General features: G+C 37.3%; 1 long non-coding RNA gene across 1 annotated transcript; it reads right to left on the bottom strand.

The window, feature by feature from the left end:
* Positions 1–18034: 18034 nt before the first annotated feature.
* On the bottom strand, positions 18035–56515 carry LOC123460280. The gene is made up of 4 exons (XR_006636865.1): positions 56409–56515; positions 48411–48618; positions 43560–43668; positions 18035–18090 (listed from the first exon to the last, which is right to left on the bottom strand). It is a non-coding gene; the product is annotated as an uncharacterized LOC123460280 (long non-coding RNA).
* Between the last annotated feature and the right edge of the window lie 15574 nt (positions 56516–72089).

The raw sequence follows: 72089 nt of genomic DNA, 5'->3' as shown, positions 1-72089 counted from the left end.
TGAGAATCCTGAGTAAATATGTTTAATACATATTTTCAAAGACATTGTATCTTGACAGAAATTTTTAGTTACTAATTACCTATATATTTCTTTGCTTTGGTGTGATTTTGCATACATGTTTATGTGGAGGTAACTACATTGACATTTTTTTCTTTCCAGATTCTTCCTAAATGACACAAGTGGTCTAGAAATAAACATATTTTGACAACAGTTGTTTCTATAGCAACATTAATTTGTCAATATTTGTGGTGATAGAGAATATAAAAGTTGAAAACTGTCAAGTTAATATTACTATCATTGTTTTAGAATACTCTCATTCTATTTGTAAAAAGATTGCTATAAAACAGTATGCCATTTTCCACTGAAGCAACGTCACCATCTAATGTTTACTGCATCTCTGGATTGTATCTTTTGTTTCTCTGTTTGATTCAGCCTTGTTATACTGTTCATCATATCAAACTGCAAGAGCATCTGCATAGCAAATAAAAGAATCCATAAAATGAAATGGGGGAAATAAAAGTAATTATAAGACATGTATCAAGTGAGAGGTTAATATCTAAGGTTTATTTTCAAATACACCAAAATAAATAGTAGAAAAGTGACTCAATATGAAGAGAAATTTCTTGTAGGAAAGCATTGAAGTGGTATCAGGCATATGCAAAGGTGGTTAATATCATTAATGCACACAGAAATGCAAATCAGAAGGCCATCACATACCACTTTATACTTCTTAGTATGGCTAGTAAAGGGGGAAAAAATGAAAGGAAACAAATCAAAAGGTATACTGTTAATCTGAAAGTAGATTGGGTACAGCCATGATTGAAAGCAGTAAAAAAGTTAAAAATTCAGCTGTGACATGACCTAGCAAGGACTCTTCTGCATAATGAGGGCCATGGAATCTTCACCTTTTAAGATGTACCTGCACTCCTGTGTTCATCACAGAACTGACTTTGTATGCTTATATGTGTATATTAATATTAAGCATTTGGAATATTATTGAAAGAATCATTATTAAGAGTGCTAGTTTGTAAATGCACTCTGCCATTTGCCACAGCATGTGTTACTCTGGAGGGCACGATGCTAAGGGAAAGAAGCAAGACAGAAAGATGACTATTGTGTGACTCCACACTTACATGTGGAATCCTAAAGTAAAGAAAAGTAGAGTAAAGCAGAGGTTATTGGGGACTAGGGAGATAAGGATTAGAGGCTACAAAGTTGTATATATATATAGTAGTCATGAGTTTAGATACCTCATGTGCAGCAACTTTGCTATGGGGGACTAGTATTTCACAAATACTAATGAGTTGCCCTTACCACAAAAGAATATAGGTAAATTGGTAAATAATAGTTAAGTTGCTTTGCTTCAGTCTAGTCTTCATTTTGCTATTTTTCCTATTATATCACATAGTTTATGTTAAATATACAAAATAAAACTTATTTATTTTAATTATCATGATGCAAAAAGTAAGATATGAGTCTCCTTTAAAACTAGATGAATTAGAGTAATCGTGATGACTTATCTTTGACAATTTACTCTTCTCACTTGGCTCTTTTTTTCCTCATTGTCCATCCTACTAACAAAACCAACTTCCTCATTAAGCTAAAAAGTACTCTATATATGTGCACATTACTATTAAAATAAGTACTTTCACCAGGCATGGTGGCACATTCCCTTAATACCAGCACTCAGGAGCCAGAGGTGGTATGATCACCATGAGCGCGAGGCCATCCTGACAATCCATAGTGAATTCAAGGTCAGACTGGGTTTGAGTGAGACCCTACCTTGTAAAAACAAGAGAGAGATGGAGACAGAGAGAGAGAGAGAAATAGGTACTTTCCTAGAGATATTTTAAATAATTCAATGACTGTAAAAAGAAAAGAAGCCTTAGCCAGACTTAGTGGCCCACACCTTTAATCCCAGCACTCCAGAGGCAGAGGTAGGAGGATTGGCATAAATTTGAGGCCACTCTGAGACTATATAGTGAAATCCAGGTGAGCCTGGGCTAGAATGAGACTCTACCTTGGGGGGAAAAAAAAAAAAAAAGGAACCCTTATACATGACTAAGCCAAAGTTTTTTTTTTTCTAATTTGATTTTGCAATTGAAATGTCTGGTGAGCTACTAAGTATATAGATTCAAGGATATGTGAAGAAATATTCAAATTCTCCAGTGTTCCATGTATCCTAAATTAAAACAAACAAATAAAAACAAACAAACAAATAAACAATGTGTGGTATGATTTCCCATGGCTGAACAGTAAGCCCAAGCCCATGCAATTAATGATTCTACAATGTGGTCCTGAGATTAAAGAACCAAGTTCTAGATCAGTCAGTCTTATTGCATGAACAAAATCACTGCATTCCTTAGAGCCTCTGATTATCCAGTCAGGTGGGGACCCGTAGGTCAGAGTTGACCATAGGGAACAGCTCCTGGAAGTTTGAATTACTGAATGAAAGTTATAGATAATGCCATCAATAGGCTTTGCAGAAGAACAAGAAAATATGATAATATAATATGTAGATTAACTAAAGCGTTAATAAAGCAATGATTAGTACATGTTGTTTGAATGACAAGAGAATTCAGACACTCCTGGGCCAGAATCTGAATTACCTTTCTAAATATAGTGGATTTGTAATGAAAACAAATAATATATATCTAACTTAATAACTGTTAAACACTGAAGCTTCATTTTTTGAGACACTTTTTAAAAATTAATTAGTTTTGTACTCAGAAAATACAGTCAATTTGGTACCATTATTAGGCTCATCCATTACCTACCCCCTTCCATTGGCTCCTCCTTCTTGAGGTATATAGGTCATACATTCTGGAGTTAGCCCACAGTTATGGGTAGGATAAATTCTGCATGTCATGACCCAACATGTGACTCTGACACTCTTTCTGCCCCCTCTTCAGCAAAATTTCCTTGAGCCATGTTGGGTTCATTTTTGGTCTGCTTCAGTGATGAGGTATTGGTGGCCTCTTGGTCTCTGGATCTCTGATTTAGTAGGAGTTGATTTTTCTCTGTGTTCCTTTCCTTCACCCTTGTGCTGGTACCTAGTTCACCAAGAAAACAGCACCCTTGCTTGTTTTCCCAATTATTCTTAGGGCCCTTTTGAGGTATGATGGGGTGGCTCTCTCCTTAGGATCTACATCTATCTGAAAAAGAGAAGCAGATTCTCCAACAGAGAGTATGTTAGCACCAGACAAATGAGATAACCCTTACTTTTTTATAGAGAATTTACTAGGTGTAGGCCCTCTTGTAGCCCACTATTGGTGATAGCTTGATAATGGGCTTATGTTTGGATATGGTTCTGACTTGTTTCCCAGCTCCAGCTATGGGTCCCGTACCACTGAGGGGATCAGTTAGCCGAATCAAGAGCAGTTGGTTTCACACCATGGCTGTTTACCATTATTGCACTTGTGTGAGCATCACAACAGGTTATTTGCTGCTAAGTAGGTTAGACCATGAGTTGCTTGGACAAATGTTGGTCATTTTCCCTTAGTCACCCATGTAGCACCTTCTGGCTCTAGATGTGCTGACTGTCTGGGGACTGATTCTCTTCCAGCTTCCAGCCATGCCATTTCATTTTATGTGTCATCCACATAAGGTGTCATTTTTAGCCAATAGTTTCTCCTACTCTCTTATAAATGACCTGGGTTTGGGGTCATCTAAACAGCATAAATGTTCCAATAAGAACCACTGCCTTAGTACTTGGGAGCAGGGTCGATATGTGCTCCACAGAAGTGATTTTCACTAGCCCAAGTCTCTGAGTAGCACATTTGAGTCACATTAGCTGAAATCTGTAGTTCTGTTATGGTGAAGGAAAGCTGAACCGTCAACCAACTTCCCTATCATCATTAAGCTTTCGGGAAAAATCATGATTTAGTCTATAAATTTACTTAAGGAGCTGAAAAAAAAAATCATACAAAAGACATGTATCCCTTTAAAAGTTAGCAACCTAATTTAGCAATAACTCATTATACATTTTAACTAATCATAAAATAAACATGAAGGAAAGCAATTCTTTTATACTTCGGACTTGTTAGAATGTCATTCTGTTTTCTACTCTCTCTCAAACTTGCTGTGTTCAATTGATTTATAGAACTTAATCTTAGGGTGAAACAAAACAAAACTCCAGAGAAGGGTATGTGAGTTGGATTATAGAACTTCCTTTTCCTCCAAAAAAAGAATGCTTGCTGAAGTCTAGGCTAATGTGATGATTAATTTTGGAATTGTTCTTGACCCATGTCACTATAGCAATGAAAGTAAACTATGAGACTAGGGTACCGCCAGAGGGGGAAAGTTCATTAAGAAATAAAAGTAAGGACAAAATTTCTCATTAAAGTGACTAACCAGGGTTGTTTTATGAGAAGATGGGTGAGAAGAAATAATGCAGGTTTGCCATGCATTTTAAAGAGATGAATTCAAATATGAGTCATAGATTCCGGTTTCAATAAAATTTTGTGTGGAATATAAAAGTTTGGTTCCATGGCAAAAAGGAGAGTTGGTGGACCCTACTATAATATTTGTAGTATTCTAACATGAAACTGGACTTGCCCACAAGTGGCAAGATGTGTACCATTAACTTTAGAATTTGAAGAAAAGAGCTAGTTATTTTCTTTGCCTCAAGCATGATCCAAATCAAAGAAAATCCTGCTCAAGATTTTTCTATATAAATCTGAATGCAAGTTTTTAAAGAAAACTAGATTCCTGCATAGTGCCAAGTACGGAAAGGGATTGTGCTAAGAATGATGTGTTCTCTTAGAAACTAGCTGACACATGTGGGTGCTGGGAACTTCCTCAACTATGAGAAGAAAGTCACTCCAGCTTATTTACAATAGTCCCATGTCTTCCTACAGCTATCCTTTCAGAAGTATTATGTAGGCAGAAGAAAGAGAGGATCCTTGATTCTTTTGAGACTTAAATAGGTACGTAAAGCATGCATGAAGTGTTATACTCCATTTTCTAAAGGAAAATCCTGCCCATTATTATTTTTTTTTATAGAATGTGTTTAGTCCATTTCAAAATGTGAGTCAAAGCAATGCCTCTCATTATAAAGGTCTTTAAAGATTATAGTACATGGGAGAACAGCTGCTTTTCCCCAAAATGCCATTTGATATTTATAAGTTTTGGGTTGAAAAGTCAAGAATCTAGAGAATCTGGTTTTGAAATCTTGTGCAAATAGGCTAATGTAGTTGGCTTGTAAATAAATTGACAATTCACTCAAATCTTAATTTTTGCCCTGCATTGTGTTAGGTTATAGGAAAGTTGCTGGTCTAGAGATCCAGAATATAGCAAAAAGTGAGGCCTGAGGAGGAGGGTCACTTTTATTTGTGATTCATAAAATAGTCTAGAAAGGAATTTGGTGTTCTTTGGGACATTTGGTAAGACAATATTAGACAAATGGTTCTTTTTTCATGTTTGCTGAGCTATAAGAAGCTAAGGAAATATGGAAGGCTTGTGGCCTGGAGCTAGTCTTGGTCCATAGCAAAACTGTATTTGCTGAATAGATGTCTTTAATGAGCAAATGGGACAAAGATAAAAGGAGACTGGAAAGAACCATCTAGATAACTCAGAGCATCGTACATATAAAATAAAAGTTCAGACAACTAATGATAAACTCACAGTACTTGTATAATACAGGTCACTAGCATTGCATCATCTCTTATGGAAACCCCTTTTGAGTACAATGGTACAGATATATAAGCCTTAAGAACTGAGCCACTTACACAAGAAAAATGCAAAGGGACCAAGCCCCAGAAAAAAAGCAAGACGGTATAGTCCCTGCTAAGGAGATATCAGGTAAATGGGAGATAGCCAGAAGAAAAGCTAAAAATACCTTTAGGTCAAAATAAAGGAGATTCAAAATAATAGGCTACGTTGGAGAATTTTTAAAGTAGGCAGTAAGTACCAGATCCCATTTCATTAGTAATAAGGTTAATCCTAGAAAAGAATTTGGTCAATCAGCCCATTCCATCTCACTGACTTCTTTTTTGAGTGATTTTCCTTGTTATTGTTATTTATTGTTTGCTTTGAGTTAGTTGTCTTACAAATTAATTATATTTTTTTTTCTCTCAGTTGAGCAGTGTGGTAGAAGTTCAGCTGGATCCAAATCCAAAACGGGTTGATTGTAAGCTTTGCTGGTTACTGGTGGCTTGTCTGGGTTTATCTTGGGCATAACTCATTTTTGAAGGTCCCTTTCAGCTCTCTACATTATTATTATATACTGTGCCAAACATGGTGGCCTAATATTAACAGTGTGCCACTTCTGGATTACTGTTGCAGAAATAGGACCTACTGATTTTATTTCTTTTATTGCCCATGACCCCACAGAACAGCAGATTGGCTAAGAAAAGTAAATAAATAATGTGGCTAGCAAATGCCTCTGGTGCTTATTTCCCCACCCTTTCACTCACTTCCCTTTACCCTTACAGTCTCAATCCCAATTCCCATCTATTTTGGTTTCAACTGATTATATTGTTCTTTTATTTAATTTTTCCCTTGCATTTTCCATTCACTTAGAACAGAATCCCACATTAAGTGAGGCTCCAGGCTCACTTAAGGATGCATTTTGCAAACCAAATAAAGTAAAATCATGAGTAAATTCCAAATGTTTTATTATGTTCCTTTACACGTGTACAAATTCCAGTAAGGCTCTGCTTATAAAAACAGTTCCAAGACAAGGATTCCAGATGCAATTAATAGTTTTTAACCATGTCATTTAAGTTTATAAGAAAGATCTAATATATTCAACTTTGAGGGGAAAAAAATGTTCAGAGACAATTTGGATATACAGAAGCCAAACCAGAACTTGTCACAAATTGCTTAGCATATAAGAAAATTATTAACTTAAGGACAAATTGGTAGCTATTCAAGAAAATATAGGGAAGGGCAAAAGAAATGGTTTCAAAATTACCAAAGTCTTCTAATCTATTTTATTTTCATAAACTGTACCTTAGAAAATAGATTTTATCAGGAACACTACCAAATATCTTGATCTTGGAAATGGGAAAACAGCCAGAAGAATATTAACTAGCTGGTTGACAGAGAGGAGGGGCTATAACTCTGGCCTTGATACTTGTTGAAGCCATAGCTACCATTTCACCCAAAACTCACATTTCTATTCAAGCTCTAGCTGAGATTGAGATTATTGGCTTCTTGTTTATGATTGTTTTACATCTTGGAACTCTGTATCTTTGATCCATGTTGCCTTCCAGGTTATCTGAACTAATGTTGTTCTTTATTTAAAGAGTCAAACTCATTTTGACATACTCTAAGAGAGATGCGTAAGGCAGGATGCTACAAATTAAGGAAGTCTATATACATATTATGTATATACATAAAAGCTGTGCTCACTGTCTTCTATTAGTTTTCAAATTTATATCCATTTTTATAAAGTCTCAAATTCTTTCTCTCTCTCTCTCTCTCTCTCTCTCTCTCTCTCTTTCTCTGACACACATACACACAGCTTTCTAGTTTCATTTCCACTGTTCCTCAGCTTACTGCCATACGTGTCAGCCTATAGTGGACAAAGTATTCATGGAGATTCATACTCAGCTTTTGAACTTTGGTACCTCAAATTCCCACCATGACTACTTTGAATGACTATTAGGAATAGAAGGAGTTATAAAAAGTTGATGGTTTCATCACTTATTCATGCAAAATAGTGAATGACATGAATGAATGTGATACAAAACAGGACAAATTAGGTACCTTTTGGAGCCAGAGAACTATTAGAAAGGGCATTGGCTGGAGAGATGGCTTAGCGGTTAAGCGCTTGCCTGTGAAGCCTAAGGACCCCGGTTCGAGGCTTGGTTCCCTAGGTCCCAGGTTAGCCAGATGCACAAGGGGGCGCATGCATCTGGAGTTCGTTTGCAGAGGCTGGAAGCCCTGGTGCACCCATTCTCTCTCTCTCCCTCTATCTGTCTTTCTCTCTGTGTCTGTCGCTATCAAATAAATAAATTAAAAAAAATAAAAAAAAAGAATAGGTTCTGCGTATGACCGAAACCCATTAATAAAAAAAAAAGAAAGAAAGAAAGAAAGAAAGAAAGAAAGAAAGGGCAGAGCCTACTAAAACACTGGCAGGTTGTGAATTTAAGCTGCAGCTACTAGGATAGTCATAGGAAGACATGGGGAAAAAGAGTTTTCAAACTGAGAAAAAGGCAGAAATAGGCTACATGAAAAATTATTCACTGCATGACTTTAGTCTTGAGGAGATGATAAAAGTATACCAAACAAAAATGTTACCTATTTGCTAGAACAGGGCCTAAATAGAAACAATGAAAGATGAATCTCTGATTAATACCCTTGAGGGACAGGTTAAGTGAGTCATTGTACAAAATGTGCAAAACATATAATAACATTCATAAACATGAGCCAGTTAAGTTATACAGCCCTATCCTACTCAAGTAAAACAATGTGTGAATAAATCCAAGCCTCTTTGATGCAGAACATGAAGATTTTTCTAAATTAATTGTGGCTATTACTAGGTATATTTTTCACTACAGTGGTAATATTCTTTTCAAGCTCATGATCATGATCTTAACCTCAGTAGAATTTCTGAGGAAGGCAACATAGCCTCAAGGTGTTTAAAAATACTCATGTGCTATGTGAAATTTCTATTTCATGAAGCTTGTAGTTATATTTTCCAATATATATCATGTTTTGCATTTCTAGAAACTTGGAATATTCTCTTGAGTACCGACCACATGCCACAAACTCAATAAGTGTCAAAGCATTGTTTGTTTAAATTGGTAAAATTGTTCATATTAATTTCTTCTAGATTTAAAAGTATTTTGATTTGAGAAATTTAGTAATCTCTGTTGCCTAATGTGTGTCAGGAAATCCTGTATGCTTGTATTCATTTAAGTATCACAGAAAATATAAGCATTTATAAACTTTGATATAATTATTATACTCTAACTCAGCTTCATCTGGATCTATCAAACAATCTGACAATTGAGAAAGATAGTTTGTATGCACAGCTGATATTTCATATAACAGAAGATAATATTGAACTTCACCATCAACTTTATTTTGATATCAATTGTATATTTTAAAACATTCAAATGTAAAAACTATAAAACTTAGTGTCAATAAAATATAGTATGGATAATCAACTCTCATCCACTTTTACATAGTGAAAATACTCACCAAGTTTATGCCCCTTTGTCATTATTGACTTTTGAGGGTAACTCACCTCAGCTTCTCGTACTTGCTCCTACCCTCTGTGTATCCAACGTGAAGGTCTAGGTTTGCTTACTTGCCTTTCAGTAGCCCTCCATGTTCAATGATTCTCATTTTATTGCTTTTTCCCTTCAAAAGTCTGGATGTTTCGCATCACTCCTTAACAGTATTCATCCACTATGTTGTATCTTTTCACTATAACTTTTTCAAAAGTGTAGCTCCTTGTCTCTACTTAATTGCTGTCCACGAGGTATTCAAATTCTGCACCCTGGATAAAGCTGGATAAAGCCACTCCTTATAAGGGCTAATAAAATTCTAATTGGCAAATCTACCATTAATTTATTTGTCACTTTTTGAAGTAGGGACCCATTCTAGCCCAACCTGACCTGGAACTCGCTCTATTAGCTTAGGTTGGCTTTGAACTCATAGAGATCATTCCACTTCATTCTCCAAAGTGCTCAGATTATAGGTGTTTGCTACCACACCTGGATCAACCACTAGTTTCTTTGTCTGTATACTATTGGATCTTGTGCATTTGGTGTCTGGTTTTGTTGGTTTGTTCTTCAGAACTGGGCACTGAAGTCAGGGCATTGCACATGCTAGAGATGCTTGACCTCTAAGCTACATCCCCTTTGTTTTATTTATTCATTATGTATTACATGTTCATTCATTCATTTGGAGTTTTTAGCAAGGATGTTACTCTATAGTTTAGGCTGGCCTGAAATCCATTATGTACCCTAGGCTGCCTTCAGTCTTGTAGCAATCCTCTTGCCTCATCCTCCCAAATGCTGTGATTATAAATATAAGCCACCATGCTAACCTCCCTAGTTAATCAGATGACATCCTTTCCTTTTATGTATTCTTATTTCCCTCCTCTCATCTAACATATACATTTCTTACTTTTTTTAATTTATTCTGCTTTTGCCTGTTCTCTCCATAAAAGTAGCCATTTCTATGTATCCCTTATCAAAATTGCAAATGTCAACCCATAGCATCACCCGTCACATAAGATTAATATTTCTGAAACTAGGATGAATATGTGACATCTCTTCCAGGTTTTCTCTCTTCTTGTATTTATTTGTCTTTGTATATCATGAATGCTTGATAACCAAGTGGAAATGGGCAACAATCACTGCCAACATTACTGCCTCATGTTTGCTATACCCATAGCATTTGAATACCAGTGCAGTGCCACACTTCCAAGCATTGAAACACAAAACCTTAGATTCTTTCAACTTATTTTCTCTCACCTGCATTAATTCAGCATTGGAAAATATCTTGTTTCTGTCCCTTTGTTCTTTGCATTCTCATAGCCCTCACACTAGTAAATTCTCTTCTTGATTATATAAATGATCTTTCCAAGTTGGTCCCTGCACCTCTAGTTCTAATGCATCCCTCCTCCAATATGGCCTCCTAAAAGTACCACAACTCTGATTATATCATGCTTTAGTCAAATTTATCAACAAACATTCAATAATAACTCCCTAGTAATTTACCTTAGTATTCATAATCCATCGTGAACCTGTCCCACTTGCCCACTTGGCAAGGCTACTACACTTTACTGTCACTTAACTTGCAACCATGGATGTCTGACACACAAGCTGGACTTTCAGAAATTCCTCATATCCCCTGTCTATATGAGCCATTTTTTTTCTCTATAGCTATTACCTCAATTCATTCTCCATTCTTCCTACTCATTCCTCATAATCCCTGCCTCATTTAAATCGGCACACCCCGTTTACTGTTTCATAAGTAAAACAGGCTTTGGATAGGGACTCTCAGATACTCCCATTCTTATATATCATGCACTCTTTGATATAGTTTCAAGAAAAAGAATCATTCCTTCCTGGTCAGCATCCCTTCCTCCATCTTAATCTGCATCCTGCAGCCTATATCTTCAAAGTTCCCAACCATATTTTTATGCATTCTTTATTCACCAATTACTGTCCATTTCTTACCTGTCTTCTCCCTTCAGTCCAGTGTAATCCAGTGAATACATCAAATTTAAAAAATGAACCCTTTCTTGATCTCAATTTCCTCTGGGTATCATTTGACTTTCCTTTCTTTTTCTTTTTTTTTTTTTTAAATAAGAGTTGGATTTTATTCAAAGCTTCAGAGATTGGGTTTAGTGTGACTGACTGGTAGTACAGCCCTGGTTACTTGTAGCATTCTGTTATTGTTTGTTTCCTTTCTTTATAGAACCAATATTCTGAAAAATGAGTAGTATTCATTGTTTCTGGTTCCCTGATGTATATTCACTATTCTAAGTGGTTTTTATTTCCATCACTATACTAAAGCTACTCTTGCTATGGTTTCTAATAGTTTCCTAATTGCTAAGTCCAATAGATACTTTGGTTCGTTTTGCCACAGTAAAAGCTGTTCACTAGAAATATCATACTTTTGATTTGACACTATTCTTTAGAGCCATGCTCATAAACTAGCATGGCATCAGCACAAAACAAGGAACTTAATTAGAGATCCCAGACATATACTCATGCAGTTAAAGCCACTTGATTCTTGATAAAGGATCCAAAACTTACAGGGGGGGAAAGTTAGCACTTGTAAAAGCAGTGCAAAGAAAACCAAGTATCCACTAGATCCCTTTTTCTTACCACTAAACTAGATCTCTTATTCTTTTTATTTTTATTTTATTTTTTGTATTTTAGAGGTAGAGTCTCAGTTTAGCTCAGGCTGACCTGGAATTCTCTATGTAGTCTCAGGGTGGCCTTGAACTCACAGTGATCCTCCCACCGAATGCCAGGATTAAAGGTGTGCACCATCACTCCCAGCAGATCCCTTATTCTTACCCAGTGAAAAACAAATCAAAATGGATCCAAGACCTTAATCAAAGGCTTGAAATGTTGAAACTACTGGAAGAAAACAGGAAAGGCACTTAAAGATTATTTGTGTTAGCCAAAATGCTTCAGGGATTCTGATCACTGATACAATAAAAGTAAGAACTGGCACATGAGATTGCACCAAATTAAAAAAAAAAAAATCCTCATAGCCAAACAAAAAATGTTAACAGGATGAAGAAACAATTTACAGAATGGGAGAAATCCTTTCCAAATACTCTTCTGACAGAATATTAATATCCAAAACATGCGAAGAACTCAAAAAATAACAATCCAATCAATAAATAAGAAAATGAACTGAATTTTCAAAAGAAGTAGTCAAGTGGAGAAGAAATACATTGATACTTTAGCCATCAAGGAAATGCAAATCAAAAGTACATTGAGACTCCATTTTCTTCCAGTCAGAATTCCTGTCATCAAGAAAACACATAGCTGGGCTGGAGAGATGGCTTAGTGGTTGAACACCTGCCTGGGAAGCCTAAGGACCCTGGTTTGAGGCTCAATTCCCCAGGACCCAGGCAAACCAGTTGCACAATTGGGCGCACATGTCTGGAGTTTGTTTGCAGTGGCTGGAAGCCCTGGCGAGCCTATTCTCTCTCGCTCTCTGCCTCTTTCTCTCTCTCTCTCTCGCTCTCAAACAAATAAGTAATAATAAACAAAATTTTTTAAAAAAGAAAACACATAGCAATACATGCTGTAGAGGGTGCAAAGTAAAAGTAGCCCTTATTCATCATTGATTGGAACGTGAAGTAGTCCAGTCTCTGTGGACTCTACAGCACCCCTGACCCCTCACATATGCACACTGAAGCATTGTTGGCAGCTAAGAATTAAATTACGTATTTTGTCTACCTAAATACTTCAGGGCTGATTACCAGTGCCCTCCAAAAATCTTTCAAGAATAATGATGCCTGAGCTCCAGCAGTAGGAATTCACAGTCAACTGGTCAGAGAGAGAATCTGCTTTCTTGGTCTTAGAATTTCACGGCTGGCTGGAGAGATGGCTCAGCAGTTAAGCACTTGCCTGTGAAGCCTGAGGACCTGGGTTCGAGGCTCCATTCCCCAGGACCCACGTAAGCCGGATACACAAGGGGGCGCCCGCATCTGGAGTTCATTTGCAGTGGCTGGAAGCCCTGGTGCGCCCATTCTCTCTCTCTCTGCCTCCTTCTCTCTCTATTGCTCTCAAATAAATTTAAAAAAAAAAGATTGAAAAAAAAAAGAATTTCACATGTGATTATAAGAACCAGCCACAGTGGATTTAGATAAGTACAGATTTTTCTTCTTTCTTCCTTACTATCAGAGTTTTCTTCAAATCTTCCATTGTCTACACCTCTTTGAACTTTGACCTTAACATGTAAAACCTTTTGAATACATAGTTCTGAAACAGTTACAATACATGCCCAGGACAATGACTAAAACAAATCCAAACCTTGTTCATGAGGAATAAAATTATTGTCAAAATTCAGAAGAAAATAGCTTTGTAAAGCCCTAAAGCAAAAGACAAAATAAAACAAAACCAAAAGGCTAAGAATTGTTTTGTTTTGTTTTGTTTTGTTTTTTTTTTTGCTTATAGATTGGAATTGGAAATGATAAAACAAAGATGTTTCTTCTAATTTGTGAGAAGTTGTGTGCAGGACATTCTTCTAGTCCATTCTCCTGTGGATGAGCCCTACTAACCGCCTAATCACAGCACTGACTAGATTATGCTCTTGCATAATCTCCCCACTTGCATCTTCCTTTTCTCTGTGTAACTGATTTTGGCAGATACTCACAGTGCTGTGCTAAATGATGAAACCATCTTCTCCTTTAGCTTTTCAGCACATCTGGGAAAGATACTCTTACACATACTCATTTTTAAAGAATTTGCATAATTTAAAAGAAAAAACACGAAGAAGGGAAATTGGTTAATAAAATGGAACTTGATTAACTTCTACCCTTTGATACTTAAGAAACTTTAAGACAGTGACATTCATGAGCCATGCTCAAATGCTTTGTATTCAAACACACACACATACACACATACTTGCCATCCAAATCACTTACATAGTCCTCTGTCCATTCCAACTGAGTATTTTCCAGGGAAGAAAATATATGCTGATGTTCTAGATGCCTTGAGCAAGACAGACCTCCCCCATCAATAATATGTGTAGAAACCCTGTAATTTCTCCAAAAGAAACATCTGCCTCCAGGCTACAGATAGGTTTAAGGATCTGGCCAGAGTGATTCACAACATAGAATGTGCCAGATGTCCCCAAACAAGAAGTAGGAGATATATAATTCAGTGTTGATTTAGAAAGGTACTTTTAAGGCTTATTTCTTTGTGTGCTTGTAATAGGAAGATATTTTATGTATTGATGCATTGATATGCAGAAATTGTGTATGCTAGCACACGTTTGTCTGTACTTGAAGCTAAATTCACACAGAAGATTTTTTAAAAAACAATTATTTATTTATTTGAAAGAGAAAGAGAGAGAGAAAGAGGCAGATATAGAGAGAATGGCTGTGCCAGGGCCTTCAGCCACTACAGATGAAATCCAGACGCATGCACCACTTTGTGCATCTGGCTTACGTGGGTTCTGAGGAATTGAACTTAGGTTCTTTTGACTTTGTAGGCAAGCACTTTAACTGCTAAGCCATCTCTCCAGCCCCACACAGAATTTTCTAATCCATTAGTAAGTCACAAAATTATTTTGTGTCAAGCAGAATTAAAAAAAATAGAAAACATACTTTCATTTTAGATGTTGAATCTAAGTATAAATTTGTGACTACAGTTATATATATTAATTTGTAAAAGGCATAAGTTTACAATCCTGTTAAATGAAAAGAAACCAAATTAAGCAAAATATCTATAAAAGAAGACTGAATAAGATTATTTTTCTTATTTCTAGGACCAGTGAGTCCCAGAAAGTTACAATTATAGAAATAAATATAAGCAAAGACCATGTTCTAGGTTTTGCTGACCAGACCTAACCATCTGTGCAAAATCAACAGATAGCTGCTCTTCCCACATCTTATGGACATCTTAGCCTTACCTATTAAAGAATCCTACTGAAAAAAAAAAAACCAGAAAATAAATACATAAATAAAACCAATAAAGATTCAGGAAAAAGACATAGCTAGGAAAAACACAAAGACTGCTATCTTTGAAAATTTTCCTTATTCTATTTTGGGATCTCATCCCCCATGCCAAATACTCTCATCATGAATCCCTATCACTTAGGGTCATCAAATCTGTTGCCCAACTAAGACCAGGACTCTTGAGGTGATTTCCTTTACTACCTCCACAAAATGTACCCATTGTGTCTGCTATTTTCTCTGTCTCAGAAATAAGAGGTTTTGATTAGGTACCAATGATAATAGTATTTGAATATAGTATATTGCAGAATATCTTTATCATTTGACAGGGGTAGCCAAATAGCATGAATGCTGCATATTATTTGAGTCACTTATTGTTTTGACTTAAGGAATAGTGAAGTGAGCTAGGTCTATATTAGCCTTACTATGATGGAACTTTGAGTCTCTCAGCAAAAGCAGATATTAAAACTGTAACTTCAACATATAATTACCATTAAAACTGATAAGTAAAGGGGTTATGGGAGCTTAGAATGAGATAATTTAACCAAGGCTACTGAGTCAGCCAAGGATCCAGAAGCAATTGGATGAATGTGAATCGAGGCTTATGGATAAATGAGCATTAGCTAGGTGAGGGAGAAGAGCCAGGGACTGGGTCAATGTCTGCAGACAGACTGTCTCTTTATTAGGTGTGCATCTTTGAGAAAAAAATATACTCTTCTGAGTCTTAGTTTTTATATATACAAAATAATGGTAATAAGTCATCCTCAGGGAATTGTGCATAACATGTTAAGCACAGACCTAGTACTTAATACTCAGTGTGAGGCCACCTTTATGATAGATAGTGGCTGTGGTGTGGTGCTGGCAGTGGTGACAGGGTACTCAGACAGTGGAATGCTGATTAGTAGGATAAAGTCAGGATTAATGCAGAACTTTACAGTAGGGGATATTATGGTAGAGTTACATATGTATAAGCCTCTCTTATCCAGATACAAGGTACTTGAGCAATCAAGGGTCCTATACAGGCCCTGGAAACAGGAAACCCCCCTCATTATACAGGGAATATATGTGGAGGTCCAATATAAGCCCAAGAAGTGCAGTAGCAGAAGGTCTTTCTTCAGATCCTGAATCAGAGACTCCTGTTTTTGTTAACTCATTATCCTTGTATTATAGTTGACACTGAGACATCCTTGATCTTCCCGAGAGTCTCTAAATATATTTGGGTATTTGAAAATGGAGTTCGAGGAGACTGATGAGAACACTTAGACAATGGCCTTTTTTTTTAAAATTCTTGTTTTGTCAAGTCACTTTTTTGATATTCAACATGCAGTGTGACTAGAAACCACTTTGAAAAATACAAAAATTGTTCCATTGTATTGATCCAGTGATAACCAAGTAATGACCATGCAGTTGAACATTTCTCAAGCATCAGTGAAAACCCATGCTTCAAAGACTGTTCATCGTTCTTCCAAAGAAATTAAATTATATTTATAATCATTATTTGTAACAATTATAATAAATAGTCCATTGTAAACTTGTTTCCATTTAAAGTGGCCTGGCATTGAAAAAAAAAAAAAAGAAAGAAAGAAAAGAAAACCCTGTTCAGTGAATCATAGTGTTCCAAGAATGTAGCAAAGCAAAAAGACCAAATATGTCAAACCTTGCTCAAAGGCTTCCAAAGCCACTGAAGAACCCTAAGTCTTAAATAAGTCCTTACTCTGAATATAGCCCTCTGATTCCTTGTGCATAAGACCCCCCAAATATTCTGGGTAAAATAGTGCTTATTCTATTTGTATTTTATTATTTATCTGCCTCATTTTCCTTTCTGTATTGAAAACTCACTGGAGCCACCACTTTTTGTAATGCCTTTTCTGAAGATAAGTGTAGAGACTGAGAACACAGAATTCAAACTCTAAAAGCGAGAGGGGCATCCTGACTCCACTGTGTCTGGACTAACTACATGACTTTGGTCAAATGACCAAACTATTGAGAAACCACACTTCTTCATTTGAAAAATAGGTACCAAATCTTCTGCTCAGTTCCACTTCAAAAAAAACAAACAAACAATGGAGTAGACCCAGACAGTCAAATTTCTGAAGCTATTGTGGATCAAGTAACATCCTTTTAAATCAAATAAAGGCATCAGGCTTTTCCCTAGGAACTGTAACATATCTACTCATTGTCATAAACCTTACCCTGTCCATTGGTCTTAAGAGCTGAGGATTTTAAATTTTCGGTCTACCCTTATAGGTTTTCTGGATATATAAGCCATCATTTCTTTTTTTTTTTCTTAATTATATTCAGGCAATATTTATCTTTATGTCTATATTGCCAAGTGCACTGATATTGTAAAAATAACAATGGATAAATGCACCAACCTGCCCACATGAGCAGAGTCAGGGTCATAAATGATATTGTCCACAGTGCTTCCTTCCTTTCCTTCCTTACTGCAGGGCATTTACTATTACTCCATTTAGCTTAAGGAAGTTATTGATGAAAGAGTAAGCACAATTATTATTTTTATTAATTAGTTTTGTACTCAGTGAATACAGTCAAGTTGGTAACATTGTTAGGCTCATCCATGTCCTACTCCCTCCTCCTGGCCCCTCCTTGTTGAGGTATATGGATCATGCATTGTGGAGTTAGCCCACAGTTATGGGTAGGAGAAATCTCTTTGCGTATCATGACCCAAAGTGTGGCTCTGACATGCTTTCTGCCCCCTCTTCTGCAAAATTTCCCTGAGCCATGTTGGGTTCATTTTTGGTCTGCTTCAGTGATGAGGTGTTGGGAGCCTCTTTGTCTCCGGATATCTGATTTGGTAGGAATTGATTGTTCTCTGTGTCAATCTCCTTCACCCTTGTGCTGGTACCCACTTCACCAAGAAAACAGTGCTCTTGCTTGTTTCACCAATTATTCTTAGTTTCAGCTGGAGTCCTTTTGAGGTATGATGGGATGGTTCTCTCCTTAGGATCTGTGTCTATCTGAAAAAGAGAAGCAGAATCTCAAAGGGAGAACAAAGTTAACACAAAACAAATGGGATAACCTTTAATTGTTTAGAGAAAATTTAATAGGTGTAGGCCCTCTTGTAACCCCTGATTGGTGGTAGCTTAATAATGGAGAGTGGGCTCATGTTTGGATTTGCTTCTAACTTGTTTCCCAGCTCCAGCTATTGGTTCCATTCCACCGAGCTGGTATGGGGACTGACTCTCTTCCAGCTTCCAGCTATGTCATGCCATTTTACATGTCAACCATGTATGTTGTCTTCAGCAGTAGGGTATTACCACTAACCTTTGGTGGGTCATCAAGTACTCTGAGAGAAATCTGTCTTTCTTTTAGGAAACCTTGTAGGTTTCTCTAATCAAAAGCTCATTGTGGATGATAGCCACTTGCTGGTAACAGGAGCTACAGGTCAGTGCCCACTAAGAGAAGGAAGAAAAAGATAACTAATATAAAAGAAAGAGTTAGAGAGGAGAGAGAGAGAGATTGTAGAAGATTTAAGGTCAGTCTTCATCATACCCTCTCCAGTGCCTTGTGACTCAGGTGTTCCCTCTAAGGGCCCGGTGAGTGTTCAGCCATTTGATCTGCATTTTAGGATGTAGAATATTATGGTACCATTGCAGTTTGGGTCCATATTTGTGTCCCCCACCCCCTCCCTTGCCCTCCCCTCCCTTCTCTCCTCTCCCTCCCCACCCACACTATTGTCTGGTCCTCGAGATGCTTGGTGTGCATGTCGGCATCTTGGGTAGAATCAGGTTAGGAGCTGTAGATGAGTGAGACTATATAGTAATTATCTTTCTGTGATTGGGTAAGTTCACTGAGAATGATCTATTCCAGGTTCAACCATGTTTCTTCACAGAGTTAGAAAAAAATGATCTCAAAGTTCATATGGAAAGGCAGAAGGTCTCAGATATCCAAGCATGTCCTCAGTGAAAGAAATACCTCTGGAGGCATCACCATACCTGATCTAAAGCTATATTATAAAGCCATAGTAATAAAACTGGCATAAAAATAGGAATATAGACCAGTGGAATAGAATTGAGGACATGGACTTTGGGTCAAGCATGAACACAATTAATTTTATTAGGACTCAAACCTTGAGCCACATTCAATGTATGAATGGTAAGAATATGTCCAACACATCTGCTGCTTCTGAAGTACAATGGCTTTCTTGGTGAAAGAACCTTGTGTTTGAGCTATGACACACTACCTTTGATTAATGGCTCTTAGTAGAACACCATCCTTACTTGCAAGGATGGACCAATGAACTAATGTAATTCAGATCACAATTTCAGCAAAGATTTGGGAAAAAATTGGTTCATAAATACATAGAGATTATCACTTCCAGTGGGGTAAAAGCATTTGATGGTAATAGTAAAATATGTGTTTCAAGCAAAAAAAAAAGTTTTAGAAAGCCTATGATATGCCAGTATGAGCTTGAGAGCTTTCATAGACTTTTCTATTGAGATCAGAGGTAATACTAACCAATATGATTTTTTAAAGGTTTATTTATATATTTGATAGAAAGAGAGAGCATGGGCATTCCAGGGCTTCTAGCCACTGCAAACAAACTCCAGACACATAAGTCACCTTGGACATCTGGTTCATATGAGTACTGGGGAATCAAACCTGGGTCTTTAGGCTTTTTAGACAAACTCCTTAATGGCTGAGCCATCTCTCCAGCTCCTGGGTTTTAAAATATATTGTGATGCACATCAGCATTAAGGACCTGCATTGATATCTTACATACCCAGCAAGCATCTCATGGCCTAGACACTAGGATGGATGAGGAGGGAGGGGAGGGCATTGAAGGGGTGGGAAACACAAATCTAGGCCCAAATGGCAATGGTACCATAAAATTCTACTTCCTAAAAGGCAGACCAAATGGCTGAACCTTCACCAGGCCCTTACAGGGAACACTGAACCACAAGACACTGGAGAGGGTAGGATACGGCTAACCTTAATCTTCTACATCTTCCTTCTCTCCCTCTCCCTCCCTCTCTCTCTCTCTCTTCTCTCTAACTCTTGTATATTAATTATCTTTTTCCTCATTTCCTTAGTGGGCACTGACCTGTAACTCCCAGTACCAGCATGGGGCTATCATCCACAATGAGCCTTTTTTTTTTTTCAATGAAAATAAGCTTTATTACATCAAGTAATAAATACATACAAAGATGCAAACAATTTTAGTCACTTTTCTTCCAGATGTTTTGATCAACTTACAATAAACATAGAACTGAAATCTACAGTCTTAGTATGAAAATGTTCAGGGTGCATGTTAGGTTTGGTAGATTGCTCTTACTTCGTATTTATAACGTGTTCATCTTTAAGATTGACTTCAGAGCACTCAGTCATGCAAACGCTTAAGCAAAGCTCTGTTGAGCAGGATCTGCGGTGTGGCAAGTGAGCCAGCTAGGAGTGAAGCGCTGTCATTGTGCACTAGGAGTCCTCAGAGTCAGACAAGCTTATGAAAAGGAGCAGACCAATTCAGGTGATGCAAATGTGCTCAAAAGAAGGTTAAAGGGAGACACTGGCTTTAGCACAGTTTGCTGTAAAGTAATGTCACATGCATCTTTAGTTCAATGCTAAAAATAATAAAATTAAAAAATTCGTAATAGCTAAAAGCTGGAATCAACCCAGATGTCCATCATTAGAAGAATGGATAACAAAGATGTGGTATATCTACACAATGGAATTCTATACAGCAGTAAGAAAAAACGACATAAAGAAATTTGAGGAAAAATGGTTGAACCTGGAACAGATCATTCTCAGCGAACTTACCCAATCACAGAAAAAAAATCGACACATAGTCTCACTCATCTGCAACACCTAACCTGAATTTGCCCAAGATGCCTTACATACCCAGCAAGCACCTCATGGACTAGACAATAAGATGGATGGGTGGGCGGGGAGGGAATCAAAGGGTGGAAAATAGTAATCCGGACCCAAACGGCAATGGTACCATAAAATTCTACTTCCTAAAAGACAGACCAAATGACTGAACCTTCACTAGTCCCTTACAGGAAACACCTGAACCACAAGACACTGGAGAGGGTAGGATCAAGACTGACCTAAATCTCCTACATCTTCCTTCCCTCCCTCTCCCCCTCTCTCCTCTATCTCTCTCCTCTCTAACTCTGGTATATTAGTTATCTTTTTCCTCAATTTCTTAGTGGACACTGACCTGTAACCCCCACTTCCAGCTTGGGCCTACAATCCACAATGAGCTTTTGATCAGAGAAACCTACAGGGTTTCCCAAAACAATGACAGACTTCTGTCAGAGTACTTGATGACCCACCAAAGGCCAGTGGTAAGACCCTATTGCTGAAGACTCCATACGCAGCTGGCACGTAAAATGGAATGACATGGCTGGAAGCCAGGAGAGAGTCAGTCCCCAGACAGTCAGCGTGTCTAGTGCCAGAAGGCGCTACATAGGCGACTGGGGGAAGTGACCAAGATCTGTCCAAGCAACACATTGTTTAACCTAAGTAGCAACAATTAACTGGATGTGATACCCACACAAGTGCAATAGTGGTACACAGCCATGGTGAGGAATCAATTGCTCTTGATTTGGCTAACTGATCCACTCAGTGGTACTAGACCCTTAGCTGGAGCTGGGAAACAAGTCAGAACCATACCCAAACACAAGCCCACTCTACAATATCAAGCTACCATCAATCACGGGGTATAAGAGGGCCTACACCTATCAAACTGTCTATCAAAAAAGTAAGTGTTATCTCAATTTTCAGGGTGCTAACTTACTCTCCGTTGGAGAATCTGCTTCTCTTTTCCAGATAGATGCAGATCCTAAGAAGAGAGCTGCCCCAACATACCTCAGAAGGGGCCCAACTGAAACTAAGGACAACTGGCGAAATAAGCAAGGGTGATGTTTTCCTGTGAACTGGATACCAGCACAAAGGGGAAGGAGATCAATGCAGAGAAAAATCAACTCCTACCAAATCAGAGAGCCAGAGCCTCAGAGGCCCCCAACACCTCAGCACTGAAGCAGACCAAAAATGAACCCAACATGGCTCAGGGAAATCTTGCGGAAGAGGGGGCGGAAAGAATGTCAGAGTTACATGTTGGGTCATGATTTTCAGAGACATTTATCATACTAATAACTGGGGGCTAACTCCACAATGCACGACCCATTTTCAATAATAAGGAGGGTCTAATGGGAGGGGGTAGATCACAGATGAGCCTAAATAATGGTACCAAACTGCCTGTATTTACTGAAAAGAAAACTAATAAATTAAATTTAAAAAAAAAAACAACAACAAAAAAAAAAAAAACAAAAAAAAAACTTGGGTCATCCTAACGACTTAAAATGCAAATTTTACTGCAAAATCTTTTCCCAATCTTTGAGGGTGTAGGTATAGAGCTTAGTGAACCATGGCAGAAAAAAAACTAAACTGTTACCATTTTGAAAACAAAGAGTTTTGTCTCAACAGGAGAGATGAACTGTAACCTCCCATCTTGTAGAAAGACAGGACCTTCAGATCTAAAGAGACTAGGATCTGGCATTGCGTTCTGTTTCAGCCAAACACTCCCGAACCAGCCCTCGGGCGTGGATGATGCCTCGTTTGAGCTGCTCCATATGCTCCCTGCATATGCATATACACATATATGCATATGTGGGTCTGATCTCCTTTCCCAGTTCTTCAATGATGGCTAGCAGCTCTCGAGTGGACGCTTCCGCGGCCTTAAGGGCGGCGGCGGGCATGTGCGCGGTCAACTTCGGCTTGTAAGACATCCCCTGAGCGGCAGGCAAGCCGGGCGCAGACGGGCCAGGCCGCGAGGGCGGCGGCGGCGAGGACGGGCGGCGGCCGCACCGGCAAATGTGGCTGTCCCTCACCCTGACACCAACGCAGTATATCACCCATACATCCGGCGAGCAGGCGGGCGCTTGGCGCAGGGGCGGCCGCAAAATTTGAGCCAAGCCTGCGCGGCCCCACAATGAGCTTTTGATCAGAGAGACCTACAAGGTTTCCTAAAAGACAGACAGATTTCTGTCACAGGGCTTGATGACCCACCAAAGGTTAGTGGTAAGACCCTACTGTTGAAGACACCATATGCAGCTGACACGTAAAATGGAATGGCATGTCTGGAAGCTGGAAGAGTCAGTCCCCAGAAAGTCAGTGCATCCAGTGCCAGAAGGTGCTATATGGGCGACTGGGGGAAAATGACCAATATCTGTCCAAGAACCTCATGGTCTAACCTACTGAGCAGCAAATAACCTGTTGTGATGCCCACACAAGTGCGATAGTGGCGCACAGCCATGGTGGGGAACCAACTGCTCTTGATTTGGCTAACTGATCCCCTCAGTGGTATGGGACCCATAGCTGGAGCTGGGAAACAAGTCAGAACCATATCCAAACATAAGCCCACTCTCCAATATCAAGCTACCATCAATCATGGACTACAAGAGGGCCTACACCTATTAAATTCTCTATTAAAAAGTAAGGGTTATCTCATTTGTCCTGGTGCTAACTTACTCTCTGTTGGAGATCTGCTTCTCTTTTTCAGATAGATGTAGATCTTAAGGAGAGAGTCACCCCATCATACCTCAAAAGGGCCTGGGCTGAAACTAAGAAAAATTGGCAAAACAAGCAAGGATGCTGATTTCCTGATGAATGGGATGCCAGCACAAGGGTGAAGGAGAAAAACACAGAGAAAAATCAACTCCTACCACATCAGAGAGCCAGAGCCTCAGAGGCCCCCAACACCTCATCACTGAAGCAGACCAAAAATAAACCCAACATGGCTCAGGGAAATTTTGTGGAAGAGGGGTCGGAAAGAATGTCAGAACCACATGTTGGGTCATGATATGCAGAGACATTTATCTTACCCATAACTGTGGGCTAACTCCACAATGCATGACCCATATACCTCAACAAGAAGGGGCCAAATGGGGAAGGGGTACGTCACGGATGAGCCTAATAATGGTACCAAACTGACTGTATTTGCTGAATACAAAACTAATTAATTAAAAAAAGTAAAACAGTAAAAAGTAAAGGAATGTTTTCCAAATGACCAGTGCATGGCGGTACAGAAACATACTTGGGTAAAACCCCACTTTATGAGCCATTGAAGTTTAATCTAAAAGAATTCAAAAGACATTAATAATGGTTTCAATAACACATGGCCTCTATCCCTAACTAACAATGATTTGTCCAATTTTGCCATGGTAGAAAATCAGAATATCCAAAACTATTGGGGAAAAAAAAAGCCATTAATATATTTCTCCCTATTGCAGCTATGTAACTGAATGGGTTTATTCAACTAAAACTATACCATGTCACAGTTTGAATGTACAAGTGGAATTCAGAAACTGGTGACTTATATTAAGTCGGGCAGTAAGGACACACTGGCAAAATTATCTCTTTTTTGCTATGTACAGTATGTGATGTGTTTATGTGTGCATGTATTTACAGGTATGTGTGCATGCACACAGAAGAAGGCAAGAAAAGGGCATCAGATGTAATCTATCAGCCTCCCACCTTGTTTCCCTAGAGCAGTGTCTCTGCACAAGGACTTCACTGTTTCTCAGTTAGACTGCTGGACCAGTGAGTTCCAGTGATCCTCCTGACTACGGTCTTGTCAGCACTGGGGTTATAAGGCACGCTTTTTCTATTTTTTTTTTTTTCTAACATGGGTGCTAGGAATTGAACTCAAGCCTTCATGTTTAGGAAGCAAGTTCTCTTTCTCACTGAGTCATTTCCCAAACCTGGGACTTGCAAAATGATTTATCGAAAATTGATATTATTATTGCTGGGACAAGACATTTAAACAGAAGGAAAAAAGTTTTAATTCACTTTGCAGTTTTGAGTGTTTTCATCTTGGCAGGAAAGACATGACATGCTACAACAGGAAGCCAGTACCACACAAATCAGTGGAGTTAGGAAGTAGAATGAACAGGACATGAGGTACTGCTATCAGACCTTAATGCCTAACCCCAGTGACATACTTCCTCAAGTAAGGCTTCACCTCCTAAGGATCCCATAACCTTTCTAAACAGCTCCACTAGCTGATGATCAGTTGTTTAAATGTCTATGGTATATGCGGTAGCATTTTGCATTCAAGTCACCACCACATTTCTCCCTTGATCCCCATAGACACATTTTTAATAATTTTTATTTATTTACTTATTTATTTATTTAAGAGAGAGAGAGAGAGGTAGTGAGAGAGAAGGGAGAGAATGGGCATGCCAGGGCCTGTAGTCACTGCAAACAAACTCCAGATACATGCAACACCATGTGCATCTGACTTATATGGGTCCTGGGGAGTCAAATCTGGGTTCTTTGGGTTTTGCAGGCAAGCATCTTAACCACTTCTCCACTTCTCCATCTCCATAGAATCATTCTCAAATGAATGAATAAATAGTTTTAATTTTATTCATTTTAATTTCAAATACAGGAAATTCTGCATTTAAACATAAGTTAGATAAAATTCAAAACCAATTCAATACTTATAAGAGTGTTAAGGGGTCTTGAGAATAAAAAAGTTAAGAGGCATGAAAGGAAAAGTGAAAAGTGTTAGTTGGAGGGAATGGAAGGGGAGAGAGCAATGCATTGTATACATGTATGGATATGTCAAAAATAAGAAAAGTTCCTTTAAAAATAAGAACCTTGAGAGGCTTCATGGATCTTGTATTAAAGCAGAGATTAGCTGAGGTTTCAGTCATAATACCCTTGGCCTCCTACACTAAGCTGAGTCTCTGGGAAGACACCTCCTTATCTCAGAAAAGTAGGTGAGGAAAAAAATGCTGCCTAAAATTACAAATATAAGTTATGTTCCTTGATATCTTATGCCCCCTCAAGCAGGTTCTTGAAAATGTAGTTGCAAATTTAACTTTTACATACTAAATTGTATTTTGATGTTCTGAGATGTAGTACCTTTTGTAAAGAAAGCACACACCTATTTATAGAATATTTTCATATTCCCCTTTCCTCAAAAGTTATTTTCTTAAACAATCCAGTGTTTTATGGAAATAGTGGTTTATCAATAAGAACTGACTGTCGTGTACAATCAAAAGATTCAAAAAGACTTTCATATGATGGGCATGATGGGTGTAGAAATATTCAATATGATTAATTTAAAACTCAATGAACACTTCCCAGAAGCATGTACAATCACGGGGCTACAAATGCAATTTCTTCTTAAAACACTTCCCTATTCTTCTTTCCACTCCCTTATTTCTTCCTCATTCTCATTGTTACCCATATGCACATCTAAATGTGATTCCAATTTCCCTCCTCTCCTTGCATTCTTCCAGAAATCCATAATGAACCTGGCACCTGAGTCTGTCCATCATTCTTTATTTTTAAATTTTACTTAACTCTCTGTTCTTAACATAGTACTTTGTTCATTTAGTAAAAGCACATTGTGCCAATGCTAGAGATAATACCATATAGAAGAGACTAGGGATTCAGAGAGAAAAGAAAACACATCCCTACCCTTAACGAACTCTCAGGTATTTGGGAGGAGAAAAGACAATGATAACCCGTGGGTTTTGTCTTTTTCTTCCTCATCTTCATTTTGAACTACTTTGTAATGCATGGCTATATGTTATTGCATTTTTTTTCTTTTTACTTTCTTTTCTTTTCTTTATCAAGGTAGGGTCTCACTCTAGCCCAGACTGACCTGGAATTCACTATGTAGTCTCAGGGTAGCCTCAAATTCATGGCTATCATCCTACCTCTGCCTCCTCAGTACTGGAATTAAAGGTATGTGCCAACACACCAAGTTATGTTACTTCATTTGTAAATAAAGTAAATGGAAAACCAGAACAGAATAAGTAAAAACCAAACATTGTGAGCTGAAAATATGAGACACTGAGCTATCACCTAAAGGCTGTATGTCCAAAATCACATCACAGGGCTAAGCCCGGTTATACACTGTGCTTGAACACATCTAGATCAAAGCAGTGTAAGCTTATTTATTGTCATCTGGGAACATGCCTCATGGAGTTCCCTTAGAATCTGTGAAATTGAATGGATCCAGTTCAAAACCATGGTCTGTGCCAGTAAGTCTCATTGGAGATCTGGCAGCGTAGATAAAACCTCAAGAACCTGGGATTTACAAAGCCTTAATTCCAGACTTTTCAAGGTCAACTCAATCCTTGCAAACATCACACAATAACTTTGAATAATGTGATGTTTGGAAAGTGTCTCCTGACAAGGTCCAAAGAACCCAGAAGACAATGGGGACAGTGACTACACATTTTGCCTTTAGAGTCATTTTGTGGTTGGCTGGTCACGCAAAGAGGGTAAGTGAATCAGTGGGCCTCTTCCTACTTTACTGGAAACGCCTCCTGAGGTCCAGCACTAGAGCCTGGGATCCCAACAAGCCTCCTCGTCCTTCTTTATCCTTTGGCTCCATATGAAATACTAAGAGGGTGAAATATGCACTACAGTACATTGTCATCCCCAAAGCAATGATTCCTTTCCATGGAGCAGGATTTAATTAGGCAGTACAGGAATTTTACTCCAGTCTTGCCCATGTAAAAAGTGAATGACAGAAAAGTTAATAATAATGATCACACAGTTGGAAAGTCCTACCCCATTATCCCAAAGCCTATAGTACTGTGTACTTTTGAAAGCAGCATAAGAAAAAAAAAAATAGAAGCATAAGAAGAAATACCAATTCAGAATGGCAAATAGTGTGAAATATTTTTAAATTATTTTTGTTTCATGAATGAACATTGCCAATTGAGGATATTTTGTTCAAATTACTGTGGTATTATAAAATCTAGATGTATTTATGTACCTGTGTATCTGTGTGTGCATATTATAATTCTCTATGTATAGCATTCACTAGTAATTGTCACGCATGTAAAGTTACATGAGGCATTTGGTGTCAAGTAAGTTTATGCAACTACACTGAATTTATTGCCAGCAATGTTTCCTAGCCTTAGAAAATAATGAAAATAGGGGTTGGGAAGATGGCTCAGATGTTAAAGGTGCTTGCTTACAAAGCCAGCTGGCCCAAGTTTGTTTTCCCCATATCCATGTAAAGCCAGGTGCATAAAGTGGTGCATGCAACTGGCATCTGTTTGCAGTGCCAGGAGGTCCTGGTGTGTCCATATTCTCATATTTTCTCTCTCTTATAAATAATGAAAAAATGTAAAGATAATGGAAATTAATCACTATTGGTCTAGTCTCATAGTGGTCGTGCTCTCCTAATCATGCAACCCAATCTTAAGAGGGCTTCTGAAAAATGCTCTCCCCTATAAAAATTGTGAATGTTTTTGATCCCACCATATGAGGATATGATATCTGGAGAGGTGACAGTCATTTTGAAAAAAAATTAAGTGACAATACTGAAAAAAAAAAAAACAAGCAATACTGATAGCAGAGGGAAAAAATGGGAAAAGCTGGGGTGTCTTGATGGCTTGAGGAACTCACAAAACTACGAGCTTGCACCTGTTTTAATGTGTAACATTTATCTTGGTGAGACTACTAGCAACATATTAATGTTAGACTGTTTGTGAATGTAAAACCCTGAACCGACTATTCTCCATAAACCCGTACTGGTAAGCGTCCTCCTCCCGTAACATTCCCATAGTATCTGATGCCAGGCCAGTGTTCTGTGAGATAATGTCTCATGGAGCCACCACACAGGTCCTATATCTGCTTCTTTTCAACAGCAGCATGAATTCACCCACAAAAACAACCCCACTGCACCAAGAACCTCCAAATGCATTGACATAGGGGAGTAAGGATCATTTAAAGATAAGCAGTTGAGTGAAAGCTGAGTAACTTCTGCTTCATGATTGAATATACAATAGAGATAAGTGATGAGGCACTCCAGAGGCGCACAGAATCATGCTCATTTCATGACACCTTTCTTCTCACGATCTCAGAACGGTTATGTGAAGAACGCTCACGTTCACACTACACTTAGGTACTATGTGTGTGAGCAAGGAAAAGAGAAGCCCTCTGACGGCACAGCACTGCACTCACTCTGTGTGGTGTGTGGGTGTACCTAAACAGATGCCTATTTATACTCAATCACATATGGAAGCTATATATGAATTAGGTATCTATAATACAGATATTTTAAATATTTGTTTACCACCAACTGTTTAACTGGGGTTTCCATGAATAGAATAAAAGATGTATTGCTAAATATACAATGTAGTGATGCTTAGGATCTGGTATAGTTTACTATGGTTTCTTTTTATGGACTAAACAGAGAAAAAAGCCCACCAAATTTCTTAAATAATAACATTAATGACAATTATTAATTTTATAATTTTTACTTCTTCATACTTCCTGTGAGACAACATGGTCAATACACATTATATATTGTTTTTAAGACAGAAGGAGAGGAAATTATCTAGGGAAAGCATGGAATGTCAAACTTAAGGCAAATTATCATAATAGGAAATTATTATCTATTTTTTTAGAAAATATTTGTATGTTTGTGTTATGTCCAGCAAAAGTGTAAATATTGTAAACAAATATAAATACATCAGAGATAACACTAAACTACTGAGTTGAGGAGGAAGGGTCTGCCAGGAATAGGCACGTATATTTTTAAGCATACTGCTTCAAAAAGCAGGATGTCAAGATGTTGCATCTTTAATTTTCCTGTTAATTATGGATTGAGCATTGTCGTGAATCTTGTCCTCAAAACCGAGCTCAGAAAATAAGAGCAGATGCTCATCCCCAGGTTTGGCTCATGTGGGAATTGAATGGAACATATTGGTTTATAATTAATGTAATTTGTTGGATTATCTTTTGTGGAAGAGCGAAGGTAAACAACCTTGCAGCATTGTGGTAATATCTTTGGAGCTTGGAGATTCTATAGTCATAAAGGAGAAAAAAAAAAATGAACGAACAAGGAGAAAGAAAAGACTCTTGCTGCCAGATTACAGAGAATTTGGAGACGTTTGTCACATTCAAATGTACTTTAATTAATTCAAAGAAAAAAAATTAGGTGAGAGATCCTAAGGAAATGATAAATGGTGTGTAAAGTAGCAACCATTGGCTCCTCAATGGATAGTTTCGACAAGCAGAGTTCTCTTTTCTATCTGGTTTACGTTTGTTCTGAAATAAATGGGCATATAGGAAAAAAAAACAAAACAAAACATTTCCCTCAAAATAGGAAATTGGGCACAATATGAAACTCATTGATGTGGAGATTTACCTTTTCCAAGTCACTTTGTTATTAGTGAGAAATTCAGAGTCATTTTGCAAGAAAGAGTCTTTTCTCTCTTTCCCATGCTTCCATAAGTAGAGATGTTATCTTCATTTTGAATGAACTCATTTGTAAAAAAAAGAAATAAATCTTCCTACATGTAACTTGAGTCATGATAAGTGGTTTTTGGGTAACCCTTTCCAGCCAGAAAACAATCCCTCTGCTTCACGTTATGAAGGGTAAGTATATATAGCTTCAACTTTTTGACAGTATCCACTTATTAATTTTGATATTTTATATACTAATGTCATTTTATAAATTGAGTTAGCCAGGCATGGTGGCACACACCTTTAATCCTAGCACTTGGGAGGCAGAGGTAGGAGGACAGTGGTGAGTTCAAGGTCACCCTGAAACTACAAAGTGAATTCCAGGTCAGCCTGGGCTAGAGTGAGACCCTCCCTCAAATAAAATAAAATAAAATAAAATAATAGAAAAAATAAAAATTGAGTTAATTAGCTTTGAAAATAGTTTAAGTTTGAAACTTTTTGTCAAGTTCCTATGAGTAAAAAAAGAAAGCATGAATGCTGTGTGAAAGCATTTTCAGGTAATTTACCATCATGCCAGTGTCTGGCAGTTTATTGCACTATCAAAGGATTTTTTTTTTTAAATAATGGAAGAATCGTTTCTCATGTGACCCCAGAAATCTCTAGAATGAGGGTAATTTTTTTTAAACAAATTACTATGTGTGCTTGTTATTCTAATTTTAAAGTGTAGTTCTATTTCTGGAAATCCAGAGAAGCCAGAAAGGTGACCTGGAAGTCAATGCTGCATTTTTTTTTTTACATGATCCTGGATTCTGGGCCACTTGTGATGAGTGAGGCAGTACAAACAGAGGGCTTGTGTTAGTTTCTTCTCAGAGATCTGCCATTCATCCAGACCTGAGTGGTAGTTAATGCTGACAGGTATATGAGGGAACTTGAGAACTACTGGATATGGTACCTGATTTGTAGTTAGAAAGATGCAGTGAGCCAGACCTAATCAAATAAAGCACAGAATTAAATACCAAGGCCTGGGCATAACCTTTACCAAACACTAGTTGTTAAAGTAGAAGTTTTAAGGGAAGAATCATCCAGGAAGATGTGATGGAGATCAAGGACAGGTGACTTGCCTCAGGTAAGTACTAGGTGGACAGATGAGTATATTTAAGCCAGCAGAGAGAAAGAGATAGAATAGAGTATATCAAGTCTGTCAGGGGAGGGGATCATCACTTCAGAGTCTCTGAGATTGGGAAAATGTGAAGGGATGTCTATAGAAGTAGAAGAAAGAGGGTGAAGTGAAGATACAAATCAATGAGTGGTAACCTTGACTTTTTTTTTTTTTTAATTTTAAGAATAAAGTGAGGTCAGCAGCTGAGCAAAGGAACAAGGAGGGAAGTGCTAAAGGCTGTAGGAGAAACAAATTCTATTGCAGCAGAAAATTCTCCTTCCATGGGTTCACCTACATGAAACAAACTTCTTATAAGGTATCTTGCTTCATGATCAAATAATGCAATCATTATCTGGCTCTTATAAATTCCCCAAAATATCAGGATTATCTGGGGGCTTGAAATGAAAAGGCCTTCAGACAGGAAAAGAAATGAAAGAAAGCAAGAAAACAAGGAAGGAAGGAAGGAAAGAAGGAAGGAAGGAAGGAAGGAAGGAAGGAAGGAAGGAAGGAAGGAAGGAAGGAAGAAAGGGAGAAAAGAAAGAAAGGAAGGAAAAGAAAAAAGAAAAAAAAATGGACAGATTGACCAATATAGAAATTCTGGCCCTTTTCCAAAACTACAGCATGTCATTGGCAAAACTTGGAAGCATGAGCCAGATCTCAATTCAATTCTATTTCTGCTACCTTCTACAGTTTCTCATAGAATGTAGGTATTTTTGTCTATGTTAAAACAAAGAGCTATTTTGAAACATTCTATTATTTTTAAAGTGTAGTGAGAAGAATCTCTAGTACCTAGTTTACAGAAGCTTGACTGGCTTCTTTATTTGTTGGAGGGAATAAATAATTTCACTCTAAGAACTAAAATCTTTACCAGATGGTTATTTGCAATTGTAAATAATAAAGATCTCTGAACCCCTCATCCCTTCAGACATGTGTTCATTTAAAAAATCTGGTGCATGCTACTCACCCTGTACTATTTAATAGAGGACTACATCACAGATTATAGAAGGCAGAAGGTAAGCAGTGTCCAGCCAAGGGTGTATAGTGTCCTGCTCAGGTTTTTAAAATCTTTTCCCCTATGTATCTCTACATAGCCAGGAACCCCATGTAGTTCCCATATTCTCAAGTCTTTCATATTCTACACATACATCACTGCCATGTTCCAAGGGACTGGGACTAGACATTGTAAGGATTCTTTGAGCAGATTATACTTCATTTTTATTCCATGTAGGACACCAAACCCTATATACTATTTATATGGAATATTAAATACTTGACTTTCCTTAATGCATCCATACAAGCATAAACAATGAACAACAATAAAACAGTATGAACAATGTTGGGGGAAAATAAAAATTTGGGGGGAACTATTTGGAGATTTATCAAAAAACAATGTATCAAGTGGACTTCCAAAAACTTGCATAAATAAAGAATCAAGCTATCAAGAGCAAAAAACAAAGGACTAAGGGCATTAGGAAGCAATTAAGAAAGAAAGGCTATCATGAATCCAAATATGAAGACATGGTCACATTTACAGATAATGAAAGAATACACTCCTCAGTGTCAGTGAAATACTGACTTCTAGTAAACATGAAGAAAACCACACTTTGATTCATTGCTTGTAGAAACTTTAACTTACTAAGCCTTATAGTAGAATATTTGTCAATATATATATATATATATATATATATATATATATATATACACACATACATACATACATACATACATACACACACACACATATCTCAAAGGTGTGAATATTGTTTGTTATTTCTCATTTAGGAATACTTCAAACAAGCAATGACTTACACACACACACACAGAGAGAGAGAGAGAAAGAGAGAGAGAGAGAGAGAGAGAGGGGGGGGGGGGAGAGAATAGGCACAAAATGAGTTTATCCCAGTGAAATTTAAAGCATAAAGGAAGTGTCTAATTATCTATGGGGATAAATTGGTTATGGATGAGCCTAATAATGGTATCAAACTGCCTGTATTTGCTGAATAGAAAACTAATAAAAAATTAATAAAAAAAGAAAATTGAGCACAGTTATATGATGGAGTTACCTATATCCCTTTAACAAGATGATATACATGCATATTTCATTAACATGGAAGCTCTTTAGATATCTTTAAAGTGCATCAAGAATATTTGTTACATTCATTACATCAAAGTATCATGTTGGATGCCATTTATCTAACTACACACATATATACACATATATGTATATCCAATATACATATTGAATGTTCTTCACCTATAGATTTTAAATCATATGTCTATTTTAAAGAGAAGTTCAGAACAACATTTACAAAAAGTTGGCTGTGCTTTCTAAGACTAAAAGGTAGAACATGTCATGCTTAATATCTTTAGAATAATTTCTGTAGTGGTAAAACTTTTGATTGCCATCTTTGAATAAAGGCTGCAGTTATTTAAAAACAGAAAGAAATGAATATGTTACCAACCCCATTATTTTTGTAAACAAGTGCACAGATGAAATGCTTTGGTCGGGATCACTGAATCCATGTCCTTACTTGCAATACTTTCTTCACTATACTCCCAGAGCTTCAGTAAAGTACCCACAGAAAATAACTAATTTAAATAGCTATAGTTTGATGGCACAGTTTTCATTTCATTTTGTACTTCTTGTGCATTTTAGTACACAACTCTCCCTTCAAAAATGAAAAAGTAGAGCAAAGTTAATGGAACAAAGATGTGTTTGGAATAATGAAACTGCAAAATTAGTGAAGATCCCCTAAATTCTTCAAGATTTATGTGCACCATTTTAAGGAACTATTTTTAGGTCATATGAAGAATAATTTTCACAGACTCTTCAATGATCCTCACACAACAGCACTAGATTTTGTGACCTCAATGTTGGGCTGAATGTCCTAAGTGAAATACATTTTCAGTTCAGAGATCTGCTTTTCTAATGAGTCACAAGTGCAACTGCTATAGGAGTAGCCCCATTCCATATTCACAAGAACACTGTTCAAAGAGAATGAGAACCTTATTGAAAATTGACGAGTTTCTGATATGGGATGTTCAAATTTTCATATCCTTATAAATTAGGAAATACTAGAATGAAATGACCAGATGTTCAGCTTCCTTTCTGGAATTTCAAATGGATATGTGTGTGCATGCATGCACAGAAACTCTTCCTCTGAAGAATAGAGATTTCTCCCCAGAAAATGTGTGTTTTAATGCTGTCACTGACCTTCATTTATTATCTATAATGCTTACATTTCCATACTTGGCACTTTATGTCTTCTTTCATACAGGCTACACAGATTTCAGAATCATTCTGAAAGAAAGGAAACTTGTTTTCTCTCACTAGAATTTAGACTGACTTCCTAGAAAATGTTCAGTTAAAATCCATGAAACCTCAAAAGAGTTTTAAGATTGTTAATTTTTCCGTGTTTGTTCTCTAGAATCCAAAGGACTGACAAGTAGATGAGAGAAGAAATTGGTGGCTGAAGCTTTGCCTCAAGTATGTCAGTCCGTGTCAAACGTCAAATGTCAAACATATAAAATGACTTTGGTGTACTTCCTACCAGGAGCATCAGGAGAAAGAGAAAACTTCCCAGAAAGGAAACCACAGCTCAAAAAATAATTCTAACAGCTGATGGCAATGCACTCCTTTGAGGCTATTGGGAATCTACATGACTGTATTAGGAAATGTAGCTAAGTACCATTTTAATAACAAGCCTCCAATAATATTTTAGTTCATAGATTACATTAAAAAATTTAAAGTGCATATTATTAAGTAATAGTCAAGGCAAAATCCTCCTCCAGACCATTCTATAACAGTCATTGCTGCTTTATTTCCAGCCCTTTGCTGATTCACAACCAAACCTTTATTTGTCAAATTTTGTCAGAAAGCAAATGAAAAACAAACTGTCTTTTTGGCTGAGACAATGAATTCTTTGTAAGTAACATAATAAAAATAAACTCACCTTTCAATGACTTATACTCTACCATAATAGGGAAATGGACTATTTTCTTGTCATTCTCTTTAAAAATGTATCTCCTCTAAGAGGTAAAGCACATTATTTGTGTAATTATTTTATGTTTAAACTTTCTGTTCCACAAAGCTTCACTTCAAAAACAGAAGTTTAGTATAAACCAGCCTCTCTCCAAGGCTGGCTGATTTGAATAAAAACTATCTTCTCTGAATACTATCACAAACTAGTTTTTATAACTAAAAAATCACCCCTCACAATTGTTACTGTTTAAGTTAACACAGCAGATTTCCAGAGGTGATAATAATTAAGTTAAAATTTGTTCATGTATGAAAACTCTCAAAATATATAAAGGCAGAATCAAGATATTGTAGATGCATGCCTGATACTGAAAATCTATGGCTAGAAATGTCATAGGTTCAGAGAGGAAGCTATTAGTATTATTTAGCTAAATGGATATGTTGTACCCATTAAATTGTCTTCTATGTATTTTGTTTATGACAATAGATATGTTAATGTTGTCTCACCTTTGGTCAGAGAAGCTTCTATTTGTACTTGACTACTACTAGGAATACTCAAAACTCCTCAGCAGACTGCTGATTATAAGTGATTAAGAGTGTTTAATGCACAAGGAGACATTTGTATCATTCCTCTGAAGCCCAAGGAACATTTCATAAGAGGAAGCACAATGAATGTAAGAACCAGCTGGACATGGTGGTGCATGCCTTTAATCCCAGCACTCAGGAGGCAGAGGTAAGAGGATCGCCATGAGTTCAGGGATCCCTAAGACTACATAGTGAATTTCAGGTCAGCCTGGGCTAGAATGAAACCCTACCTTGAAAAACAAATCAACAACAACAAAAAAAAGAGAGTAATAACCAAAGGATGGAGAAGAGTGTTTTGGAACATCTATACATGAAGTGGCCTTGCATTTATGACCTCCTTATTATTAAAACTGTCACTAACCACACAAAGATCACATAATATTGGGCCCATCAACATTATATCACGGATGGTAAAAAAGGGGCCTACAAAAAGTCATTATATATATTCAGTCTTTTATATTCATAGATTCTATATCCATAGATTCAACCAACTTGGTTTTGTTTTTTCTGTTTTACAAGGTAGGGTCTCACTCTAACTCAGGCTGACCTGGAATTCACTATGTAGTCTCAGGGTAGCCTTGAACTCATGGTGATCCTCCTACCTCTGCCTCCCGAGTGCTGGGATTAAAGGCATGTACCACCATGCCTGGCAGATTCAACCAACTTGGAATCAAACCCTCCCCTCACTGAAACAAATTATATCTATACTGAGTATGTACATATTTTAACCCTTATCCTTATTCTTGAGATATATCTCAAAGCACACTAACATTGGTAGCAGACTTTTATTCCCCATTTCTTTTGCTTCATTATGTAGAAAATTAGGCCTCTCCTTGTGTCAATGCATTAATAAGTTTGAAAAGGGAAAGAACTGAGCTTAAGATATCACATAGTAGACACCATGAAGTATGTTGGTGGTAAGAACAGGGAATTTTAGAAGCAAGAAAAGGAAATATTGGGAGAAGCACATAGGGGGAAGAGCAGAAAAAGAAAAAAAAAATTTCAGGCACAGTGGCAAATGCCTTTAATCCAGCACTGTGGAGCAGAGATAGGAAGATTGCTGTGAGTTTGAGGCCAGCCTGAGACTATATAATACAGCTCAGTCTAGGATGGAACAAGACCTTACCTCAAAAAACATAAATAAAATAAATAATCAGGCTGAAGAAATAAAGGACAGAGGTTGAAATGATAAAATTGAGGAGGGACACTGTTCCATTGGTGCCTCTAGCCGACAGAGGAAGCTAGATCTCTGGTTATTGGATAAACTGTAAATTGAATTCACATACTGCTATTGGGGTTGCTTGACATAGTAAAGAATTTTTATTTGGGTGACACTAACAAGAGAAAGCATATAGGAAGTTCATTAACAATATGATGTGCACTTATAGAAAGAAATAGGATGTAACAGTGGAGAATTTAGACATCCATTCTGTCTAGCATCCCCTATTGGCAGAATGAACTAGAATTCATGGTTGAAATGTATTTATGGCTGGATGAGTCATTGCCCTTGAGTCACGAAACAATATGGAAGGTAGCCTAGAAGGGAAGAGAAAATAGCTGAAGAAATGGCATACAACTGTCTTAAGAATAGTTTCCCAGTTGGTCATTATTCTGTGATTTTTGAGATTTTTTTATTATAACCAGAAAATAAAGATGAAAAATCTCCCAATATCCTTTTTTTTTTTTAATTTCTTTTTTATTTATTTATTTGAGAGCGACAGACACAGAGAGAAAGACAGATAGAGGGAGAGAGAGAGAATGGGCACGCCAGGGCTTCCAGCCTCTGCAAACGAACTCCAGACGCGTGCGCCCCCTTGTGCATCTGGCTAACGTGGGACCTGGGGAATTGAGCCTCGAACCAGGGTCCTTAGGCTTCACAGGCAAGCGCTTAACCACTAAGCCATCTCTCCAGCCCCCAATATCCTTTTCTACTGTTGTAACCTCTTTTAAATTAGCCAGCTTACTGGGAAAAAAACAACAACAACTAGATTTATAAAAAGCAATTCCAATTAATTAAGAAAATGTTATGAAATTCTATTCCCTCTTAAATCCCCCTTTTCTACTTTTCTTTGACAAGTATCTATCATATATCTAATAAGGCAAAATTTATTCTAACTTGCTCAAATTATACCAAGTATGGAATAGATTTGAGCCACAAAGATTGCTTATATTGGTTATGATGGCACTAAAACACAGTTAGAGATAAGCTAAGAGTCTGGAGCCATATTTGAGTGCATTCATTTTTTTTTATGCCAATTCTCAATTATGTTTCTTTCAGCTTATTCCTAATTTTTAACAATAATGAAAGATATTTTATATTCAATTAAAAATCCTACAAATCTTCCCACTTAAGTAATTCATACACAACAATCATACCATAAATAAAAGTCTTTTCCTCTTTACTAACTACTGTCCCCTTAGGATGTAAACAAATTTGAAAAAAACTGTGGTGCTAAGAATAGGACCTAGACCTGTGTACATAATCGGCAACTAGCGTACAAATAAATTTAGTGTAAGAGAAAGAGAGAAATCAGTATGAAATTCTAAATTTAACTAATTTAGTTGCTCTAATTATGTTAGTATGTATAACTTTCCACTACATATGAATAGCTTAAGTTTAAGTTTAATATTAAGGCAACTTAAAGGGAACAACTTTAATTCTATACCAATCAAGAGAACAACTATAATTGATATTTTAATCACAAATGCTTTTTGGAACCACCATGGCAACATTTTCCAAGATGTATTTTAGAGATACTGTGAAAAATCTCAATGTAGTAGATGTACGTGGTGACCCCACACACACACAAAGTCACCAATATTTTCATTGTTGATCATAAAATAATCTAAGAAACAAATCTAACATTATTGTTTTAACATCTTGGGGAGAGGTATGATCTTCAAAATTTTAGGAATTTAAAAAAATATTTAAAGTTAAATACAAACCTGTATAAGCAACTACCTCAGAGCTTTCTATTATAATTAAATTTTTATAGTTATTTTATTTATTGCTGAATCAAAAGTGACAAAGAACTGTTTAGTATTGCCCAAAATTCTGCTGTTTAAGTCATTTCATGCTAGAAACATTGATGCTGCATACAATGGCCTCTTGCCTTTGTATGTCCTGGTGTGCACAGGCTGGAATTGGGCTCATAATTCTTTCTCCTGTGTTTATGCTGCTGAGACAGAAACATGAAATGTCTACACATGGTTAGGGCCTAAGTAGAAGGCTATTCATGACTTGATGTACCACTCTTTTGTCTGTGTCCCAAGAAGGTAGTTTCCCAAGAAGATGGTATCTTCTCTTCATTCTGAGATATACAAATGAAGAAGCCATTCATTATCTATATTAAGTGATATTTTATCCTGAAAGAATTCCTAAGATAGCTTGAGTACTTCTCAGAACCAATCTCAGTGTTTCCTAGCCTTATCTTTTATGGCTATCCAGAACCACCAAAGCCCAACTTACACCCATTTCCCTCTGACTGGCAAAGTCATGTCAAGACTGGTTACACTCTGTCTTGTAAGTCAGAAAAGTTGTACCCAGTGTCAACATTGGGTCCATCTCCTGGATTGTCACTGGAATGGTAATGAAGGTCAGTGATGAAGGTCACAGTTTTTAATGGTAGAGAATTCTATGTCAAGACTGAACTTCTCTGCCAAATACTTTTCCTTCTGGACATTGGTGTTCCCTTCCAGACATGGACAACTGAATAAAAAATATTTTTAAATAACACTGTATCTTGACAAAAAACAGCCAAAAGTTGTTTTTTTGTTTTTTTTTTTCCCCTAGGAAAAACCTTAGTTTTATCTCAGCCCTTCACCACTCACCTGTTGTCTTTTTCAAAGCATCTGATCTACTGTTGGTTCATCATTTATCCTAGGAGTGAGTGTGATGGAAAGTATTTCCGTAACAATATCAATGCAAATATATATGTAGTCACTTGGGTGACACTAACAAGAAAAGCAAGCAGACAGGAAGTTCATTAAGAATGTACTTATAGAAAGTAAAAAGATGGAGTGAGGAGGAAGAAATAAGACATCTATTCTCTGTCTAGCATCCCCTACTGGAAGAATAAACTAGAATTGATGGTTGAATTGCATTTGTGATTGGGTGAGTCATTACCCTTGAATCATGAAACAGTGGGGAAGGTGGCTTAGAAGGGAAGAAAAAATAGCTGAGAAAAATGGCAGACAACTTTCCAAAGAATAGTTTTCTAGTTGCTTATTAATCTATAATTTTGAAATGTGTGTGTGTGTGTGTCACAAACACTGAACTGAGACTGGGGGAACAAAGAGAACTGGGAGGGGGTAAATATATCCATAGTACATGCTATACTTTTATGAAAATATCTTCAGTTTACACAATAAATGAATATATGCCAATGTCCTTTTCAAAAAGAAAAGAAATGCTTCCTGCCAAATGTGGTGTTTTGTTTTCTAGTCATGAGGGTGGACTGCCTATTCTAAAAGTGACTGGAAAGTGGGAAGGAAAGGAACTTGAAAGCAAAACAGATTTAGAGTCCAGTTTAGTAGGCAAGATTATTAGAAATAAAATCCTTTTGTAGCCTGTCATCTTGATGTTATGAAACTCAGTAGCATGTTTTTTTTCTCCATTCAAATGATTTTTTTGTTTTTAATAAGTTTGGCAAACACTATAAATGCTTTTGGCGGGGTCAACTTGAACTTGTGGCTTTTCTGAGCCACTGGGGTCTACACCTCAGAGAGTTTTCTGTTTTTACTGGAAGTTTAAATTTTGTTGACTGAACTGGCAGTTTCTTTGTGAGAGCACTGGAGTCCTTTAATGTTTTCTTTTTTTGGTCCCTTTTACTGTTTAAAAGAATGACTTGAGGATAAATTTGGTTCTGTGAGTAGATAAATAAAGCTGACAAAATTATAAATGACTGTGTTAACTGGAACAGGAAGGAGAAAATAATGAAGAATTAATTCTAAAAAGAAAACACACCCCTCAGTGAAATGCATGAAACCCTAAAGAAGACAAAAGCCACTTTAGAAAAAAAAATAGTATTTTAAAGAAAGGAAGCAATTGATTCTTCCTCTTGGAAAATAATAATAAAATAAACAACATGATTAAACCACTAAAAGTAGTGTGATAGTTCCTTCACATCTGATTTATAGCAGTTAACTTTCTCCTGTGAAGCATTCCATGTTCTAGTTACATAGCTAGTGTAACTTAGTATGTTAACATAAAAATTGTACCTCTTCATGGAAACATGAAGAATAAATAATTAAACTTATGTGTGATTATAAAAGAATGAGTCACAGAGACTCTTAGAACTTGACTGTGGAAAATAAATAGTTGACTATAGATTTAGGTGGGCTGTGAATAAAGTCTCAGCTGTGAACATCAGAATATTCACCTGCTGCACACACTACATGGGGGTCACAGAATCGTGTGTTCACAGGTTGACTCTGTCAGTGAGGTAGAATATAAGTGTTCTCTATATCCTTTGAAGCTTCCAATTGTGAATAGAGGAAAACCCACTAGAGAAAATAGACAAAAGTCAATTACTTTTATTTAGCTCATAATTTTTCCTCACTTTAATACATTTTTTTGTGTGTTTGGAAAATATTTTGAGGCTTGGGGTGCTCAAATTATTCGGCACTTACTGAAGGCCAAACATAGTAACCACAATAGTTTGTTCCAATTCTGCGCTCTGGTGAACAAAAGGCCACCATATATAGCATTCGTGTAGTACCCATTTGTAGAGAAATATCTGAACACTATTTGAACCAAGAACATTACCTTACTGACTCAAAAGATATTTAAATGGTTCCTAGTGTAATGTAATTCTGAGAGGTTTAAAAATATATACTATTGATGCATGCATCTGTGTGTGTCTCTCTCTCTACATATGGAAGTGTGCAAAGAATGGTGGTAGACACAATTTTATAATTTTGAGTTAACTCCAAATATTAATGTACACATAAACAAATACCATATAGAACACTTCTGGAGTGAACACTGTTGGAGAGAATTTAGCCAAGATAAGAAGCTTAGAACCATGCCTTACATATTATACCTGTTCACAAAGCATTGACTCTTTGTCCCTTACTCTACTTCCTTCATAGGGGAGGAGTATTTAGTAGTAGAACCCAGGAGGACTCTGTAGAGCTTAATCACACGTTTCTAGAATTGCATCTTTCACAGCCTGAAGCTATTAAACTTAAGCAGCCTAACTTTCCAAATGCTTAGATTCCTTACCTGTAAAATAAAACAGTACTCACCATGTAAAATAGTATATGTGGAAATATTATCAAGATAGAGGTGTATAAATAGTGCTACAAGCATAGTAAGTGGTCACAGATCTCTCAAAGTTCAATCTTGTATCAGTAACCACAAGATCAATTAAAATTAATACTACATACACAGATTATGACTAGGCTGAAGCCATCCATAACTACTCAGTCAGTTTACCCTTCACTAACCTGAGAGATGCTCAGTGTACATTACAGGATTGTTTTGGACTTTCTGTAGGCAGTTTTAGGGCAGAAGCATATGATTTGGTGCCATGAAGAAAGATAAGAAATCAAACCCAACTTAAATCATCTAATGTCTGTCTTCTAGCTTTAAAGTTTCATATTCCAGGTGTTTTATAGGTTAACCTTTAGATTTTTTAAAAAATATAATTTATTTATTTATCTGAGACAGAGAAATATGAGAGAGAGAGAGAGAGACAGAATGGGCATACCAGGGCCTCTAGCCCCTGCAAATGAACTCCAGAAGCATGTGTCCCCTTGGGCATCTGGCTTATGTGGATCCTGAAGAATTAAACTGGGATACTTTGGCTTTACAGGCAAACTTCTTAACCACCATGCCATCTCTCCAAACCAAACTTTAGGTCTTTAGCATCAACATTAAAGATAAAATTTGAAACTATGAACACACCAAAAGGCTCAGTGGGTGGCATATTCACCTGGACCTTGAGATCTTTCATTAGAAATGTTGGGGGAATCAAGTCAAGAGCTTTAAGAATTAATCAGATAGAGTTGGATATGGTGGCACACACACTTGTAATTCCAGCACTTGGGATGGTAAGACAAGACAGTTGTGAATTCAAGACTACATGGCTGCTGTGTAAATATATATAATCAGTCAGTGTGCTTGTTAACCTATGGATGCTTTCCTGAACTGTGCTGGCTAGAAATAATCTCTCACTTGTCACATGCAAATATGGTGCCAACTTGGACCTCACTTCTGAGGCAGGTTATAAATGGTAGCTATACCTATCTTGATAGCATTTTCTTTAGTTCTTCTTACTTCCTGGGCTGCTAAAATAGGTTGCCTGCTGTGAACCTTCATCTTGATGCATCCTGTGAGCCACAGAACTGCTTGTTCGGACCATTGAATGGGGGGATATTTTATTATGAATCATTAGTTATTTAGATAACACAGATGGCTAGGGCAGACAATGACAGTGATGGAACTACATAGTCTAAAACTGAAAATCAGAACCACATATGTTTTGTTTCCAACATAAATAGATTATACAACATTGTCATTTCCACATAATTACCTGGGACATCATAGGTATTTGGTACCCTTTTCCAATTCTTTTTGAGCTGTAATTTCCATAATTCTTTGTTCCTTCGAGTCTTACACAATGTAGTCATTTGTGAATATCCCTGTAAATGAACAACATGATGCCACCAAAAGCAACTCACAGAGTGAAGATAAGCCAAACCCCAACCAGTCTATCTCATAAGCCTCTGGTACAGTAAAGACCAACAGCTCCAGCAGCCAGCAAGATTGGCAGATCTGCTTGACTCACAAAACAACTCACCCTTGTTATACAATTGGAAGATCATGATATATAAGTACATATAATGCTAAAATTATTGTCAAAAGTATTTTACCTTTATTTCCAAAAAATTCCCCTAATTTTCAAAAACTGTTTGAAAAGATTTGTCATATACAACACCCCCAGTACATTATTTTACTAGTTCACACTGGTGGAAAAAAAAAAAAAAAAAAAAAAAAAACTAAAACTAAAACAAATCAGATACCTCAGTCTATATCATATGACAGAAAAAGGTTGTCCAAACTTTTGCTTTGACTATATTGGCATTATATGTCTTTCCAGTGACAGATGCCACTGCTGCCAAAATGTTTACTGCTTTGCAAACCACAGAGCAGGAGGAGAGTTCCACTCACCAAGGATAGCATCTCAAAGACTGACCACACTCTGGGGGTCCAGAACCTGGCTCAGCCAGAGCAGCCCTCACTTAGTCACCAGGTTGTGGCCATGACTTGCTAGGCATGTGTTAGATTTTGGAAGGTGGGAGGGAGAGGAGTGAGACCTAATATTTTCACTGTATCTTTTAAGAATTATGTGCTGTTAATGTCCTTACAAGTGCAAGAATATTCCATAGCCAAAAATCAAATGGCAAGAGGTTGTCTTTCTCTAGTAAATTTATTAGTGAGAAACTTCAAAGGAATATGTCTTCTAAGATTTAGAGCTGTGTTGTATACTGTGCCAAAGGTTCTGTCTAAAAATACAAAAGACAAGTCGCTGATTTTTTTAAAGTATTCTGTTGACCAGAGTGCTGAATTAATTGACAACAAAATGCTGGATTTAATACATCTGAGGGCGCATGAATTCCTTCTGTTTTGTGGCCACAAACTGAATTCTTAACTCTAGCCAGATGTTTTATGAATGAGCAAGACCACAATTCTATCACTTAATACTAGAAAAACAACCAAAATGTCTGATACACCAATGATAGCTCATAAATATCATCTCTAAATGCAGAGAAAAATATGTTCCCCAGATCTATGGAGTCTCATTTTATTTTTCGATGCCAATGATTGGTTTGTAGATTTAAATGATTAGTTATTTTGATCTCATGTTAACAAACATTTCTCCAAAAGTATAGAAATTTTAGCTCATGCAATGAAAATTAATACTTCAGCTTTACATAAACTATGTAGTTATACATTCACCAGTACTCAAACAATGTAGTTTCAGGATGTTAAAAACCAAATTAATGATGTTTACCTCTATAATGTTTTACAATACTTTCCATTCATTCTGCTTATTATACATTGAAAATATATTAATTAAATTCCCAGTTATACTTTTCAGACCTCTGTGCTATATTTAGAATGCTTTATGGAAGCAAATAAATATTTTAAGAAGTCTATATAAGGATAGTTTTAAATGATTTATTTTAGTCAAGAATAAATTATCATTCTTCTAATATAAATTTTGATAACCAAATTTTGATTACCATAATAAACAAGTGAATAAAAGAAAGGTATAATTTAGAAAAATTAAAGTTGTTTATAATTGATTTTAGCATTTATGATAATCCAATAGTATCCAAGGTATTTTTAAAAAAACTCACAATGATTCATCATGAAGAGAATGTTGAAGGAAAAGAAAAGCTTAATAGTGCTTAACTAATGCTTAACATATTTTATTTGTATATCAAAAACCTTAAAAATGTTTGTAAGACTCTATAAGTATACATATTTATGAAGACAGTAAGAATGCAGTCAAAATGACAGGTAAACATATAAATTTATGCGGATATCAACAAATACAGTCAAAATTAACAAGTAAAGTCCTTTACGCAGATTTATGCAATGAAAAGTCATAGATGCTAAGAAAAAATTGAATATATATGTTTCATAATTGGTAAACCATTCCTTCATGTGGACAAGGTTTCATGCTGGTCCCTGGGATACAGATATGAACATCATTAGTCCATGAAATGTTCTCCATCCACTCAGGCTGAGGATGTATCTTAGTGGTAAAGTACTTGCTTAACAGGAACAAAGCCTTTGGTTTAGTTTAATCTATTTTGTTCTGAAGTGAGATTAGCACTAAGAACAAATTAAACAGAGAAGACAAACAATTTTATTATAATTTTCTTTGTATTATTAGAGTTTGAGGGCCAGACATTATTCTAATTTTCTGCATTTTCCAAGTATGATTTTAGGATCATATGTTACTTTTGTATTTGCAAGATAGCATGACCTTAGTCTGGAGATAAAAAATAAATAAATAAGCAAACTAAGATTTTTATTCTCCTTCACCTGCCACCAACCTTTTCTTGAAATGCTTGTGCTGAGCAGCTGGTAGCAGAACCGCATCACAGAATGATCAGCTGTGAGGAAGGGCGGGTTGTCTGCATTCCACTCCCACTCACCTGCCTCCTAGGACCTGGGATTTGTGGGGGCAGGACTGGGAGGTTTCTACCCATCTTGCACTGACTCCATCTGCCTCTGAAACAAGCCATCCATGATGAAAAGGGGGAGAAGGCACACTATAAAGTTTTCTCAACACTCATTACCACCTCAATTTTCATCCTTTAATATCTGTATTTCCCTATTCAGTCTGAAGACAAAGTTTGGCATATGATGGGCAACTGTCAGAAAGAAGGCCCAAGTACAGGACACCAGGTAGAAGGTGTCCACAAGAGGCCCTCTTCTTGTAGTTATTGCAAATGGCTAAATTGGTATTTGCAAGCAAATGTGACCAGTTTCTCAAAAATAAAGAAGATGAGGGCCAGGCGTGGTGGTGCATGCCTTTAATCCCAGCACTTGGGAGGCAGAGGTAGGAGGATCGCCGTGAGTTTGAGACCACCCTGAGACTACATAGTGAATTCCAGGTCTGCCTGGGCTAGAGTGAGACCCTACTTCGAAAAACAAAACAAAAAGGAGATGATTGTAAATAAATGAAGTAGAATGAGAGAGGGTGAGGGAGAAGGATGGAAGGAAAGAGGGGCGGATGAAGGAAGGAAGGGAAGGAAGGAAGGAAGGGAAGGAAGGAAGGAAGGAAGGAAGGAAGGAAGGAAGGAAGGAAGGAAGGAAGGAAGGAAGGAAGGAAGGAAGGAAGAGAAGGGAAGGAATAAAACCTTGGTAATTGGTAACTTTGATAATATCAGAGTAAACAGAAAGAAGTCTGAGTAAAATATGAAGTAGAAAACTTTTACTAGGTCTTAAGTTGATAAAGTTCTACCAAGTGCCAGGCAAAATTGTTAGTTCTTAAGAATGTTTAATCTTTATGTGGGAAAATGTATCCACATGTTTTAGGAGTTAGGGGACTTTTCCCCCCAATAATTATTTCTTCCTCTAGTCCTGGAAGTTAATTTTTTTAGTGCTTAATAATAATGATACAAAAACATTTCCCTTCCTAGTCTGCAGTGCACTAGCAATATTTGTTAAATAGCAATAAAAATTAAAATTTTGGTTTTTTTTTTGAGGTAGGATCTTGATCTAGCCCACACTGACTTGGAATTTACTATGCCATCTCAGGGTGGCATCGAACTCATGGCATTCCTCCTATCTCTGCCTTCCTAGTGCTAGTATTAAAGGCGTGTACCACCACACCCAGTCAGTTATTAAAATTTATCAAAATTGGGCTGGAGGGATGGCTTAGAGGTTATGGCATTTGCCTGCAAAGACAAAAGGACCCAGCTTCGATTCCCCAGGACCCACATTAGCCAGATGCACAAGGGGGAGCATGTGTTTGGAGTTTGCTTGCAGTGGCTGGAAGCCCTGCCGTGTATTTTCTCTCTCTTCCCCCACCCCACTTTCTCTCCCTTTTTCTCTGTCAAATAAATAAATGAATAAAAATAAAATATTTTTTAAAAATTGGGGTCATATATGTTATATACAATGCTTTCACAAAACCTAATTTGTATAAAACATTTAATTCTATGAATAATATAAAATACTTATTCCTATATTATACATATTATTTGTCAAAGATTATGTTTCATCTAGTGATGGATGGAGCAGAAATTTTTTATGTTTATTTATTTATTTGAAAGTGACAGACAGATATAGAGGCAGAGAGAGAGAGAGAGAATATGGGCACAACAGGGCCTCCAGCCACTGCAAATGAACTCCAGATGTGTGTGCCCCCTTGTACATCTGGCTAATGTGGGTCCTTGAGAATTAAGCCTCGAACTGGGGTCCTTAGGCTTCACAGGCAAACACTTAACCACTAAGCCATCTCTCCAGCCCTGGAGCAGAAATTTTAATCAATAACATAAGACTCCCAATCCAGCATTCTTAAAATTAAATACAATGTCCTACTCTATTAAATATACTTCATATATATGTGCACATGTAGTCTAATTCTATCCCTCTGCCAATGTAGTTTGATGATACCTTGATTATTACTAAGTGAAGTATCCTTTATTATTTTCACTTAGAAATTATCCTGGATATTATAATACATCTCCTTTTCTAGATAAACTTTAAGAGTAGTTTGTCAAATTCTATTTTTTTGAAATTCTTACTGGAACTTTAATAGCTATTATGTGGAGTTATAAAATTAATAAGTTAATCATGATAGAATAACAACATATCCTCAATATTAAGCATTATTTTGTCCTTCCATGTTTTACCTTACCTTTAAAGATTTAAGTTGTCCATGGAGCTTTTTGGGTTGGATTCGTTTTGTTTGTCCAATGTGTTTAGGTGGATGGTTAAGTTATTGAACCTCAGTTCAGAGAGATTTGCTCAACCATGTTTATAGCTGCTCAATTTATAATAGCTAAGAACTGTCATCAACCCAGACATCCACCATTAGATGAACAGACAACCAAGATGTGGTATATCTACAAGATGGAATTGTACATAGCAGTAAGGAAAAATGACACAATGAAATTTGAAGATAAATGGTCAAACTTGGAACAGTTCATTCTCAGTGAACTCACCAAATCAGAGAAAGACAATTGTCACATGATAGCACTCATCTGCGGCTCCTTACCTGAATCTGCCTGAGATGCTGGACATGTATAATAGACATCTCAAGGACTGGACAATAGGGAGGGTAGGGTAGGATGGGAGGGGACACAAAACTGGACCCAAATGGAACTGGTAACATAAAATCCTATATCTTGAATGACATACTAAAAGGTTGAACCTTCATCAGATCCTAGAGAGAACACCTGAATCACAGGGCCTTGGAGAGAGTATGATGAAGACTAACCTTAATCTCTTGTTTCTCTCTCTCTCTCTTCTCTCATTCTCTTGTATATTACCTATCTTTTCCTTCCTTCTTTTCCCTTGGCGCTGGCCTGTAACTTCCAGTATCAGGATGTGGTTAACATCCACAATGAGCTGTTAACCAGAGAGACCTACAAGTTTTCACAAAAGAAGATAGATTTCTGTGAGAGAAATTGATTACCCCCCCAAAGGTTAATGGTAAGACCCTACTACCACAGACACCATAAGCTATTGGTACACAACATGGAGAGACATGACTAGAATCTGGAAGAGTGTCAGTCTCCAGTTAGCTAGTCTAATGCCAGAAGGTGCTACATAAGTGATTGGGGGAAAATGGCCAACATCTGTCCAAGCAACTCATGATCTAAGTTACTCAGCAGCAAAAAAGCCCTGACATGATACTCAAGTGTAATAGTGGCACAAAACCATGGTGGGTAACCAACTGCTCTTGAATTGGCTAATGGATCCGCTCAGTGAAATAGAACCCATAGCTGGAAATGGGACACAAGGCAGAGCCATACCTAAAAAAAAAATGAGTTCACTGTCCAATATAAAGCTCCCACCAATTGTGGGCTACAAGAGGGCCTACACTTATTAAGTTCTCTCTAAAATAATAATTGTTATCCCATTTATCTGGTGCTGACTTCACTCTCCATTGGAAAACCTGCTTCTCTTTTTCAGATGGATGCAGAACTTGAGGAGAGAAACCGCCCACCACACCTGACCAGGGCCCCAGCTGAAACCATAGAATAATTGGGGAAATGAGCAAGAGTGCTGCCTTCTTGGTGAACTGGTACCAGAATAAGGGTGAAGGAGATAGATGCAGAGAACACTCAACTCCTCCCAAACCAGACATTCAGAGACACAGAGGCTCCCAAGACCTCATCTCTGAAGTAGACCTAAAACGAGTCCAACATGGCTCAGGGAAATTCGTGGAAGAGGAGGCAGAAAGATTCTAAGAGACACAAGTTGAGACATTAGGTACAAAGACATTTCCTCTTCCCTATAACTGATGGCTACGCCCACAATGCATGACCCACAATCCCCAGTGGAGGGTTCCTTTCTAGGGGGGAGGACAGGGAAGAGGCTAACGATGATAGCAGCATGTCTCTTTACACACTGAATGTGTACATAACTAATAATTAAGTTGACCATGTGGGATTTTTTTTCTTATCATTGCTTAAAGTAGCCCATTACATTTTAGCAATAATCCTACTTCATCATCACATGTATACTACTGGGCTTTAGATTGCTCAGTTTTACTATTTTAAAATATCTTTCTCTATTCATGAGTGTAATAGATCTATTTTTCTATAATCCTCATCTAATTTTAATTTATCATAATAATTTTCATCTGTAGAATGAGTTAAGAAACTTTGTAAGAGCTATCAAGTTTACATTGCTGGTATAAATGTCTGTGGTATTTTTCAGAGTCAGAACCTAGAATAGCTATTTAATTTTGTATATGATTATTTATCTAATCTAAATTTTCATGTGTTTTAAGGTTTCTTGGCATTTTTCTTAGGAAAGGAATTTTATTTAAAAACCTATTTTACATCTATAGCCGTGCTCTATTTGTTTATAATAATGTTTCTTTAAGTCTACTTTTAAAAAAATAAAATTTGGCAAAGATTATTCTATTTTATCCTTTTTAGAAAAACAGCTTTTAGTCTTATTGATTGAGTCTGTTTTTAAGTCTGGTTGTTTTTGTTCTATTTTATTAATTTTCACTTTTATCTTTATTAACTTCCTTCTGTTTTTGCTTACTTTTTATTCCTTTTCCAGCTCCTTGAGTTGAATTGTTGATTCATTCTATTTTCATTTTCCTTGTTTCCTAATAAATTTAAGTTCATAATTTTCTTTTCTTGCAATCATTTTTGCTCAATCACAGAGATTTTTATTTGTAATCCTCTCATCATGCTTCATTTCAAAATACTTTATTTGAATTTTTATTTTCTCTTTAACCTAATAATTATTTATTAGGTGTTTAAAACATTCAAGTTGATTGATTTGTTTATTGTCTGTTCCTAACTCCTAATTTTATTGTACTGTGGTAGAAATTATACTTGTTATTATTTCTGCTTTGGGTAATTTAACATTTTTGTAGCCTAACATAATGGTTTAGAAAATATTCTGGTCCTTAGTTTGGTAACTGGCACACAGCAAATGCCCAGTACTCAAAGAAAAGGTTTTATTTGTTTTGCACACACATTTGAAGAATGTGTGCACATGATTTATTTTTGCTGACTTATTTTATATTTATTAGTTCAATTATAAATCATTGATAATTTTTGTGTACTTGACTTTTGAAGAGTAAAATAATTATATTAAATGCTTCTACTCTTTGAAATCCTACATGTCTGATTTTTTTCTTTTCATCTTCCATATATTTCATCCTACAGTACTTTGGTGGAAAAATAATTATTTCACTTCATATCTTTTTCGTAGATATTAGTATTTATGGCCTTATTTACATAGTCATCTTTTTTCATTAGAATTCACTATTTCCACAATTTTATTATCTTTTTTATTTTTAAGTAAACTGGATATTGATGTATAACATTATTTTCTTTTTAATATATCTCTCCCAAAATGGATGAGAGTAATAAAATACATATATATTAACAGTTGAATTTGATGTATTTACAATTACTGTTATCCTGATTTAATATATTTTGAGATCATAAAGACCGTTCATCTGTTATGCTTTCTTGCTAGTTACTACTTTAGTGGCTTATCATTCTGTACATGTCCCTATTTCCATCATTCTTTCCCTTAAGTATCCATTCTGTTGGGCATGCCCATGTGCTGCAGGGTGAGCAGATCCTCTAGGGATGATTTACAGTTGCTGAAAGCCAGTGGTGGTAGTTTCACTTCTTTAAATTGTGATGGCCTTGGGCGGGGTTATGTAATGTTAATACTCTCTAATGAGAATAAATCTACTTGGAATTTATAGGAAAGTTTTCTGAACTGTCTAAAAGTTAAACACACACACACACACATTGATTCTTGTTCAGGAAGTCTGTAATGTCCAGAAAAATGTATGTCATCTTCCTATTCATGTCTAATTTAAAGATAAACAACTCTCCTGTTGCAGTTACTTTCTCATTGCTGGGACAAAACACCCAACCAAAAGCAGCTTATCTGAGAATAGAGTTTACTTCCCCTTACAGTCTCAAGGGTTTCATCCTGGCATGATAGAGCAGAGACTGGGAAAAACCTCTTGTCACATACCCTAGTAGATTTTGGCAAGAGCGAGCAGCTCCATTGAGGTCCTTCCTCCGTGATAAATCTCCTCCAGCAAGCCACCATCTAGGGATTTGGTATGAATTATAATCACACATACATGAGGCTACGGGGAATTTTCAAATTCAAACCATCACAACTCGGGCTGGAGAGATGGCTTAGCTGTTAAGCACTTGCCTGTGAAGCCTAAAGACCAGGCTTCGAGGCTCGATTCCCCAGGACCCACATTAGCCAGATGCACAAGGGGGTGCACACATCTGGAGTTCATCTGCAGTGGCTAGAGGCCCTGGTGTGCCCATTCTTTCTTTCTCTATCTTCCTCTTTCTCTGTCTGTCGCTCTCAAATAAATAAATAAATAAATAAATAAATAAATAAATAAATAAATAAAAATAAATAAACCACCACAAGCCTTAAGAAGGCAGACAAGAAAACAGAAAGAAGTTCAACCTTTTATGTGTGCTTGAGTCAAATGAACCAAATAATTATTTGATATGAGACACTTGTTTAATCTCTCAGTTATCTGTGGAGTTCTATTTTTCCCAAGCATGAAATTCAAGTTCTATCAACACCTTCCCTCATACTCCTGAAGATATTGTCTTTTAAATTTTTTATTTGCAAATGAAGCGAGCCAGAGAGAAAGAGTGAAAGAGGAAATGGACACATCAGGCCTCTAGCCACTGTAGACAAATTCCAGACACATGCAACATTTGTGCATCTGGCTTTATGTGGGTACTGGGGAACGGAAGCCATTCTTTAGGCTTTGCAGACAAATGCCTTAACTGCAGGACCATCTATCCAGCTCACTTCTGAAGATAATCTAACTTGACTTTTAGCATACATACAGTCAAAGAGAAATAGAAGAGAGACAGTCAGAGTGAATGGGCAGGCCACAGCCTTCAACCACTGCAAACAAACAAACTCCAGATGCGTGCAGTACTTTGTGCATGTGGCTTTACATGGGTACAAGGGAATCAAATTTGCAGGCAAGTGCCTTAATTGCTGAGCCATCTATGTGGCCCCTACATATTTTTTTTTTAATTTATGTTGTAACATAATAGCTACCAGTTAATTGACTCATCTCCAAATGCGCTGTTCATTGTCTGCTCTGAGAAAATTTAACTGGGCCCTTAAACCATTTCCTTTGTCTTATAGAATGAGGCTAACGTTTGTCAGCAGAGGGCAATGGAGAAGCATTGAGGAAGGTCGACTTCTTCTCTGGTACTATTTCACTGACTCAGCCTAGCTTTTGTCTCCTAGGCAGCTTTCTTAGTACCCAATCCTTACAATGCATGGGGTGGAGAACTAGTGGCCAGCTGCTTCTTCTGGCTTCTGACCTGAGTGATTTTGCATGGATGTGCTTCCAGAGAGACACCATCTTATGAACAGCAACTTAGAAGGCAGATTTTCCATAAGTTACAATGGTGCAGCACTACAGTGAACTCCTAGCCAGTGACTCATGAGTTTGTTCTCCCTAACCAGGCCTGGATTTCAGGGGCTTGTGTGAGTGTGTGTGTGTGTGTGTGTGTGTGTGTGTGTGTGTGGTGTGTGGAGGTGGAATGCTCACTGGGTGTTCTATAATTGAGGCAGTAATTGTTTCACACTGCTATTTCTATATTCTTTGAAATTCTCCTTAAATCATATGAAGTAACCTCCAATCCTATGTGCTAATTATGCTGTATATTAAACTTTCCTTTCTGAAAGTTCTATGTTATGTAGTTTCTGTCACAATTAAACCTTGACCAAAAATATTTATTATTGATCTTTCCATATTTCCAACCAGTCAAATTATCTTCTTGCTGGTAAAATAAACATTATTCCAATAAGCAATATTCTATGCTATTATTATATTTACTAATACTTTAAATACTTTATGCTTTCCCTTACTCTTGTAATCCATAAAATCTGTCCTAACAGCTATTGTTAGTAATAATGAAAATTTATGAACACCTTTCCATACCATATTTTACTAAAATCTCACATGAAATACAGGGTCTTACTGTAGCCCAGCCTGACCTGGAACTCATTTTGTAGCTCCAGGCTAGCCTCGAAGTCATAGCGATCCTCCTACCTCTGTCTCCCTGGTGTTGGTATTAAAGGCCTGTGGCTCCACACCTGTATAATAATTGAAACTTTCAATTGAGGACAGCATGTCCTGTAGTACCTTAGTTCCCATTTTCCTCTGTTCTTCCTTACAGAGTTCCCAGCTTAGCTAGACAACTATGGCTCTGTGTTCATGTGACCAGTACCTGGAAGGTGCTGGACGTGGAGAGGCACACCCTTTTCCTTCTCCTACTATTAGGAAAGCATTGAGGTTGCCTGAAGAGTGCACAGCTTCTTTGGACCATGATGTGGTCAACAGTGACAGAAAGAAGGCAGCATGAGCCTAAACCTTCATTAATTCTGGAACCCACACATAACTCCAGAATGCCTACATCTCCATACAGGAGAAACTTATGTATTTAAAATTTCCCTGTTTTGCTTGTTTGTTTGTTTTGTTTTTAGGTCTTCTTTTACTCAAGACCAAAGACAGTTTTGACTAAGCACAAGGGCAGATGTCTGCCAGGCACCCCAGCACCTCCCTTCTGCTTCCACTCCGCCACACATTGTATCTCTTCACACCAAGTGTTGGCAGGCGCCCCAGCTGGATCATGCCCACAACTTAAGTTAACCTACTCTTTCTGATACCATTCTGCTTTTTGTTTGTTTGTTTTTGTTTTTCTAGATAGGGTCTTGCTCTAGCCCAGACTGACATGGAATTCACTATGTAGTGTGAGGGTGGCCTCAAACACATGATGATCTTCCCACCCCTGCCTCCAGAGGGCTGGGATTAAAGGCGTGGTGGCTCCATTCCACTTTTAAATTTTCACAAGACTTCAAATCAGAAAAACCTATAGGCGTTTTCATGGTGACCTTGGGTAAACCATGCTAAGCTCTACTCTCAAGTTTGTTTTTTTTTGTTTTTCATGTATCAGTTGATAATGACACCCACTTACAATGCTCGGAACAATACTGTAAGGCACATAATATCCTTGCTCTTTTGTAGATGGGCAGGGTTTCAGAGAAGTTGGGTTCTCAAGAGTACACAAGTCAGCAAGTAACAGAAAAGGAATTCAAATTTGAGTCTGTTCTCAATGCTGTGGTCCTTCAGGTACACTAATGTGGTCTATTACTTGTCATTTGAATAGCAACTGAGATAACATGTGCCAGATAGATTACTTGTCACATAGCAGATGCATATTTTGTGAGAATTATCTCTCCCTCTGCTCCCACATGTTGCTTTCATTCCCTTTTTCACATGGCTTTACCTTAGGACAGCTTTGTGAAAGAATCGGTCTGGATGAATTTCATGTTTAAATGAAAATATCACCGAGTACAATTTTACCCTTGAAGAATCCCAGGCTCGGTAATTTTTCAACAGATTGAATGCATTAAGCTTTTGTATATACATAGACCCATGCTGGAAGATATACAAAGTTAATCGAAGAGTAACAATTTCTGTCCTTTAAGAACTTACAGCCTAAAATATCCCACAGAGATGTGGCTCAAATGCACAAATTCAAACAAACATCAACACATGAATAAAGAAGGACAGTACAACCTTTCAGCCCTGTGTTGAACAGAACTGCTTTTAACATATACACACAAATTAGAATAATATTTGAACACAAGCTAGAACACACTCCTTTGTGAAAGGGAAGGAGGGAGTGTTCTTCTGAAAGGAGAAGTCATCCTCCCAATCAAGTTTACACCCTAGAATTTCTCTAACTGACCAACAGTGCCAAGAAAACAAGTTTTCTGAGGCTAGGGAGCAAAAATTGAGTTTGTCCAAACTAATTATTCAACAAAATGTTTAAAGGGACCATATTTATTTTGTGACAATATGAAAAGAAATAACTCCCAACTGGTATTTTTTCAGCCAAAAAAAGGTGCAGCAGCAACTAAATAAGAATCCCCCCCACCCCCCACCTTGGTTTCATCATTTAAAAGCCTTTTCTCCATTAGGCGATTATAAACTATAAAACATACTTGGGGGGAAAAAAATCACAACACAAGGAAACCAACTAGCTAAAATGTTAAGGAACCTTGTCTCCATGATTATAACAATGCACCTAAGAACCTTGCTTTTTCATTTTCAGTGAAATGCTTTCCTCACCTTGCTTCTGGAGTGCCGAAGCTGCATGCACAGTATAGTGGATCTCTCCACTGGTTCAAACGCTGTACACCCCTCTCTCGCTTCCCTATTGTTCACCTTCCCATTCTCAGGGCCTGCAATTCATGTAGGAAAAAGTTTTCATAATAAATTTTAGTCAGGTCAACTCAGCCCCTTTATAAAGTTTCAAAGAAGGAAGTTTCAGTTGCAGCCCCTGGCCAAAACAACCACCTGTGTTTTGATAGATTAAAAAAGAAATTCAACATTAAAAACAAAGCAAAACTCTCTACTCCTGTTTGTGAACTGTGTCTGTTAGATTAACCTGGAAATTAGAGTGGGAAAGATCCTGCAGTGATTCTATCACTGAATATAAAGACAGCCCCAAGCTGAGGGTTTTCATCTTCATCTGATTTATTCCTTCCTTTCTCCATCATTTCATTCCCAAGGCAGTGACTCAATCTTTTCTCCTATTGAAGTCATTGAAAGAGTGAAATCTATCTTAGCCAAACAAAATAATTTCATTCATCATATCATAGTCACATCGATGGAGAGTTTGCAAGTAAAAAATAAAGCATTAAAAACCATCTTTTAAAAAAGTACATATTTTTGACCCATGAGATCTTTTCTGTGGCCATAAGACAACTCAGTCTAATCTCTTTATTACTGATTTATTATTCAACTATTTGCTGAATGCCCAGTGAATGACCATGCACTATACTAGATGTGTACTGTTTACAACACAGCTAATATTCTGTGGTCATAACCATACCCCTTATCATCCAACCAAAGTATGAGCTCCTTGAGAGTAGGGATGCAGAGAACTAGGAGAGCTATATTTCATTGCTTATCAAAACAGTATTTTCTCAATAAATACTTTGTTCATTAAAGGCCAGGCTTATTTTACACGTTTTGTCTGATCTTAAATCCTTGAAAAAAAATAACCATCATGACCCTTTCTCAGTTAAAATTTTTGATGTTTCTTTCTGGTCTGTGGAATGCAATGGGCACAGTTTACCTCTCTACAAGTTAGCAGGAAATTGAATTCCTGTCTTTGGGGATTCACCTACATTTCAGACTCTGCCAGATGTGCTGGTTACACATGCCTGCTTTGTGAATACAGTGAGTCCAACTTATTTTATTGACTGCATTAAAACAATGGCTAATTTTATTCCAGACTCCACACAGTGCCACAGAACTGTATCTACCATAATGACATAAAAACTTAAATATTTAGTACTAGACTTGCCAACTGAAAATATACCCTTTGTGATATGGATGGGCTTGAAACTATTATTAAAGAAGTGTCATTCCAATTCTTTAATAACTGATTTAATATACATATGCAATTTCCCCCCTAAAACACATAACAAGGTAAATGTGTATACACCATTTAGTTCTAAGCACAGATCTATCACAGGATATAAAAGCAGGGCTTTGTCATCTAAGCTGATTTTGACTTCCTGACACTGAGGGAAAATGGAAAATTGTTAAATGTCTATATCCTCTATATGGTGCCAAAATATTGATGTGGAACTTAGTAATTCAGTAGAAAAATATTGTCTACTACCCTTAGCCCATCATCCACCTCTGGATGAGATAAAATAAACGAACATCACAAGTTAAAAATTTCTGTAGAGGAAGTTGTTAGGGTACCTTTGCCATTTCTCTTCTTCCTAAAAGGAGAATAATACTGCTTGCCACCAACCACAGACCCATTTTGAGGAAATGAGGAATTTGTGAACCTCGTGGAAACTCTGAGATGAGTCTTTTGTGATTTGCATACTGGCAATGATTTTCTACTTAGAAAATATTAAAAGACTCAAGCTGCCTCTGATGGCATAAAAGAAAGGGAGATATAATGTAAGAATTCCTCACCTCCACCACTGACAAAGATCTGGCTTTGAAAGTGTTTGGCTTTGAGTTATACTGAGTCAGTAACTACAAATGTTAGATCTAGTCAGTTACTCCACTTGAGTATGTGGGCTCTACCACTAGAAATGAGCTAATGGTCAAATTTATAAGGGGCAAGATAAGGACACATCTTCTGAATTAGGGAACAAGAAGTCCTTAGTGAGGATAATCATGTTAAATTCCCAACAATTGCCTCAGAAGAAAAAAAAAAAAGGCAGCATTCTTTCCATTTTGGCAATCATCTTCCCAACAAATAGAACATGAATACTAGGTTGCTATTCATTATGGTCTGATTTTGAAATGACTCCTCAAACTCATGTTGTGAATGCTTGTTTCCCAGCTGATGATGCTATTTTGGAAGGCTTTGGAACCCTTAGAAGGTGAAAATGAGCAGGAGGGAATAGCTGATCCTTTATGATATGAACAACCTCTAACAACCACTCCTGCTACCATTAACTAAGCTGCTCCTCCAGTCTTCCCCACAATAATGGGTTGAAAATTCTTGAAACCATGAGCCAAAACAAATCTTTCCTCCTTCAAGGTGTTTCTGTCAGGTATTGTGGTCACAGCAATGCATAAGTAACAGACACTAACCATCTAAGTATCTTCCCTCTTCCAGAGCCCCTATTTTTCCTCTAACCTAATCCCAAGGGCCAGTGATAGCCTAACGATTGCAGTATCCATTACCTTTGCTCTTGGATGACACATGCAATACTTTATGGGAAAGTCCAAGCTTCCCCAGCAGACTCCTGTGCAGAGAGGAGCAAATCTCTGACCAAACTGCCATCCACATGACAAACCTGTCTTCAAATAGACCATACCACCCCCAGTCACTCACCCATGCTAGACCATGTACAGCAGTAATGTGGTAGCCTCACCCAAACTGCAGATTGGTGGGAAAACATAAATTATTTTTGTGGTATAATGCTATTACCTTTAGGAGTGTTTTATATCTAGAAACAATAACCAGAACAGATTGCTGAACCCAAGGGATATTGGAAAACTTTAAAAAGCCATTAAAGTTTTCATAAGAGGTATACTTCAACTGATTTAAAAATCATTGAGAAGTCTCTGAAGTCTGTTTGAGAGGTTGTCCAGAAATGAAAGGAAAACTCTAATTTCTCCCCAGTGGCTTGGAGCTCATTGGGAAGAAACAATAAGGGTAAATAAGTAAAACTACAATAAATAAATGATGTCATTGATGTTTATATTGGCCTGCACTACGCATCTCACCTCTTAAGTAAAGAAGGTAACCAGTTAAATAAAACTAAGGATAATCATGCACAGAGTTTAGAAGGGCTGGCAAGTGAGTTGTAGTAGTACCTTAAAGACACAAAAATCTAAGCCGGGCGTGGTGGCGCACGCCTTTAATCCCAGCACTCGGGAGGCAGAGGTAGGAGGATTGCCATGAGTTCGAGGCCACCCTGAAACTCCATAGTGAATTCCAGGTCAGCCTGGGCTAGAGTGAGACCCTACCTCGAAAAACCAAAAAAAAAAAAAAAAAAGACACAAAAATCTTGACGATTGTGTTAGAAAGTTTCTTTGGGGTAAAAACCAGGATGTTAAGTTTGAAACTCATCAGCAGACATATTCAAAGTGAGCATAAGATTGTAATTACCTCATGGTATGTATCGCATCTCAAATACTGGAACAATGACAAATGATGAATGAATGAATGAATGAATGAGAGGCTTGCTGGATAATTAACCTGTATTACTGGAAGTCACAATACCTAAATTACAAAAATGGTTTCCATTCTTGAATTGATCTTTACCTTCAACAATTTGGCTGACAGTACAGTGTACCACTTTCCTTAGACAAGCGTCCTCTGGCTACACCACAAATTAGGACCATAGTACACCCTCACAGGAGTCAAAAGAGGCAAGATTTGTTCTGTACACACCAGGCAGAAAAAATTAGACTGAAGAAATTAGGAAATTTTTAATAATATGCCCATGCTACCAGATCTTTAAAATTAGAAGAGTAATATTTATTATAAATATCATTAAAAGTTTATTACTACTAAGAAATATTATGTCAAAATACAAATGGTTGTCTCTCTAAGTCTTTCATAAAATGCTTATTAAGGGCTGGAGGGATGGCTTAGTGGTTAAAGAACTTGCCTGTGTAGCCTAAGAACCCAGGTTCGATTCACCAGGTCCCATTTAAGCCAGATGCACATGGTGGAACATGTGTCTGGAGTTTTTTGCAGTGGCTAGAGACCCTGGCATGCCCATTCTCTCTCTCTCTCTCTCTAATAAATAAATTAAAAATAAAATCCAAAAAAACGCTTATTAGAGTTATTCACATTATCCAGTCATATTTGTCATTTTGAGCATTTGTTATGCTCCAAATATTATTTCACACACAGTAAAATAGGGGATTTAAAATTGATATAACCAATTTTATTATTAAGGAATAAGAGTTCATTTATCTAAAGTCACATCTCAGAAGAGCAGAAGAATAACTCATATATTTTCACTTCAGGATTTTTTTCATAGTACACTGTATATGATATTCTTCAGATACTCAACTTCAATAATTCAAAACTTTGTAGGATGGTGGGTGAGGCAGACAGGTAGGAGAGGGCACCTGAACTGACACAAGCGAGAGACACTCTGGGCTTGTGTGGAAATTGCTGTGGGACTGGGCTCACTGAACAGTACTGTGGGCAAGTATGCAGAGCGGATTAAGCTTCCGCATGCAGGGATCGATCTGTTTGCAGAAAAAACCTTCCTGAACAAACACCCCAGTAGTTCACGATCTTAAACAGTCATTCAACCAATGGGATCATATGAAGCTGAAGAGTTTCTTACAGACAAGCATACAATAAGCAAAGGCAATAGATTACCCACAGAATGGGAGAAAATATTTGCTGGTTATTCAACTGATAGAGGCCTAATCATAAAATGGGACAAAGTGCTGAACAGGCAGTTCACAGAGGAAGAAACACAAATGACAAACACACACTTAAGAAAATGTTCATCATCCCTAATCATCAGAGAAATGCAAATTAAAACAACTATGAGGTTCCACCTTACCCCAGTAAGGAGGGCAAACATCAAAAAATCAAACAAAAATAAATGCTGGTGAGGATGTGGAGGAGTAGGAACACTCATCCACTGTTGGTGGGAATGTAGGATGGTACAACCACTTTGGAAAGCAATATGGAGACTCCTGAAAAAGCTGACTATAGAGTTACCAACAGACCCAGTTATTCCCTTACTGGGCATCTACCCTAAGACCTTCAAACCACAGGCCAGAGAGATTTGCTTAACCATGTTTGTAGCGGCTCAATTCATAATAGCTAAGAGCTGGAATCAATCCAGATGTCCATCACTAGAAGAATGGATAACTAAGATGTGGTATATCTTCACAATGGAATTCTACACAGCAGTAAGAAAAAATGACACAAAGAAATTTTAGGAAAAATGGGTGAACCTCGAACAGATCATCCTCAGTGAACTTACCCAATCACAGAAAAAAAAATTGCCACATAGTCTCACTCATCTACAACACCTAACCTGAATCTACCCAAGATACCTTACATACCCAGCAAGCATCTCATGGACTGCACACTAGGATGGATAGGGAGGGTAGAGAGGGTATCAAAAGGATGGGACACTAATCTAGACCCAAACGGAAATGGTACCATAAAATTCTACTTCCTAAAAGGCAGACCAAATGGTTGAACCCTCACCAGGCCCGTATAGGAAACACCTGAACCACAAGACACTGAGAGGGCAGGATCAATCTAACCTAAACTTTCTACATCTTCCCTCCCTCCTTCTCCCTTTCCCTCTCTCTCTCCTCCCTAACACTTGTATATTAGTTATATTCTTCCTCATTTTCTTAGTGACCTGTGACTCCCAGTACCAGCATGGGGATATCATCCACAATGAGCTTTTGATCAGAGAGACCTATAAGGTTTCCTAGAAGAATGACAGATTTCTGTCAGAGTACTTGATGACCCACCAAAGGTTAGTGGTAAGACCCTATTGTTGAAGACATCATATGCAGGTGACACGAATAATGGAATGGCATGGCTGGAAGCCAGGAGAGAATCAGTCCCCAGACAGTCAGCGTATCTAGTACCAGAAGGTGCTACATGGGCAACTGGGGGAAATAACCAATATTTCTCCAAGCAATTCATGGTCTAGCCTACTTAGCAACAAATAACCAGTTGTGATGCCCGCACAAGTGCAATAATGGCACACAGCCATGGTGGGGAACCAGCTGCTCTTGATTTGGATAACTGATCCCCTCAGTGGTACAGGACCCATAGCTGGAGCTGGGAAACAAGTCAGAATCATATCCAATCATATACCCTCTCTCCAATATCAAGCTACCATCAATCATGGGCTACAAGAGGGCTTACACCTATTTAAACTGTGTATTAAAAAAAAAGTAAGGGTTATCTCATTTGTCCTGGTGCTAACTTACTCCCCATTGGAGATTCTGCTTCTATTTTTCAGATAGATGCAGATCCTAAGGAGAGAGCCACCCCATCATATCTTAAAAAGGCCCTGGCTGAAACTAAGGAAAATTAGCAAAACAAGCAAGGGTGCTGATTTCCTGATGAACCAGATACCAGCACAAGGGGGAAGGAGACTAATACAGAGAAAAATAAACTCCTACCAAATCAGAGAGTCAGAGCCTCAGAGGCCCCCAACACCTCATCATTGAAGCAGACCAAAAATGAACCGAACATGGCTCAGGGAAATTTTGTGGAAGAGGGGGAGGAAAGAATGTCAGAGCCACATGTTGGGTCAGGATATGCAGAGACATTTATCGTATCAATAACTGTGGGCTAACTCCACAAGGCACGACCCATATACCTCAACAAGGAAGGGCCAATGGGGAGGGGGTAGGTCATGGATGAGCCTAATAATGGTACCAAACTGCCTGTATTTGCTGAATAGCAAACTAATTTAAAAAGAGGGAAAAAATAAACAACAAAATTGGTAGCCATTGACTAATAAATACAATGCTGTTATGTTTATAAACATGATTTAATGGACAGTATGCTGAGAAGCAGCATATTTTGAAAACTAAAAGTGTGCTTTAGTGAAAAACTATTTGAAAGAATCTGATAATACTAGTTTAGAATTATGAAAAATTTATAGTTTTCAAATTTAAATGGCATGTTTCATGATTTTTCATTCATCGATAACCAATATTTACTATGCCAAAGATACTAGGAAATGAATATAGGCCTGAGTAAAACGTAAAGCCTGAATATAGACTTTGAAAGAAAATTGAGGCACTGTAAAATATGATGTTGGGGAATTTGCCTTGCATGTTATTTTATTTAAAACTTAGTTTCTCATTGTAGAGTGAGGACAATCACAGCCATTTTTCTTTTCAGTTTGTATATGGATTAAATTATATACATTTAGTGGAATACTAAAATTTCTCAATAAACATTAGCAAGAACCAGAGATTCCATAGCAGAAACATTCATATTAGGAGTATATGAATGCCTCTTTAAGGATATTACACCAAGGAGAGATGATAATTAGTTTAATGAAGTAGTAAAAGACGTGGGTAGGGAGAGTAGCATATTTTGACATTTGAAGGACTAGAAATGAGAATAACACATTTAACTTGGAGAACTACACTTATACTGTCCAATACAATAACCTCTAGCCATAGGAGGATCACTTTTAATATAAAAGAAAAATAATTAAATAAAACTCAGTTCTTTAGGTGCATCTGCCACATTTCAAGTTCTTAACAGTAACATGTGGCTACTAGTTAACATACTAGAGTGCACTCACACAGGATATTTCTGTCACTGCAGTAAGTTCCCCTGGCAGGCCCTGAACTACAATTTAGAAAGACTTGAACTTAGAGAAGGAAGAAGATAATGGTGGCCCATGAGATTGGAGAAGCAGGTGTGACCACACAAGAGCAAGTCTTTGAGGGCTACATAAATGAGTATGGGTTTTATTTTAGAGACAATGCCAATCTTTACATAATAACTTATAGGCTTTTATGATGTAAATTGAAATGAAACCATTTGATCTTAAACACCTTTCATAGATGTTTGTTATCTTTCCAGTGTAATTTCATGACAGATGTTTCAACGACGGAGAAGTGGAAGCCATTAAGATAGATTATATTCATGTCATATAGTACAACACTGTGACTTGCCCCAAGCCCAACCATAGCTAGTAAAAAGTCAGACTAGAATATACATCTCCTTTCTTTTGTCCAAAGTCTGTGACTAAATATAACCACATTATATATTTCTTATTACTTGTACAGATATGTCTATGAAAGATACTGATATGGGTATCTATTTATTCCATTTTGAAAGAACTAATGTCTGCTGAATGTGGTAGTGCATGCCTTTAATCCCAGCACTCAGCACTTGGGAGGCAAAGGTAGGAGGATTGCCATGAGTTTGAGGCCACCCTGAGACTAGTGAATTCCAGGTCAGCCTGGGCTAGAGTGAGACCCTACCTTGAGAAACCAAAAAAAAAAAAAAAAAACAAAACAAAAAAAAAAAACATATTGAGAACCCATTTGAAAAGAAATGAAAGTATTTATTCATGTTCACTGTTTACAAATAGCCTAAGTTTGATTCTGTATTTTCCTATCCAAGGTCAGTTTAGAGACCTTTCTATGTTGAAAAAATCAAGTAACCTTGAAAAGGACAAATTATTGGCACAGTTAAAGCCATGCACAATGTCCAAGCAATACTTTGTCCTTGCGTACTCAGTGTCACCACTGTCTTTAAAATTGTGATGTAGTCTTTTATTAATTAACGTGGCAATATTAAAAATGCTGCCATTCTAAAAGCTAGGAGCATTCCTTACATTATTAATCTCTGTAAACCTGTCATGTTCTTACTAGTTAGCTATAAAAACACTTACACAAATAATAGAGCCCAATAAAGTCTTGCACAGCAGAATCTAAGAGGAATGCAACATGAGGTCCACAAGGAGAATAGAAAATTTCCTATATTGTGAAGTAAACAGCATTCAGATTAAAACCAATTTATGGAGGGCTAGTTTATAAGGGTTTGTTCATTACTTCAACTTGGCCTTCTCAAGTGCTTGTGAAGGTTACAGTGCTTATTCACAAGAGACTCTTCATTATAAATAGAAAGATATGTCAGGATGAACAAAGAGATTTGCAAATTATTAGGCATTATAGTCAGCCATGTAGCTATAATGCACAGCCCTCAGAAATGTTGAGGATTGATAGCATATTCAAATGAATTGATTAAATAAATCATTTACTAGCTGAACTCTGATTTATAGCAGATTTATTTTTCTCAATGTAAAACTTTCTTAACTCTATGAAAACCTCCAACTGAAGGCTGTCCATAAATAATCACAAATTCATTCAGTTCAAATCAAATATATTTAAAATTCTTTATTCAACTCTTACTAGGTATTATTTCTAAGTCTGGAATATTTATCCTTCTATTGTTAGAGATATCTATTCTATTTTTCTAAATAAGGCTAATTAATTTTAAAAGGGGATCACAAACTAGGTTGAGTCAAAATTCTCACCTTTTACTATTCAATAAATCATATCATATTATAATTTCTCCACAAATTAGGTCATTTTATGATTACATATTCTAGAAAATAGTTTAATACTTTGACAATCAGAAAGAACATTTCAGCAGTTATCAATGGTAAGCCCAGAAGTCATCTATTCACACTCAGAAACTATGACTATTTACATTGATAATTGTTTTTTATAAATCTTTCTCCCATTGAAGAGGGAATAATCTCTTAAATTCATATGAAAATGTTTTCCCTATGCTAATTACATAATGTTTTTCATGAAGAAAAGTCAAAGGAATACAGAATTCACAAACTGTTGAGTTATAAAACAATTAGGTCTTTATTACCAAGAGGGTACTGAGGGTTACATAAGAATCACCTGTCAATGAATATAATGTAAATCAAGAATCATACATTTGCGATTTTTCACAGATGTGGAAATCCAAAGGTGTTTCTGGGTTTGGGGGTGATGACACATGCTGTTAATCCCAGCACTTGGGAGGCAGAGGTGGGGGAGACTACATAGTGAATTCCAATTCAGCTTGGATTAGAGTGAGACCCTACTTTGAATAAAAGCAAAGACAAACACACAAACCAAAGGTATTTCTGAAATTCACAAAGGATTTCATGAAATTCTGTCCAGATAAAACGCTTTTCATCCACCCATTAAAATGGTATGTGTTGTATCTATATGATGTATTGCCTGGGGTCCAAGGAGGTGAAGAGAGAAGACATGGTGCTACTCTCCTATTCTGGGGCTGGGAATGTAGCTCCAGTAGAGAGTGCTTGTCTTCCATACCCAAGGTCCTGTGTTTCATCCCCATCATCAAAGAAAGTAGAAAGAAAGAAAGAAAGAAAGAAAGAAAGAAAGAAAGAAGGGAGGGAGGGAGGGAGGGAGGGAGGGAGGGAGGGAGGGAGGGAGGGAGGGAGGGAGGAGGAAGGAAGGAAGGAAGGAAGGAAGGAAGGAAGGAAGGAAGGAAGGAAGGAAGGAAGGGAGGGAGGAAGGAAGCAAGGAAGGAAGAAAACAAGGAAGGAAGGTAGCACATACCTTTAATCCCAGCACTTGGGAGGCAGAGGTAGGAGGATTACTGTTGGTTTGGGCTAGCCTGAGACTACCTAGTGAATCCCAGGTTCAGCCTGGGCTACAGTGAGACCCTACATTGAAAACTAAAAAGAAAAGAACAAAAAGGAGGAAGGAAGGAAGGAAGGAAGGAAGGAAGGAAGGAAGGAAGGAAGGAAGGAAGGAAGGAAGGGAGAGTATTTTGTATTTGATTTCCATTCCATGAAGTAAAAAGATTAGATATCTCTAAGCCTGGTTTACTAGTTAATAAATCTAAGTTAGGGGAAGAAGAGCCATTGGTCCACCAATGCTACTATTACATGGAATAAATTTGCTTCAGAAAAAAAATATGTCCTTCTCTTGAGTTCAAGACTGCTATATGGATCTTATGACACTTAAAGCCAGATGATTTGCAAATGTGCTTACTGATCAAATGACCCATAAAATCTAAGAGATAAATAGGAAGTTCTTTGCAGAACATTCCTATTGTTTTACACATGAGGAAATTGAGGGCTAGTAATCTAATCAAATCAAACATCTATTTGAAATTAAATTAGAACGATAAGCAAGGTTTCCTGTGTAAAATAATGATCTTTCCAGAACACTTCACTATACCCTAGAAGGAACAAAGTTTCATCCTTCCAAGTAAGCAAGATGCTACTTAAGACTGCAAGATGTCATCACTATGCTTTTTGGAGAATGTTGCTTTTCATTTAGAAAGGCCTAGATCCTCCTTTGGAGACCCAGTGAAAATGAAATTGACTCTGGATTGAATAGAGGTAATGTGTTTCCTTAGATAGAATAAAAAACACACACAATGGCCAAATCATTTCACATGCATTGAAAGGAATAAAATATTACCCAAATTGCAATTATCTGTGAAGAACAATCATTCCCCAGCCAGCACCTCTGAAAAAATTGATTGTTTCTTTATGTTCCCTATTTATACATTTTTCTTAGACAATGGCTGACAAGTGACCATTTCATTATCATAAGATGCTTCTTTCTGTACCAGAGTTAGTTCTTCTCTTCCTTGTGCTTAACAGTAGCAATCATGTTCATAATTAGATGTGGTTTCATATTTAGTGCCAAAGTGACTTTGTAAATAGTTTCCTGACAGCATCTTACTTCCTCAAGCATTTAGCTGTGGTAGGATACCATTTGCATCTGCTGAAATGCACACCATGTGAGTTTTTCCTATTCTCTGATAGAGGTAAGTTATTCCAGGTAAAGAAACACAGAAGGGAATCTTGGCAACAGATATCCAGGGTTTATTGCCTATCTCATAGTGATATTTCGCCTTTGTAACCCTCCTGTTCATATCTTTTGTATCTGCCTGGACCCCATATCAATCTCTTCCTTTACAAAATGGAACCTGCTCAAAATTTTAAAATGACCAGATGGTTAAGAACATAGATGTGGGAATAAAAACAACCAGAGCTTGAGTACCAGGCTATGTAAGCTTTTGTGAAACAGTTTCATTTTATCTACTTTTAAAAATCTTGATAGCAATGGCTCCTTCCTTATCAGCTCCTTGTGATCATTAAATGAAATCAAACCATGTGAGGCTTATTTTTAATTAGTTTTGTTTAAACCAGCATAAACCACAAGGCAAGTTTGTAAAGCAAGACAGCTATTAATGTTGAACATCATCTTTTCATGTGAACAGTATTGGTATTCACCAAATTTCTTTCACTATTGTACCCATTCATGGTCACATACCTTGTCCTCCACTGGGCATAATAACTTCACAACCACCAGGACTCTGGAAGTTTAAAGAAGCTTACATTTCTCACACAGGGATTGATAGCAAGAAAGAGAGCTGTCTGTTAATGCTTAGTGGAGATCTATACTTTCCTGTTTCTTCATCCCAGAGGTAAGAGTCTTCACTACCCAAAACCCCGGTAAAACTTGGGCAAGCAGCTTTATAGCAACAGTACAGTATGCTGAGATGGCAGGTGCTGGCTTAACCCCTGACTCACTGTTACACTATGAACTTGGTAAGGGTAGTGTCTCATTTGACACAGACCTAGAACCCACATCCCCTCCTCAGGACCACATATCTGAACAATGACAGATGCAGAGTGTCTGGGCAAATGGCTCAGTCAATCTCTTGCCTTGCAAGCATGAATTCTAACCCCAGAACACAGGTTAAAAAGAAACAGGTGTGCTAGTGCATGCTTGTAATCTCAGAGGTAGAGAAGATAGAGGCATGTAGGACCCTGGGGCACAGTGGCCAGTCAGTCTAGTGACGGGTTGAGCTCAGGGCCAATGTAACATCCTCTCTAAAAATAAATAAATAAGTAATAAATAAGTAAATAAAAGGAGAAGGATGAGAGGACAGTATAGTGACAAATGAGTGGACAGATTACAGGGGTGGAAAGGTTTTGAGGGGTACTGGGGTTAGGGAATTTGGGAGGGGAGAAATATACAAAACTAATGATAGCATGAGTCAGTGCCATAGAAATTTTCTTATCAGTTAGCTATTTGAAAGCTATAACTCTTAATGAGAGGGGAAGGAAACCATCTGAGCAGAAATACCAGTTAGGGGTGGAGAAAGTTCAACCCTAAAACCACAGACGCATGTAGGTAAATCCCATTGCCAGAAATGGGTTAATCCCAGAGTGTGCTGTTAATCAGGGAAGTCCATGAAACTACCCCTCCCCCAAACAATGCAGGATATTGCCAAAGCACTTAGTTAACTACCAGGTCTGTCTGAACATCAAGAGTCTATTGGTGAAGACACCATAGGTGTGGCCACAGGGCATTTAGAGATCACACTAAAACTTAGATGGAAGCCAGCTCTCTGCTAGTTAGTTAGTCCTCATAGTAAAGGAAAGTGCTATGTGAGCTGATGGGAGATAATGGCCACCAACAAGATGAACAAACAGGGGACCCTGCTGCTAAATCAACCAGACAAGCAAGCTGTGAACACCTATGCACTAGGGGCATCTGAGATGTGGGGGTAACAAAACTGCTCTCTGATTGAATATGACACCCACTCAGTGAGAGGGAATTCATACTTTCTACTAGTAATGCACTCAAAAGCCTATGGCTAGGAAGGTCATGGTCTCTAGAAAGAAAATTTCACTGTTCTTTGGCTAATAAGGGTTCATATGCCTATAAACTGTTTTATTTTTCAGATGGCAGAGAACACAGAGGAGAGCCTAGATCCATTGACAAGACAAGAAGATAGTCGACTGCCCACCATGAGACTTGCTACCTCTACCAGCTCAGCCAGGGCCCAGGAGAAATTCCAGAGGAACCAATCTCATGAACACAGCTCTTACTGCTAGCCTGACAACCAGCCCCAGAGTTATGGTGGCAGATGCCAGGGTTAATCAAATTCTATCAAAGAAGATATCCAGAGGGTACAAATAACTCAACACTAAATCAGACTGCTAACAGGCCTGCCATGACTCAGGGAGCATTGCAGAATAGGGGGTGGAAAGACTGTAAGAGCCACAGAGTGGGTAGGACCCTAAAGTAAGGACCCTGCCACTACCCCATAAAGACTGACTTAGGCCTTCATGATCCCACAGTGAATACCATAACCCATCTAAGAAGGACATGCAGGTAAGTGGAGTCAAGGTGACAGGATTAAAAAAGTATAACCTGTTAATATACATATTTTTAAAAAGAAATCTAAAATATGGCCCAAATTAGTCACAGTTGAGATTGATTTTTGATTTTATTTCTTCTAACAAGTAAGCTTATTCAATTCTGATATTATTTTTAAAGACTGTTCCAAATGCCTATCAGCACTTCTGACAAAGATTCTCTTCACTCTCTCCCTTATCTTTGTAACATAAAGCCTTTCTTAACCATTCAAGGTTTCCTTTGTCCCATGAATTTTTAAAAGTTTGTAGAATAGGCATGTAAATCAAACACTTACTGATAATAACTTGCAAAGAAATTTATCTTAAATCAATTCTGGTATACATATAATTTTACAATTAAAGATGAAAGCAAATCTAATACTAATGAATAAGATGGATGAGCTCATTTGTAGAAAAGTGCCACTGTTAATACAGTGCTGATTTTGTTTTAGAAACATAATAATTTCCATTTAATAATATATGAAAATGAAATAGGATAATTTTTAAAAACAATACAACTTAAAACTTCTTAGGCTTAATCAAATATAGTAAACACTGTAAATAAATAAAATTTCTTAAGAATTTTGACATAATTCTTTAGTGTTTTAGGAGATCCTACCACCAGAAGTTTGAGGACAGCTTGTCTAGACAATTTGCTTCACACTTTGTTCAATTTGAAGTAATAAAAAAAAATATGAAAAGTATATAATCTTTGTGGAGAATGACCCAATCTTTTCAACTGAGAATTTTCTTAGATTGTATGGCAGACTGTATTTTTTGAAAGTGGTGATATTGATCCCATCAAATTCTCTCAAAATTTTGTCACTCTTCCTTCTAAAAGGTGACAACTAGTTGCCTTGCTACAGCTGGATCCATCTTAGTGGCTCACTTTCAGTTAAAGGAAGGTAGTAGACAAGTTTATAAGGGTGAGTCCACCCCCCCCCCCCACCATTCCTTCTCCTTCTCTCTTCTGTCCACCTTGACCTTGAGGGTCCAGAGTGAATTATTTCATCTGCTCCATGCTACAGAAACTATCTGGATAAACAATATGAAATCAGAGAGAGTTCCCCGAGGGCCTCTACTTGGTCCGTGTTCTAACTAGCTATTGCTATTCATTGCATCAACCTCCACATGCATGACTGTGCTCTCAAACCTCATCCTGATGTCCAGCCCCCAAGTGACCTAAGATGGAGCACAGAAGATCTAACTCCAGTAGTTTTCACCCAAATTGTATACATGTGCAAAGCAATGTTGTGATTGGTTTAAAACAATAATTTTGGACTTATTTGTTACACAGCCATGGTAACTGAAATGAGTCCTCTCTGGACTGTAGTAAAATGGCATTAGGTAAAGGGAGGGTATATCATACTTAGAACAGCAGCGGGAGGATGAGCACTTCCTCCATGATCATCCACTAGCCAGGGGAGAATATTGAGGTCCAGTTGCCCACCCCATCTCAAGGTCACTGGAAGTATACCATGCAAAATCAGTAAAAGATGGGACATGCCAAGTTCAATTACAGAACCAGTGAAGAAAAGGAGAAATAAAAACAGCATCTATTGGAAAAAAATTTAAACATTTTATTGAC

This window comes from Jaculus jaculus, chromosome 4, assembly GCF_020740685.1.
Source record: "Jaculus jaculus isolate mJacJac1 chromosome 4, mJacJac1.mat.Y.cur, whole genome shotgun sequence".
Lineage (NCBI taxonomy): Eukaryota > Metazoa > Chordata > Mammalia > Rodentia > Dipodidae > Jaculus > Jaculus jaculus.
Note: the sequence above shows the minus strand (reverse complement) of the source record. Positions and strands in the feature narration are given on the sequence as shown.